This window comes from Olea europaea, chromosome 22 (genome assembly GCF_002742605.1).
Source record: "Olea europaea var. sylvestris chromosome 22, O_europaea_v1, whole genome shotgun sequence".
NCBI lineage: Eukaryota > Viridiplantae > Streptophyta > Magnoliopsida > Lamiales > Oleaceae > Olea > Olea europaea.
In genome coordinates this window covers 10,657,686-10,729,774 of record NC_036258.1, presented here as the reverse complement: position 1 = coordinate 10,729,774, position 72,089 = coordinate 10,657,686, and the positions used below count along the sequence as shown (strand labels likewise).

General features: G+C 32.7%; 3 protein-coding genes across 4 annotated transcripts; all 3 read left to right on the top strand.

The window, feature by feature from the left end:
- Positions 1–26,148: 26,148 nt before the first annotated feature.
- On the top strand, positions 26,149–28,709 carry LOC111371694 (probable serine/threonine-protein kinase PBL3). Of its 2 annotated transcripts, XR_002698627.1 has the most exons (3): positions 26,149–26,607; positions 27,295–27,587; positions 27,667–28,709. XR_002698627.1 is itself a non-coding variant. In XM_022993821.1 (2 exons), exons 1-2 carry the CDS (start codon positions 26,439–26,441, stop codon positions 27,492–27,494), a joined length of 369 nt encoding a protein of 122 aa, XP_022849589.1. In that variant the 5' UTR covers positions 26,149–26,438; the 3' UTR covers positions 27,495–28,709. The 2 variants fall into 2 exon arrangements, 1 of the variants encoding a protein (XP_022849589.1); XM_022993821.1 differs by having other exon boundaries at positions 27,295–28,709.
- On the top strand, positions 28,143–31,760 carry LOC111371150 (probable serine/threonine-protein kinase PBL2). The gene is made up of 7 exons (XM_022993058.1): positions 28,143–28,178; positions 28,290–28,351; positions 28,705–28,809; positions 30,712–30,807; positions 30,855–30,984; positions 31,097–31,220; positions 31,317–31,760. Exons 1-7 carry the CDS (start codon positions 28,143–28,145, stop codon positions 31,610–31,612), a joined length of 849 nt encoding a protein of 282 aa, XP_022848826.1. The 3' UTR covers positions 31,613–31,760.
- A 2,543-nt stretch (positions 31,761–34,303) lies between these two features.
- Positions 34,304–34,993, top strand: LOC111371149 (probable E3 ubiquitin-protein ligase RHG1A). Its single transcript, XM_022993057.1, has one exon. The coding sequence runs from the start codon at positions 34,304–34,306 to the stop codon at positions 34,991–34,993; it is 690 nt and encodes a 229-aa protein (XP_022848825.1).
- Positions 34,994–72,089: the final 37,096 nt, after the last annotated feature.

Genomic DNA, 72,089 nt, shown 5'->3' with positions numbered 1-72,089 from the left:
AGTGCTGGAGAGACGAAAGGAGACATTGATGAAAAACTTTTGATTCGGTTATCGAGCAATTGAATAACACCTCGGTAACACAGGAAATAAGATGACTGGATCCCTTCGACGCTTATACCCCCTTCATCTTTTGGAGGATAAATATTTAGCAAAGCACTTGGAAGTAAAATAAATATATTTTTTCATAATATCTATTAAAAATAATTGTCCTTTATCAAAGTCCACCAAGACTTTTATCCCCTGTTTGGGTTCTATTAAAATTATAACTCATTTTCTCTCTCTCTCTTCTTATCACCCACATGTTATTCAATAAAATGATATTACATGTAAAATATAAAAAATTTCCTCATTTTAACCACACATTTTTCAAAAAATTACAATTCCAAAATATATATATTTTTTCCCAAAATCTAATTAAAATGGAGGCTAAACAAGGGCTTGATGTCTTTAAAACTGATGTTGGGGTATTAAAGGGCATGAGTTGGCTAGCCTCACGAACTGTCCGATTAATACCAAGATTCAACTTTAGTCTCTCATTAAGTAGAGATCTTGAGTTTGAATTGTAAGAACACGATAAAAAAATTGTGAGGGGTAAGATGGGCTTAAGTTCTCCCAAAGCAGACAATAGGTCCATAATTTTGTAATTATCCGACCTCTCTGTCCAAATTCTTAACTTACGTACTATCCGTTCTGAAAGAATCTAAACCAATCTTATCCTTCATGGATTTCTACCGTGTTCCAAAGAATCAAACACATGACCTTCTTTTAAGTACTACCAATACAGTGTGAGTGAGATTAATAGAGGTAACCAAAAAAAAAAAAAATAAGAAAAAAAAAAAAAAAAAAAAAAAAAACATTATAACTCGAATATTATACTAAAAGTTATTGTACTTATCTTTAAGAATTAACTTAGGATGTTATTTTTAATATTTACCAAAAGTTAATTTTTTTTTATTTTTTGGTTCAGCCCATTTCTTCAATATTTGTGTAAATTGCCCAAAAATAAACCAATACAATAAATGGACAGCCCACATAACAGTTCAAAATCCGACACTAAGTTACCAACCTTTCAAACATTTAAGGGAAAAAATCATGATCCAGTGGTATAGTTTATACCAATTCAAAAGTGAGGTATATAGTTTAAAAATTCAAACTTCAAGTACATATATAATTAATTAAAAGAAACTTATTAATTAAATATAATAAAATCATGATTATACAATTAATTGTCACAGATACATAATTACAGGTCACAACTTTCTTACTGGTCACATATTACTAAATTAATTGGTCACAAATTATTTCGAGGTCACAAATAAAAATTTTTATAGGTCATAGATTATTTTGATGTCACAAATCATAATTTTTACAAGTCACAGTTTATTTCGTTAGTCGCAAATTAAAAAAATTATACGTCACAATTTATCTATTGATCACATATTTTCAAATTTGTTGGTCACGTACTATTTTTCGATCACAAATTATCAAAATTTTAGTTCACAGTTAAATACTTGGTCACAGATACAAAACAATCGATCACATACTACTTGCACCAACACTATCGCCAATTGCGAACACTCTTTCCCTACGATTGTTGCCGTCGCCACGGCCACTAGCACCACCAATAAAAATCACCGCCAGATCCACCATCACCGCCAGTATCTCTACCTGTACAACCAACAAAAACCCCCCAAACCCCCCCCCCCCAACACCACCAAAACCACCCCCAAACCACCATTGCTACCACCACCACCACACCCCCGACACTACCACTGACGAAAACTACCAAAGCCCCAAACCACCAACCACAAGTTCACCACACCTCGACGTCACCATTGTTGAAAATCACAGTAGCCCCGAACCACCGCTACCACCACCACCACCATAACCCGATGCCGCCAACAACACAGACACGTGACATAGCCTCAACAACCCTCCACCACCTCTGACCGCATTTAAATTTCACTCCAATCCCCACCAATTGAGCACTTGACCACCAACGGCAAAACCACCACCACATCGCACAACATAGAACCACCACCACCACAAGCACCACAACAAAACCACAAAAATAGATGCAGCAGTGTTGCTGTGCACGAATCTGCGCTAACACCATTGAAGATAAACGGTTGAACGGTGAACGCCCAACGCAGTAAAAGTGGCAGGTTGGAAATTTACTCATTTTGCTAATATTTTGGACTGGGCGGGGAGAATATCTTGGGCCCTAAAAGTGGCAAGCTGGAAATCAGCCATAGGAATCTTGTATCGGTGCCAATGATGGCGAGTGGTGAGAGAGGAGAGACGGATAATCTTGGGTTGGGATGAATTGAAACAGGGTTGAATTATTTTATATTAATATTAACAATTAAATTAATACTTGAATTCTAAATAAAAAACTTTCCAACATGATTTTTGCATTTTGATTTTCCAACATTTAAACCACACCAAAACTCCATAGAAATTATAATCCAAACACAGCCTTAATTAGGTCTTAATTTCTAGGTTTTAGACAATAGAAGATAGCAAAGGAAGAGGATAGCAGAAGATTAAGGCTTTAACGGGTTCTCTCTTATTGCAGAAGAAGAGGATAGCAAAAGCTTGAAGGCTCTTAGGGGTTTTCTCTTCTATCTCTTTTCATTTCCAAGGGTTTTCACTTTCTCCCTTTAATTTTTCAATATGAGCGATGATAATAGCTTGAATATGACAAATCTTAGTGCTGGTAAAAATATTTTTCCCAAAGTTCAGTACAGACAGATGCCTGCATAGGACCTTCATTAGGTTCACCCTCGAGCACCATATGTTCACCGATTTAATTGGTTAGAATTATAAAATATAATTTTTAACCAAAGCCTTTCATTACAATGAAAGCACAAACCCACACACACCTTGTAAATACCCACCAATAACATATGCAAAATCTACAAGTGAAGTTCTCTTATTTGGGTGAAGTTTATTGATAATTACATTCTTTGATCTCTTCATACTATGTGTATGTACATGAGTAGAATTTACAACATCTGGAAGAGGCTGGTTGGAGCCAGATGTTCGTTATAAATACATACCGAAAGTGCACGGGTCGCGATCAAGTAATAAAATGGATTTTGAGTTCGGATCGACCCTCAAAGAGCGTTTCCTCCAATCACATAATAATTAAATTCAATTTTAACGATGACACAGACAATTTTATTTTGAATTTAAAGGCAGAAAGAAAATGATTTTAACGTTCAATTAAAACGTACAATTATAACAATGATGAGAATTTGAATTTTAATCGAGTTGGGATTTGTGATTCCACTTGACTGTCAATAAATTAATTTCTCGATAAATAAATTAATAAAATACTCACTTATCTTATCACACCCGATTCTCCTATTGTAGTTAACTGCCTCTCTCGAGTAAAATTAATCCTAATCAATTAATTTAACCCACTATACCTCTATATCGATTAAACACAATCAATAGCATTACATATTTGTGGAAATGGCTCAAAGGGTTACTTAGGCTTAGGAGTGTATTTCTATTTCCTACGATAACCTAAAGTTTCTATCATCTCGGTCTAAAATGTGCAAGAATTTATCGATAATCGTGCAAATCACTTGATATAATCACATAGTGGTCACAATAATGATAATGCACTAAAAATAATGGTAAATGCACAAGAATTTAAGCATATATGCATTAACAAGTAAATATAGAAACTAATATAGTTTTGTCAAGCTTCCTCAGTCATCCCAACATCAAAAAATTTAGCTCAATGTATTTAAGTAAAGCCAAGTAAAAAGGATAAGAAGAACACATTACAATAGTAGAGAAAATACAATGTAAGATACAAGATGAAGAAATAACCCCGTCCCCTAGTTGGGTTCTTGAAGCTTGCAAGGTGTTGGTCTTGATTTCTCCAATAATTTTTCCTTTTCCTTGTGATATTTTCTCCCCTTTTTGCTTACCCCCTTTTCTCTCTATGCTAGGGTTTTTAGGATGTTCAAGAAGAAATGAAAGGGTTGAATAGGGTTAAAATGGTTGAAAAGTTCATTTAAAAGGGCCTAAGAATCATTCCCCATAATTGCAACATGGTTTTTTTTTTTATTTTAAAAGCCAAAAAAAACCCTTCGATCGGTGCTTGATAAGGCTACTCTATCACTTACAGCAAAGGATTCTTCACGTCACTTAATGAAAATTGTACTTCAAGGCAATCGACGCAGCACGTCCACTGCAAGGGCTTGGCCAACAACATGTGCCCTTGGGGGTTAGTGCCACTCATCCCTTTTTTTACAGTTTGGTCCTACGATAATTTCCTTTCAGTCCCCCAATTATTTATCTTGTCGATTTTAGTCCTCAAATGTTGACTTTCCTTTCAATCACGCCTCCAAAAATTGTAGCCCAAGGCCCCTAAACTTTCAACATTTGTATACTTTGATCCCTAAAGTCATGCTTTTGTGTACTTTTGGTCCTTTGTCCTTCCTTTAACTTTCTTCTCCTCCATTTTTGGATTTTGGCCTATAAAGCCATAATCACACAATTGTGAATAGGAATTCATTCAATTTCATCAATAATTAGGTACTTTATCACCGAATTAAATAGAGAGAAGCTATGAGAACTTGCTCGAGCCCTAACCTTAGCTCGACTTCTTTATATTTCAATTCTAGGTCCAATTACAGTTTTCCCATTTACAATCATGTTCTAGTAAACCCCGAAGGTGAGCCTCTTTTACTTTTTGAAATAATGAAGCAATTAGAGGTAGGGATATGTTAATTATTGGGTTAAGGATAGAATCTAATTGCTTATATCTTTAGATTATTTATCTGTTTTACAGTTTCATTTGTGCCATAGAGATTTAGGCATACTTAAGAATCTCGAATTTTCTGTTAAGTTTCTGTTGAAGTTTATTTTGTCATATATTGGTGGATTAGATGAAAGAGGTGTTGAAGAGGTGAAAAGAAAGCTAAGTGTAATTTAGGATAGGAATTGTCAGCTTGGGTGCCCAAATGGGGAGCGTAAGTGCTAAGAAAATGAGAAAATTAGATTTTAACGAGTAACTCAACGCTTGGGTACTATCGAAGGCACAATCATTGCTGCTCACTTGCCCTGGTGCTTGAGCGGTGTTGTGATGCTCGCTTCCCACGAGGCTCTCGTTGAAGCGACCAAGTTATCCAAGGAAATATTATTTCTTTCTTTTTACGTAATTTCTAATCCTCTTTCCATCTAAATCATATTTTTTAGGTCCTACATATGCTCCACGAAATTATTGACTTTATAGCATTAAAAACATATTAAAAGAAATATTCACTATAATTCTATTCATATAATGGCTTTATCTTTTGTGCCAATGGTTTTTTCCCATCATAGGTTTCCACATAAATTTTGGTGTTCTCATATTTGATTCTTTATAACAAGCTCGTCTCAGAGCATAGCTGTTCTTAATTATGGCAATAATGAAATATGATATTCTGCTCTTGGATGGCAATACAAGGTTTTCACTATGCAAGTAAAGATGTGCGATGTGCTTACGTAGATGGATTTGGTAATGCATTATTGAGATTTGATAAGATGCTTTCTACTTGGAGTTGGGAAGACAAGTAGCATGGGGATTGAAAGGCCCAATCCCAAATTCATCTTCATATCTTAAATCAAAATTTTTAGGATGTTCTTAACGAGAAGAGTGCCGCTCATTGTGGTTGAAATTGGAGTATCTTTGCATGATAAAAAGCTTGACAAGCTACACTTGAAGCAGAGCTTGTATTCTCACCACATGTTTGAAGGTACGTTGATTGAGGATTTCTTGACCACGTTTATAGAGATTGTGGCTAATTTGGAAAGTATGGGGGTTAAATATGGTGAGAATAATCTTGCTTTAATATTATTGTGTTCACAGCATCTTTGTATATAACTTTTAGAGATACAATCATCTATATACTTTCACAGTTAATGAAGTTTAAGATAATTTATTGTGAAAAGAAAAGATGAAGTATCTAGTGGTTGGAGCAGAGAGTCAAGCAGAAGGCTTAGTTGTGCGTGGGAGGACTCATAAAAGGAATCATAGTGGAAATATGATAGACAGATTGAAATCTAAGAACGAAGATAAGGTATGTTACTTTTGTAAGAGAAAATGGTGCATTAGAGCTGATTGTTTCTAGTTGCAAAATAAGAGTATGATGACTATTGCAAATTAGAAGGGAAAACAACCTGAAAACTTAGGAGAAGCTAGTGTTGTGGAAGGTAAAAGAGTGATTGAGAGTTTCTTGTAATTTCTTATGGGGATTCCAAAACTTGGGAGAATTGGATACTTGATTTGGCATGTACTTTCCACATATATCCTAATAAGGATTGGTTTACTATATATTAAGTGGTTTCAAGATGTGCAATAATCATGAAAAATAACTTATCGTGTAAAATTGCAGTATAGTGAGCGAGGGATGGCTGACTTTAGTAGGAGAGGGCTTCTTGGTGATAAAAAAAAGAACAACACAAAGGGAACACTTGATTACATCCATTTTGATTTATTGGGAACAACGCAAGTGCCCTCGAAAGAGGTAATGATTGATGACTTCTCCATAAAGGTATGAATTTTCATTGTAAAGAAGAAAAGTGATGTGTTTGCTACCGTTAGGAGTGGAAAACAATTATTGAAAAGCAGACTAGAAAGGAGGTAAAGGTATGAATTTTCATCTTAAAGCAGAAGAGTAATTTGTTTGCTACCTTTAGGAGCGGAAAACAATTATTGAAAAGCAGACTAGAAAAGAGGCAAAACATCTTTGCACTGATAATGGTTTGGAGTTTTATTTAAGTGAGTTTGATAGTTTCTACAAGGCAGAAAGGATTTTGCACTTGACGGTGTGTAGGACTCCGCAACAAAATGGTGCAGCAGAACATATGAATAGAACCATAATGGAGAGAGTTCAGTGTATCCTTTAAATGTTAGGTTACATAAGACATTTTGAGCTGAAGCTACTTCTATTACTTGTTTTCTCATTAATCACCCACCATCAATTGTCATTGAGAAAAAACACCAGAAGAGGTACGGACTAGTTCTTCTTCTGATTATTCAGATTTAAAGATATTTGGGTGTCTTTCTTTATAGGCATGTTGATAATGAAAAAGTTGAAGCCGAGGTCAAGGAAATCATTTTTTCTGTTACAAATTTGGTGTTAAACGTCATAAATTGTGGCGTCTAGAAACAAATATGGTGGTTATGAGCAAAAACTTGGTGTTTGACGAGAATGCAATGCTTTTGAGACTACCTCTCAAAGATTATGGTAAATATAAATCAATAGGGAAAAAGTACTCAAGTAGAGTTAGAAATTAGCTCAGGGGATAAATCAAAGTCTTCATCATAGTCTAGCTCAGAAATAAGGGTATGTACCATTTCACCTTCACGACTAGTGGTATAGTAGTATTCAATTACTAAAGATAGACCTAGAAAAGAGATTAGACCTTCGCACAAGTATAGTGAATTAGAATTGGTGGAATATACATTAAATGTGAAGAAGATCTTGATTCCAGTGAGTAGCTTGCTGCATATTCAGAACTAGCAAGTTGTAGAGATTCTGGTAGATGGATGTTTGCTATGTAAGAAGAGATGGAATCACTTTATAAAATTGGCATGTGGGACTTAATAAAACTCCCAAGGGAAAGAAAGATGTTCATTGTAAATGAGTGTTCAAAAACAAAGAAGGTATATCGGGAGTTGAATAGCAAAGTAAAGGCAAGATCCAGCTAAGGGTTACAATTAAATTCCAGGTGTAGACTTCATAGATATATTCTCTCCAGATGCAAGGCATAGCTTAATAAGAGTTTTGCTTGGTATTGTAGCTAAGCATGATTTGGAGTTTTAATAATTGAATGTAAAGATCATATTTTTGTATTGGGAGCTTGAAGATGATATTTATATGCAACAACCAAAGGATTTTATAGTCTCAGGAAAACAAGACTATGTTTGTTGAATAAGTCCCTTTATGGCCTAATGCAATTGTCGAGATAATAATATAAAAGGCTTAACTCATTTCATGACTTTTCATAACTTCAAAAGGAGCAATTATGATAGTTGTGTGTATTTTAAGTGGGCCGATAATGGGTTATCATAGATTTACTATTCTATGTTGATGATATGTTGATAGCTCTCAAGGATAAAACATAGGTAAAGAAAATGAACGCTCAGCGTAGAGAAGAGTTCGACGTGAAGGATTTGGGTGCTATAAAAAAATTATAGGGACGAAAATCTTAATGGATAGGAAAGCTGACAAATAATATTTGAGTCAAAAGGACATATTGAGAAAGTGCTTTACAAGTTCAATATGTTGAATGCAAAGTTGTTAGTACTTCTTTAGCTACCCACTTTAAGATGTCATCTGCTTTGTGCCCACAGTCGATAAAGACATTGATTGCATGTTACAGTTATTTATTCAAGTGCAGTTAGATTGCTTATGCATGCTACGGTTTATAATAATCCAGATTTAGCTTACCCAGTTAATGCAATCAGCGAATACATGGCAAATCCCAAAAAGAAACATTATAAAGTAGTGCAATGGATTTTTAGATACTTGAGTGGCTCTACTAGTTCTTGTTTGCATATTAGGAGTGATTTTGGTGGGTCAATGGGTATGTGGATTTGAATTTTGGTAGAGATCTTGATAAAACGAGATCACTTATAAAGTACATATTTACTATTGGTGAATGTACTATCAATTTGAGTGCTACATTTTAAAATACAGTGGCATTCTCTATTACTGAGGCTAAGTATATAGCTATTACAGAGGCATGTAAAGAAGCTATATGGTTGAGATGATTTTTTGGTGAAATCAATGAAGACCTAGAAATGTCAGCAGTCTTTTTCGCATAAAGGATAAGATGTTTCATGAGAGGATCAAGTATTGATGTAAGGTATCATTTTGTACGTGATGTGATTGCTCGTGACTTTTGGCATATCTGATTTTTAGTTGTGGCAACGACAATCTTCTCTTTGGTTTAGGGCCTTAAGGCTACACTTTCATGATGATACGCTTGCTCTTTTGCATGATTTCCTTGAATTTATGTTGTGCCTCCTCATCCAGCTTGTAGTTTTTCCATCGATTAGTTTCAAAGTAAGTGAATGTAAATAAATTAAGTTATAGTTATTGATATTTAGTTCATTATCAAATCCATAATATTATGTCAATTTGTTACTCAATATTGTTATTTCCAAATTTTAATTTAATATTCCTTGTGTCATTCTGTTGATCTTTATGACATCTGAAAGTTTATTTTCTATCAATATCTATTAGAAGTGTCAGAAAAATTTTGCCCAATTAAAAAGAAATGGTATTTTAGCTAACCTAAACAAATACTAAACACTAAGGACCTACTTGTTAGCGTTAGAGCATTGGTTATGGTGTTGTTTTTTAAATTATTGATTTTGAATATTTATGAGAGGTTCAATTATTTGTGGTTTTTAGTAACGATTATTAAAACAATTCAGTAAACTTGAAAGTTTATTATGCAATGATTCTAAAAGTTTCGTAAAAGAATAAAATTATATATATACTCACTCATATATATGAAAAAAGGTAAGTATGTGTAAAAAAAATGAAGGGGATGTGTTTGCCTCTTAATGAAAATTTCAATTTATAGTTTTTGTATGAATTGTTTTATTCATAGGAAAACACAAGCTTAGTTAATTGACCATTCTAAGGGAATGTACTACTCAGGAAGAAATTTGAGGGGCTGGACCTGGCTGTAGTCCGGTATAGTTCCAGCCCAAATCCAATTTCTTCGTTTATTTAATTTTGGGGAAATTACATGGCTCTAGGCCTTTCAAATTTATAGTGCAAACATTAGGTGCTAATGGTGAAATCGAAGGGTGCAGAAAGGGTAATCAATGTCAAAGACATGCCACAAGGAAGATGCAAGAGGAAAGATGAAGGAAATCCCAAAAAGCTCCACTGAAAAAGCACACATCATCAGTGATCATGTGGTAAGGGCCCTCGAACAAGGTTATTTCGTCTTTCTTTCTTTTTTATAATTTAAGTGATATGTATGTGTTCAAAAATCATTGGGGAGGATATATTGAAGATGTATTGGACATATGTGACATTTATTCTATTCAATTTTGTTCGTGATTGGAATGAGTTAGGGTTTTGGGAATCCCATGTGTTATGGAAATTTATTTTTCCTTTTTCATTTTATGACTAGTACGTTTTCTAGCCATGAAGAGACGAAATGTGACCATGAGGTGCGAATGTGATCTAGGTTGTTATGAATCTATGGCTTGAATGCATAACATTATGTGTGCCTGTGATGTGACTAAAATGGGTTAGTGTTTTAGTTTTGAATCCATTATCTTATGGAAACTGATTTTTCCTTTTTAATTTGTGACTGATATGTTTCTAAACATGAAGGGGCTAAATGTTACCATGATATGCGAATGTTATCGAGGTTGTTATGAATCTATGGCTTGAACGCATAACAATATGTATGCCCGTGACTTGATTGTGAACATAATCGATGATGTGTTTCTAAGCATACACATTCTATATATGACCTTACCATCTGAATGAGACCAAAGTTTTTTTAAAAAATGTGGCTTCAATACATAACCTTATTTATGTCTTTGTCCTAATTTTATTTTTAAGAATGATATGTGTTGTATACATAGAGTTCATATATGACCATTTCTACATTTTAAGAATGATATGTGCTAAAAATGAAGAGTCGTTATGTGACCATAATGTGACCAAGAGTTTACGAATGTGGTTTCAGTGCAAAACCTTATCTATATTTGTGACCTTGTTAAAAAGTGTTTAACAGTGTGCACAACATTATCTATGTTTGTACCCATAATTATGTGATCCAATTTTAAAACAATATGTAACATTTTTCTTCGTGTGTGATTTTCAATACAAGTGTTTAACATTGTGTTAATACTTAATGTAGGCCTAGCAATTTCATACTAGAAGATAGTTGGTATCCAGGCAAGATTACAACCTCAGTGAATAAGGGCATTCTAACCACCATTCAAACAAACTTAAGCTAACGACAACAACGTATATTGATGGGCACATTCTTTACCTATTTCTAGATTGCCCTGAAATTGTGATACAACCGCAATTAATTCACTATTTCCTTTTGAGGTTGGTTCATCAACCTAACAACAAAGAATTGTGGTTTTATGTCTATGGGCGATATGTGTGATTCTCTATCTTGGAGTTCTGTTTAGTTACGGGCTTGAAATGTTTTGGAAATAGTGGTACACAAGTATTTGAAAGTAAACAGTCACAGTTAAAGATAAAATACTTTTCTCAAGTGGACAGTGTAATACACGAAGACGTCAAGTTTACGTTTATATGTGCATGCCAAATGTCGGACTTGGTTCTTGTTGAAACCCTTCCAGATAATGACGTTGCTATGAGTGAGACTTTGCACTTCATCATTACATATTTCTTTCCCCGAGATTACAAGAAGATTGTTGATCACTTCTTGTTCACTGTCAATGAGGACTTCTCTACAATGAACTGGTTTTCATGGGACAAGTTACTATTTGAAACTACTTTGGGCACATTGAAAGATAGGTTGAGTATGAGGACCTCATACTACAGGCTACGAGGTATGTTAGTAGCCTTTCAAGCATGGATATATGAGACTTTTCCTAATCTCGACGGAATTGTAGTCACATAGATATTGAGGATGCATCGCGATACCAAGAATTGGATTGCAAACAAGCAACAATCCACTGCCAAGTTTAGGAGACCCGACTACTTCTCAAACCCTAATGTAAAGTTTTTAGTAAGTGTTATGTACGTAGTAGCGATCTGTTGAAATTTTATTTTTCTAATCTATACTGTACTGTAGATTGAGATTTGTGACCTAGAACCTTCGAAAACTGAAATGGCCATGCCATACATGAATGGTGTCCAATACAACAAGCCAATTCAACATAAGTTTTCGTGTGACGGCTGAAGATTAAGAGTAGGACAAAAAAGTTAGCTTATCGTGCTAGTACGAGTGGAAAGTCATGTTCATCTGTGCTCTTGATAATAGATAGTAGTATTGGACAGACTCATGTCCTCGATGATTATGATGACAATGATTTCGTTGATGCTCCACCAAGATGGTAGGAGACATCTTCCCATGGAAAATTCCCGAATAATGAAAGCCCGTCAGTTGCTCATTATTCTTCAAAGGAATGACATTCTCATGGGGGTGCAATGGGGTGATGTAAGTTGTTATTTTAGTCAGTTGTAAAATATTTCCATCATTGGTCACAATCATTATTTTCAAGTCACACGTGTTATAGATTGGGTCACATATGATAAAGTTGTGTTTTCAGTGTGCAATATATGTTCATATTTGGTTATAGATATCTATTAACAAATCACATATAATAAGTTTATTTATTTTATTAGGTGTTTGAGGAGTTGAGGATACAAATATTTGAACTCAAGTCATATAATAAAGTGTTAACTGTGGAGCTTGATGACATCAAGTCTCAGATGTTATCCCTGAATGCTGAGCAAACGACGAAAATGGATTCCATTGTCCAAATGCAAGCTAAAATAAATTTACATTGATGGAAATTAGAACAAACATGTAGTTTTTGTCTGAATCGATGTCAACAATGATTTTCAGTTCAATGGACGAGATTATGAAACGGTTCGATGACAAAACAAATGACCATGGAGTTGGATATAAAAAACCTCAGGTAGTTGAAGGATCTAATATGGCTGAGGAAGTAGGCACATGATATTTTCACATTCTGTAAACGATCATAATTGTATCAGACATTTCAAACATTCTTCTATTTAATATACAGGTGAAAATTGTTGAACCAAATGTCGACAGGAAATGAAAGGGTAAAATGGATCCAAGTGATGATTTTGGACTTCTATATATTCTCCAATCACCGTCATTTGATTTGGGGGTCGAATCTACAAAACTTGATGTTTTACATTGTGAAGAAATTTAGAAGCATGTAGAATTTTTCATATCGAATGTGGTGATAGCAATAAAAAATGTTGATATAGAGGTACTCACAAATCCAGGATTCACAAAACACATATAGGTCACAACTAGTAAATGGTCATAGGTCACAAATCACACACATACTTAAAAATCATGTCACAGGCAGTTCATATACTAAATGTTCAACTTAATATTGTACATAAACTAGGGATTACCTATTGCTGAACAAACTTCTGAATTACTGGTTAAGCGAATTTTAAGGCTTTTGAGGATATTGCAGTCTTATTTGTTGCTGTAGGAAGGAAGTTATTCAATCATAATGATAATATCATTTTCGAAAATTACAAAAATCATGTTGAAAAAGTTGATAGATCGTCATTCATGGGTTGGTTCCATAGAGGATACAAACCAAAAATAAGTACGTACATTCGTAACACAATAACTTAATTTTGTATATCGGTCAAAGGGAAAAGTTTAGCAAGGAGGACAATATTATCGACCCTATTTTTCTTATTGGTTCATTCCCAATAGGTTATAAGATCTAGTTCTACTAGTTTATAAATTTAGAGTCCTCTCTGAGCAGCGCGGTATGATTACATTTTTGTACTCATTTAAGTCATATTACATTGTTAATCTGTCACAAAACATGTGTAAGGTTCATAAATATGCGTACACAATATGAAGTATATAGTCATTGATTAGTGTCATACATTGTTAAGATAAACAGACTTCATACAAACAAGTCATATTTTACATAGGATTTAAGTCACAGAGTCATTTTTTTCCAAATTATTTCACGTCATACTTAATTATTTCCTTTTTATTGAAATAACATATAGATGCATGCTTCTATTACATTTCCCAAGTGGCGAAACTTGGCAAAAAGTAACGTACAGAGCTATGACGACAAACTCTTAGTTCCAGAATAAGATCAAAGATATATACCCTACTTTCCTAAATGATCGTAATGTTTTGATATAAGAGTCCAGCCTGTTTGAGGTCATAGCAGGTCATAGCCTTCGTTTTAGCACACCTAGGTCGATGTTGACTATGCGTTCATGTCATTCCTATCGGCTAATAAGGCACACTGGATGCTTGGTCTATTACAATTTAGAAGCTATACCTTGATAGTGTTCAATTCGGCACGTAAAAGTTACCATGATTGAAAGGTTCTATAAGCTATTGATCCATTCTTGAAACTCTTGCCTGCTTTAATGAATGCTCTGAGAATTTCAAAAAAAGGACCCTGATTATCATAAACCCGACTGCATGAAATTAAAGGTAATTATCGATAATACCCTACCTCAACATACAAATGGGTAAGTTTGTGACCAAGATTACTATATAACTTTTTTAAAAAAATCGTACATAACATTCTGTCTTGTGTTATTCCACAGTTATGATTGCGGGATATTCCTAATTTTATACGCATTATATATCCTCAATAAAGGTAGAGATTCCATACCACATGCATTTGATGCCAACAAGTGTAGAACAGATATTGTCACACTGCTCTACAAACACCGGGATATTTACATAAAGAGGGCGAAGTAGCCTATGAAGGGGAATGGAATTGTTATAGAATAAAAGTAGACCCTGACATTTGTAAATGAAGTTGATGCTTTAGTTTGTAAAATTTATAAATATTAATATATTTTTTTTTATCAATGGATGTGATTGTAATGAATACTAACTTGTAGCTTTAAGGTCTAATTTACAATACATGAATGCAATCATGTTTCAATTTATAATATGTCTTGGTTACATATTATTGCAATGAGTCACAGATCTGTTTTGGTTTAAAATGTCACAAGTTTTTGATGTTTGATGAACATGTGATAACAGAAACATTGCATTTCTCAAGTCTAATGCCTGATTTCTATCTTATGACTTAGGTCACATGTTACGAAACACATGACACATATCTGTTCGAAAAGGTCACATGTTATGATACATATGTCACAGTTCATGGTCTATATGGAATAGATAGTCAAATGTTTTTTTATGTCTGATGACCATGTGATAACAGAAATATTGCATTTACCAAGTCTAATGCCTAATTTATGTCATATGACACAGGTCACATGTCACGGAGTACAGGATGCATATCTATTGGAGAAGGTCACATGTTATGATACATATATCATAGTTCATGGTCTATATGGAATAGGTAGTCATATATATGTGTCTCACATATCAAGTCACAGACAGTTATCAAACAAACTGCAGAATTCAAACAAAGGTCATAGATACTTATCAAATTGATAGCAGGATTCAAACAGAGGTTTTATATATTTGTAAAGTCACTGACTAATTAATACACAACTATATAGATGTCAAACTGAATTGCACAATTGAAAACACAATGGTCACAGATAATTTCCATTGTGCTATTTTAATGAATATATATATATATATATATATATATATATATATATATATATTATTTGTTGATTTCCTATTATTGGTGTTATGTTCCTTGTCATTTTAGCTTAATGGGACCAAACTGGACTATCTCCTATGGTTATGACCATGTCCTCCACAACGTCTACATTTCACTGTTGGTTTTCTTCTCTAGATGATCTCTTTCTCTTCTCAGTAGGTCTTCCAGAACTCATCTACTAGTTAAGAGCTAACACAATTTTGAATTGTACGTCTTCAGGCACTGTCCATTCATTTGGATTCCCAACAGGATATATAGAATCTTAGTACACATTCACGTCTGCATCTCTTATGTAAAATAAGAACAATAAGCATATCGATCCCTTTTTGTATTTACAACTACAGCCAAGGCATGTGCAAAATTGTAACAAAGCAACTTGTAGAATCCTACACATGCGTACTTTGCTCAATATCAACAACAAAAAGTTGACTTTTGTTGCTGACAGAAAACATTGACTGATTGGATGGAGATACCTGCTAGAATGTAATAATAGTCATAGTATATATCAAGTCAAACAAATAAGTATTATGTTACAATTATGATAAAAATGTCACAAACATATATATTGTCACATATTTATAATTTAGGACACCAACATTTATATTTAGGGCACATACACTTATGTCCAGGTCACATATATAATTGGGGCTCACATATACGTTTCATTGCAGACGTTCAGTTCAGGTCACTTGCATTTATGGTGAGGTCACATACATGAATTTTATTTTCAAAATAATAAAGTTGCCATCAAGTTCTTCAAATCTACACACATTTTCCCCCATCTCTTTCTCATACTTGCTTGATAATTTTGTGAAAGTTTCATGTGCGTCATCTCTATATTTACGGACCAAGTTTGTACAGTTTCTAGTAATGACTCTAGCGACGATACAATAGTGTAATTCTTTACTATCTTTGTAACCACATTAACTAATTCTGAGGTCTTCGATGTCATTGTAGAATATCGTTTTGCTAGCATACTGCATAAAGATTTGTGACCACTTTTTTGGTCCAACATCTGTTTGCAAACATATATTATATCGATGAATATCACATAAATGACGTGTATGACCATTGTTATGTATGTGAAAATGCAACCAGATGTGGTACACTACTAGGTAACCACTAATCTTCTCATTCATTGTGTCGAGGCATCGCATGTTATAGTCAAATTCTTTCAATGTATAACCATGGATAGCCAAATTGAAAGTTTGTGTAATGTTTTGACATGATTTTCTATAATATGATTTCAAGTTTTAGAGCGAATTATACGAAGAAATACCATGATAGGTCCGAGATATACATGTTCATTGTATTGTTTATACTGGTATGATGATCCGATATAAAATACAGTCCTTCTTTGTGCCTATATATCTTCTTAAAGTTCTCAAAAAACCATCTTCAAGATTTATAGTTCTCATTATCTCCGATTCCAAAAGCAAGAATAAATATGCTATTATTTGCATCATGTGTACATGTTGTGAAAAAGATATATCCATAATGACTATTCAAGTAAGTACCATCAACCACTAGGTGCCATAAAGCAATATTTGAACCTATTGTAATTATCAACCTCTAATTTTGTGATCGTACTGGAATTTTTTTATCAGAGCATGTAGAAGAAGCTTAGAATCTTACCAAACGAACCGGCTAGATCACCTTTAATCATTTTCAAAGTTTGCTCGTGAGATCTCTAAGATTTTGAATAATTCAAATAAACCTCATAAGTATGCAGCATATCACAGCATATATCATTTGGAGTATATATAGTACGGATGATGTGTACCTATATTTAATGGTAGATGACACAATTGCAGTTGATACTTGCCTGTGTAACCCCAACACTGTATATGATGTACATGTGTGACTACCAATTTTTTGAATATTAAGTAGATATGTTTTACCTCATTTCGATGATCTACATATTTAACTACATCCACCATGTAAACATCTCACAACATATTCCTTTTTGTTGAACTGTTCAACCATAAACTCCTTAAACTCATTAAGGATATGTAAGTACTCAAGTGTTTTAAGTCTCTTATATAATGTTATCTTGTGAATTTTGTCTTGGCTTCTTAAAGGAAACAAATTATCTAACTTAGGGATGTCAATTTGACTAATCGACTTGATCCATAAAAGCCCTAGCCAACACAGTTCGCTCGATGAAATCTAGCCTCATTTTCAGGCAATAGCTCGAGCTTGAGCTGTTCAATAGAGCAGGTGAAAATGCCTTGTGTCACAGGCTTGCAATTGCCAACTTCACGCTACTTGCTTGCTTTGCAAGCTAGCTGCATACCATGAAAAAAAAAATTGAACCGGCTCAGCTTGATAAAGCTAGAGTCAAGCCATAATTTTTTGTTTGAGCTTCGGCTCGGTTCGAGCCAAAAAAGCTCGAGCCAATTTTGCCCAACTTGTGCCTGAGTTGTGAACTTTGGCTCGCCAACCGGTCAACCTAACTCGCTTACATCTCTATTCTAACTCAAAAAAATAAAGAAAAAATTTGCTCGGCTTTTAAATTTTTTGAAGCCCTCAAATCTTGAGACCGTAGATCATTGTTTACTTAGTTTTTGTAGGCCTGGTCTTGATATGTATGGACGTCGTGGAGGATATACAGGCAAATGGCTTGGTGTCCCAGCCTAATTGATAAACTGCCTTTGACCAAAATTTCTTTAAAAATAAACAATTCAAATGTCAAAATGCCATCATTTAAAAGTTAACGTATGGTCTAGTAATAAGGTCTATTATAGTTGTAACAAATGATTGTCTGGGCCTTTTTTCTTTAATTTTCTTCAATTTTTTTCTCTATTATTTCTTTTTCTTTAATTTCCTTTTTTTTTTGTTTTCTATCTTTAATTTCTTTCTTTTTTCTTTAATTTCCTTTATAATTTCCTTTAATTTCCATTTTACTTTTTTATTTTCGTTTTCTTTAACTTCATTTTCTTCTTCTTTAGTTGCCTTTCTTTTTCTTTGATTTCCATTTTTTTTCTTTTATTTCTTTTTTTTAACTTTCTTTAATTTTATTTTTGTTATTTCTTTATTTTTCCATTTTCCATTTTTTATTTTCTTTAATTTTTATTTTCTTCTTCTTTAATTTCCTTTTTTTTTTTCCATTTTGATTTATGTAATCCCCGAATGCATTGTTCAAGAACCATAAAAAAAATAATTGAAATGGTTGTCATCATTAGCCTCAATAAAAACGTCAAATCATGATTATTTCTCCTTATGTTATGACAATATCCGATCAATATAGCATAACTCTTCTCGAGTGATTCCATTAAATTCTCCAACGCGCATTCTTATGCGTTCTAGGACTTTTGGTAGTTCATGACCACCCCATTCTTGGATCTTGAAATTTGTGCATTATCTGTCAGCCAATAAACCATGATTAGACTTGTTTGTGATCTTTTTGACGAATACCCACTTGACAAGTATATTCTCATTCATACTTGCGAAATTCAAAGAGCTCATTTGTGTCCATTTTCATTGCTTGCAAAAACCAACTACAATTGTCATCTACACAAACAATTGTGTAGACAGTCTTGTTTGATTTCTTTACTTTGTACTTGAAGTTGTATTTCAATGCAATTATGCGCACAGTTTCTTGGATATTTCTTTTGATGTCAAATAGTTGCTCTCCTACAAATTTTCATGATTGGAAACCACACACGAAGAGCTAGGAGCCATGTACTTGGCCCAGCCCGTGCAATCCTACGCCATTCATGTCTCTGACAAGATAAAGCAATTAGATCCCAGTTTGTAAATGAAATTTCCTCCTCCATATTTTGAACTACCTTATGAGGTCTGTACATAATAGTGACATCATGGTGTGCATCAACAGTTTCAGGAATAAACATATAATCTTCACCCTTCATTGTGTCCTAAAAATCATTAACATTAGGATTGCCTTGTTGTCGATTTTTATATCCCGCAACTGTATGGAGTATGACAAGCAATAAAGTGGATCTAAAACTCCAAATATCGTACCCACGAGGACTAATATTTAACAATTTGTTCAATTATCTCTAACTTTAATTTGATAAAAAAATAAACAAAGAATTAGATGTTGTGATTTTTAATATAACTATTAAAAAAATATATGTGTATACACATAAAACTTGATTTAGAATTTAAATAATGAAAGGATATTAAAGCAGAACAATTCACATATTGATCACATTTAAGTCTCAATTTAAGATGTAGAAGTCTAATGTAGTGTTCGGTCGAATTTTTCTATTGTACTCAATTTACTCATCTTGAGTCCTCATTGAACCTATTTAACTAATTCAATCTCATATCTCTATGCAAATAAATTTTAGTTAAATGAAATATTAATTCCAAGAATTCATTAACAATCGCAATAATTAGTATATATATCTCAACTCGTTATACTAAATTAATGGATTTTAATATGTGGTCTAAATTTATAACTCACATCTCAATTCATAATAGATTCAAAAAACCATTGAATAATTGATCAAATAATTCAAATCATTAAGTACATAATTAAAATCAACACATATGTATTTAAAAAACTTGAATCTTGAATAAAAGAAATAAAGTGTCTCAAAAATTACATTATTTGCCCTAATATGAATTTAGCTACTCATGATAATGAAAGAAAAGCAAAAGAATTGCATTTACATCACCGGGTTTTGAATTGAAATGTAGAAAAGATGATGAATCTTGCACCAAGTTCCTCTTCTCATTCCAAATCTTGATTTTAAACTCTTGAATCTTGAATTTCACTCTCTAATTCTTAAGTTATGTTCTCCATCTTTCAATGTGTGGGATCCCCTTCAAAAGTGTCAAAAACTTGTATTTATAGTTGACCCCTATTTTGTGTCGAAAGTAAATTTTTATGGATTTCAAAATATGGCAAAACGTGCTCTAAATACACCCTTGCATTGCCTTGGCGTCATAGGAGTGGTACCATGTAGCATTCTTTTGGAAAATCTAATTACATTTCCTTTAGTATCTTTATCATAACTTTCTCTTCCGATATCTGATTAAGGCGATTTAAGTTGGGTTGTAAAGATAACTCAAATGGTTGAAGTAGATATAGATCTTTTCTAAGCTGAATATTTACTAAACCAAAAATGGGTCTCGATCTCCAACTGAAAATTTGGAACATCTTTGAACTGTTGAAAATTGATTTGTGAAAATATTTTGGTCATATTTCACTCATTTTGACTTCTAATTGCATCCAACCCCTATCAATCTTGAATTTTCATCATGCGATTCGACACAACTTCTAAGTATTTACAATTTAGTCCCCAAACTTTGGATTTTGGCCCTTTGCCAATTTTCGTTTCTTTCTTTCAATTTCATTTCCATTCTTCGAGTATCACCTAATAAACGAAATATAAAATAAATTAAGCTATAATTGTTCAAAAAAAAAAATATTAAATGTCTATATTTTTCGGTTCAAATAAGTGTATAAAATCCATCTATCAAACACCCCAAAGCTTAAATATTTGTTTGTTCGCAAACAATATCATAACCTAACTTAACAAACATATGAACATGCAAATGGATTTCACTTAAGTAACCTTCTATTTTGTCTTAGGATTGGAATCATTGTATCAAATCTATAAACAGCTTCAAGGTCGCAATACCAAAATCAATACCTACATTTCCAATGAAAAATTGATGTGCGTGAAGAATTAAATAAATTACTATAAATTCACGAGTTGTTTCAATTCCCGACCATTGATAGTCAAATTAATTTTTACTTTCATCACTTGTAAGATTCATAAACCTCCATACTTTTTTCTTTTTGACTCTTTTCCCAATGTTTAATCTAAGGCCGACTTTTTATACTAGCTCCGCACCCTCTTTAGTTTAGATGGATCTCACTAATCGCAAGTTAATATTTCAACAAATAAGAATTCTTCAAATCTTGATTGCTTCATCCTTCGAAACAAAACTAAGCTAATAATCCCTTGTCAAAGATCTAATTTTCTTGAATAAGTGTGTGAGACTTAATCAAGGCATATAGTGAGTAAATACATAATTATTTTTTTTTTCTTATCTTATGTGCAAACTTCTCTCCATTAAACTTTTTAAATGATCCATATAGAAGCTTTAAGCCGATGATTCCAAAATCAAATGATCATAAGGCACCATATTTTTAGATGCTCCTACAAGTTTAAACACTCGAGTCATAAAGGCTATAAATAGATGCTTTACAATGACATAGCTTTTTTATCACTTTTTTTTCTCCTTTTTTTTTTGCCATAATTAGTGCAATGTCTCTCATTAAAATACTCATTCTAAAAAATCGACCCCTAACTTAAAATTTTCACTTAATTTTCATCATATTGGCCTCAGACAATCCATATAAGAATTCACACTCATGGAATCCCAATTCATGTCCATATCTCGCTACAACAGTAAAATCATTTCCAATCCATTCTAGATTTAGTCGAAGGATGTATATTGCAATAACTTTCAAGTATATAGCGTCTATATTCTACTACTTCAACATACCAAGCATATGAATCAACTCATTACTTTATAATGTTAAACTTAATTCATGTGCACAAATAGTATCAAGTTTTACATGGATAAGAATAAATTAATCTAACTATGTAACATATCTATAGTTCACAAATTAGAACATAATTCCAAATATATTTGTCAGAGAGGCTACCTAAATTTTTAAAATTTTTCAATTTTTTTAATATATAATAAAGAATAAAAACACACAATTACATAAGAATAATATAAGTAAAAACTCAACATTTTTCCACCCCCAAATTTAAAGTAGACAATGTCCTGAATATCTTAAACTATAACCTAGCAAATAAAGGGGTGGGATAGAAGGAAGGTGCTCCCCAAAATTTCTGTCTGATATTTGAGGTTGCTTGTTGGATTAGTTCATTCAATTTTTTGTTAAGCTGCCTCCTGCTTGATATTCATGTACCTTTGAAAGATGAAAAAGACAAAATATAAGAGTCAAGAGCAAATTACAGGCAGTAATGTAGCGTGTATAATATCCGATTTTTTATTTACGTCCTTGAAACTTTGAAAAATGTGACTTGAAACTTTGAAAAATGTGTCACATGTATTTTCTACTATTTTTCACTCAAATATACGATTTTCTTTTAATAGCCTTAATATAGATATGATGACCCTCTTATTGAATAAAAACATGCCTAAAACTAATCCACCTTAATAAACTATATGCAATGCAAAGACGTAAAGCATAACAAATAAAATGATAAGAAAATAGATTGCCTCTCAATAAGCATTTAATTGAAATTTTTAGCTAGACTTTTGCCCAATTGCTTTATGGCACTTTGAATATGGCTTTGGAGGTCCTACTTAGTTTGACTTCGTTCCATATTTCACATGTCCTCTAAAATCGTACTTTGCCCTTTTGAATATAATATGACTTGCCTAAATTGCCCAATTCGAACTCAAGTAAGAACACTTCGATCTTCTCATCATCTTTAATCACAAATTCAATAAAGTTGGATGTTTGCATGCTAATTCCATCTTCTTTAAATATCATTAATTCGTCTGGCTCCTTCATGATTAGTTCTTCGGTTTCTACATGTTTCGCATTTTTAGTTGTTAATTTCTTGGGTTGAATGATGAAGACATCCTCCATTACCATGTTATTTGATTTGTTCAAAATTATGTGATTTTCAATCATTTTATAGTCTTGTATGATGATGTTTCCTATAATTATTTCACTATAATCATCTTGTTCTTCATATGGACCATCGAAGATATCCTTCCTCACTTCCACTAGAGTTGTCAACAATAAGCAATTTTTAGTATAATGCAATGTACCACACTATTCACATGTCAATCTAATCTCTTCATAAACAACGAATTTTATATTTAACCCCTCTAGGAAGCCATCTTTATGAAATATAATAGGTTGATCATATCCTCACTTTTTAAGTTCTTGTCTAAAGTGGAATTCTCTAAAGAGCATGTTACATTCATTTAAGTCAGAATAAATCATCTTCTTTTTATTCCCTGTTAATCGAGCAAAGAAATACAAGTAGATCAATTGAAAAAAAAAAAGAGAGAGAAAAAAGTCAAACAAAAGTAAGAAATAATTAAAATCAATATTAAATAAAAAAAACTCTTCAGCAACAGTGCCAAAAACTTGTTGTCGATTTCTCGTATCAAGTAATAAAATGGACCTAAGAGTTCGAATATTGTATCGACGAGGAATATTATTTAACAATTGGTTTAATTATTTCTAATTTTAATTCGATAAGAAAACAAACAAATAATTAGATGTTATGATTTTTAATATAACAATTTAAAAATATGTGAATGCACACAAAGATTGATTTAGAATTTAAATAATGAATGGATATTAGAGCATAATAATTTCACCTATTGATTACCTTTATATCTCAATTTAAAAAGTCTAATGTAGTGTTCCATCGAATTCTTCCATTGCATTCAATTTATCATTCTCGAGTTCTCATTGAACCTATTTAACTAATTCAATCACACATCTCTATGTGAATCAGTTTTAGTTAAAAGGAATATTAATTTTAAGAATTCATCTAACGACCGCAATAATTAGTATAGGTATCTATACAAGTTATACTAAATTATTGGATTTTAATATGTGATCTAAATCTATAACTCACATCTCGATTCGTAATAGATTCATAAAATCATTTTATAATTAGCCAAAGATTTCAAAGTATTAAGTAAATAATTAAAATCAACACATATATATCTAAAGAACTTGAATATTGAATAAAAGAAATAAAGGGTCTCAAAAGATTACATTGTTTGCCCTAATATTAATTTAGCTACTCATGATAGTGGAAGAAAAACTAAAGAATCGCATTGAGTACGTCACCGCGTTTTAAAAAGAGATGTAGAAAAGATAATGAATCTTGCACAGAGTTCCTCTTTTCGTTCAAAACCTTGATTTCAAACCCTTGAACTATTATTTTTCTCTTATTGAATTTGCTCTCTAATTCTCAAGTTGTGTTATCTATCTCTCAATGTGTGGAATCCCCTTCAAAAGTATTAAAAACTTGTATTTGTAGTCGTTCCCTCGTTTGTGTCCAATATAGGGTTTTTATGGAATTCAAAATGGGCTAAAATGTGCCCTAGATACACCCAGGCGACAACTCTGCGCCATCTCTATGGCATCATGACTCTATAATGGTGGCGTCTTGGCGTCATGAGAAGCCACCTTTCGAGTGGAAAATCTTACTATACTTCCTTTAGTATTTTTATCATAAATTCTTTTCCAATATCTGATTGAGACGATTCAAATTGGTTTGTAAAAGATAACATAAGGAGCTACAATTTTACTAGAAGTAGCTCTTTTCCTATTCATATGTTTACTAGCCCAAAAATGGTCTCAATCTGCGGCTGAATATCGAGAACATCCTTATGCGGTGCGGTTGAAATTTGATTTGTGAAAGTATTTTTGTCATATTTCACTCATTTTGACCTCTAATTCCATCTCGAATCTTCATGGTGAGATTCGACACAACTTTTGAGTATTTACACTTTAATCCCCAAACTTTGGATCTAACCCCCTTTTTGCCCCTTTTCGCTTGTTTTTTCAATTTCACTTCCATTCATTGAATTTCACCTAATAGTTGAAATATAAAATAAATTAGGCTATAATTGTTTAAAAAATATTAAATGTTTATACTTTTTTGTCAAGATAAGTGTATAAAATACACATATCATCCCTCCATTGAATTCTTTGTATTTGCTATAGGGGATTTCTTTCTGACTAAAATTATACAAATAAGAGTCGTATCGTTTTTTTCAATTCAATTAGTCACTTCATTTGCACTTCAGAAGTAACTTTTACCGGTGGAATAAAAGAGTTGGATGCTTGTAAATAGAAATCCCAAATTCATATCGTACGAAGAAAGATCAACATTGAAAAAGTTTTGTAAATTACAATACACATTTGTATATGATGTAACCAATGTTATCAAAATTTCAAAAACACCATCTCCGTCACTCATTCAGTTCCGTTGTCATTGACTATTTTCATTCATTTTAAATTCATCAAAGTAATAGATTGGGACGAGTGTTGATTCCATATTGACATTAAAAGTCTTTTTAAAAAATAAATTAAATTTTAAGAAAAATGCAAAGAAATAAAAAAAAATGGTCGTCTGTTAAATAAACGGTCATGAACAGACAATCGTAATGATGGTCCAGATCGTTCTGGGCCATTTGTTATGCTAGTATGTTACGATCGTAGCTTCTGGACAGCTTAAACGTTATCAAATTTTTACGTAGGTGAATTTTTTTTCTCTTTTTGTTGAAGAAATTATAGATTATTTCAAAAAAAAAAAAAAAAATCTCACTATGTGTTAATATATGTCAAAATAAGATTTAGCAACTAAAAAAATATACTAACATGATGAGAACCAAATTAAATATATGTAAATAGACTTACCGATTCGAAGTAATGGATATAAACGAGATTTTTCTGTTGAAGATTCGGTAAATTTATGAATTTTTAGTGAGAATTGTTTGTTTCTACTTTTTAATTAAAAAAATATTGATGTCTTTTTAACGTAAAGTTTTGTAATTTATCAGCTTTCTCTCAGGGTATGTTTGTCTCTTATTGTTGAGAAGGCCATTTTGACAATTGAATAGCTTAAGTGGTGAATGGGTGGTTTGACATGGTCATTGTGGAAACTCTCCCAGCCGCCATAAGCTTGTTTGGTTAAGCTGGAAAGTCAAAACGTTATCATTTTTAAGTTAAAAAAAGAATGCAGCCTGCAATATCCCTGCTTTTTCTCCTCAGCTTCATTTTGGCTCTTCATGTCAGCATGCTAAAAGAACTTAGCTTTCATTCCCTTTTAAAACACATATCAAGTTCCATTCAGTTCACTGATTTAATTGGTTAGAATTAAAAAAAAATATAATTTTTAACCAATTTAATGCACCCAGGGTTGTCCAAGCCTTTCATTCCGATGAAAAATGCACACACTTGTATCCACCAAAAACATATGCAAAATCTGTAAAAAAATCCTCTTATTGGGTGAAGTTTATTGATAATTACGCTTTTAGATCTCTTCAGAATTTGTATTTGCAAATGAGTAGAATTTACGACAACTGGGAGAGGTTGATTGGAGCCAAGTTAAAGCGAGAGGAGCTTCGGGAACTTGCCTATGCCCCCAGCCTCAGCTCTATTTCTTCAGATTTCAGTTCCAGGTTCAGTTTCAGTTCCCCTATAGACGATCATATTCCAGTAAACCCTGAAGGTGTGTCTCTTATACTTTTTGTGATAATGAAACAATTAGAGGCAGTGCTATATTAATTATTCGGTTAAGGATAGTAACCAATTGCTTTTATCTGTAGATTATTTGTCTTGTTTTGCAGTTTCATCTATGCCTTAGATTTAGGCTTACATAAGAATCCGGAATTTTCTGTTAAAGTTTTTTTAGGATGATTAAATTATATTGATTTTTTTTTTAATTGCATCTTGTTTGATTATTAGTAAGGTAAGTCTTCAAATATATTTCAGTAGATTACCTTGAATGATTTCACTTCCTCAATGGCATGTCCCTTAAAATAAGGAAAATTAGAATAAATCACGTAATTATGAAGTTCTGATGCCCTTTTAGTGTTTGAAAAAAGTGTAGAAATATTAATAAACATATAAAAATTAATGTCAATGTTATTTGAGTGATGATTACATAAAATCTTTTACTAGTGAGAAAGCAGTGTGATTGCTTTTGCACTTCCGATATGTACATGTAGAGAAGTATTGAATATTATTCTGTACGGTTTATGCGCTTGAACTCCATGAATTCATGTTTATGTTTGCTATCATTTGAAATTTGCCTTAATTCATGCAACAAACATGTATCGATCTTTAGCTGTCTGCCCATGTTTCCGTAATACTTCACAAGCATCTAGAATTCTCAGCGAATCCTACAATTCTTCAGCTTCCTCCAGCCCAAGCTCTCCGTTTTATAGTGGAGAAAGTAGTGATGACAGCCTCCCTAAACCAAGATCTGATGATGGGAAGCCTAATGCTATGCCCATTCTATTCAAAGAATTAAAAAATGCGACCAGAAACTTTCGACCTGACAGCATTTTAGGGGAAGGAAGTTTTGGTCCTATTTTTAAGGGACGGATTAACTAGCGCACTCTTAATGCTGCAAAGCTGGGATCTGGAATGGCCGTTGCTATCAAGAATTGGAATGGAAATGGTATTCAAGGGTCCAAGCAATGGTTGGTAGGTTCTTTTATGCAGTCTTTGCGAGTCTTATGACATGGTTATGCAAAACTTTTAGTTACCCCTCAATGTTTTGCAGAGGGAAGTGAATTATCTGAGCCATTTTCTTCATCCAAACGTGATTGAACTTATTGCTTACTGCACTGAGGGTGACAACCTGCTCCGAAGTAGGTTTCACTGAAATGGCTTATTATTCGATGCCATGGTTGCTTTATATTTCTGTCTATTTATGAACAACCCTTAAATATTGTTCTCCATTGTCATATTTGTTATTTAATCATTCATGAAACATTACCTTACTGCACCGTCTCTCTGTCATTTTTGTACGTGTTTCATACTTGATTATGTATAGGATATCCATGACTAACTTTTGGATATAATTTAAATGCTACATGCATGTTTCCTTTGTTCCAATGAGGATCTCAATCATTTCCATATTTTTATTACTTTGCTCCTTGACCCGAATAGAAGGCCTCCTGATATAGTTATGGAATTCTTGGCTGATAAATTTTGGGTCATAGCTTCTAAAACAAACTTTGAGGATCACAACTTTAAATGTCCAGGGACAATGGATTTGCTGCTCCGTTCATTGTAAGTTTTTCCGGAACCTAAGTTGTTTTTGCTTTTCATGATGCTTTGTGTAAAATTTAACTCCACAACATTAACGATGTGTTATTGAATCCACGAGGTTATATCATGTAGGATCTTGCACTAATTCTCCAGAATTTTGAAGCCACATTAGAGCATAAATCTAAAGACAATGGGTGATATTTGGTATTGATTTTCTTTCACTGGACGGTATCAGTGTCTTTCTTGGTCTACTTGTCACACCCCTCATTTTTTTAGTCAAAGTCAAGGAAAATATTTTGTCAAAGTCAAAGTCATTAAGGACTTAAGTTGAACAAATAACTTTTATGGGACTTAAATTGAAATTTCGAGTAATTGAAGGTTAGGAATGATATAATAAAGGAATCCAAGGATTTAGTTTCTATTATGGGAAAAGAAATGACTAAATGTAATATTGTTTGAAGATGGTGGACTTGCCTTGCAATTATTTAATATTTATCCATTTAATAGCATTTATTTTATGTATTTTCTCATATATTTTTGGGGAAAGAGAGAGAGAAGAGTCGAGAGAGACCGAGAGGAGGAGGAGGAAGAAGAAGAAGAATTTTCAAGTTAGGGTTCTCAAATTCTTCAATTTCTCATTTGGTTTAGAATGGTAAGTATAAATTTATTGAATTAAATTTTTAAGGGTTATGGAAAACTTGCTTTAATTCAAAGTCTAGCAAGAATTATGTGTTATTGATATGTATTTGATGATTAAAATAAGTATATGTCAAGAAATATGTGTTTGGAAATTAGTGTTGAAGAAAGTGGAAACTTTGGAAATGGGTTTGTGATATAAAGGCATATTATTTGAAATTCTTGGCATTATGTGATGCTAAAAACTTAAATTAAGGATTTGAGGTTGAAATTCTCTATTTTTCTTATTTTTTTTTTTTATAGCAATTTTCTAGTTTTTGCAAAACAGGTGCTAGTTTTGAGATTCTGTCCAAAAAGGTGCTATTTCTGTCAATTTTTTGGTGTCAGATTTCAATATTCAGAAATTGTTGCCCATGTTCAATATTCTGGAATTATAGTGCTAGTTTTGTCAGTCATCTAATTTTGGTGGATTTTTAGTATTGGAACCAAATTAAGTGTTAAATATTTGACGTTTTGGGGTTAAAATAATTTATATAAAGAAGTGTATGTTGTTAATGACTCTAAATGGGATTATGAGATTGAAAATAAAATATGTGAAGTTTTCATTGGTAAATTATTATTTCTAATGGTAGGAAAATACTCAAGGAACGCTTGTGAAGGGATATGATTTATTATAGCGAGAACATGATATCATACTTGGAATTTGAAAGTGATGAGGCGACGAGAATATCGAAACCATGATCGACTATAACTTTGTGAGTGGATATAAACTTATTTTTCAGAAATTAGTATTTATAAAACTTATATTAGTTCAGAAAAATTATTATTTCATACAGTTGATTTTACAGCATGATCTTCAGAATAAAGTGAATTTATAATCAGTTTTTTTTTAATGTTTGATTTAGTTCATTTAAATTATTTGATTAGCATGTTATATGAATATTATATATTTCAGTATATTTAAAGTTATTTTAAAATCATCAGAAAGTATCCAGGTGATTTTACCCTAGTCTGCACTAGTGTGAATGTGTTTCCACAGTATATGACTATTTATGGTGATTTTACCCGATCTGCACTATTGTGAATATGTTTTCATAGTGTATGACCATAATTACAGAATTTCAGCTCTGCGCGCGTATGACTAGAATTACAGAATTTCAGAATTACAAAATTAAATAACTTTGTCATGTCTATCGGTGCTAATCGATACATGAGTATAGTTATTTCGGGTACCTTTTTGGTGTGATTTTTCAGTATTATACAATTTATCAGATTTCAAATTATAGAATTCAATTAATTCAGTTTTCAAAATAAAGCTTTCAGCTTATAGTATTGACCAGTAGCAATATTTTATAGAGTTTCATGAATATCAGATTATTCGTTAACTTTACATCTACTTATCTAGAAATAAGAACAAAGAATTGTATGATGCAATCATGTTTTGGTTTTAAAACTATTACCAGATTTCAGAATTTTTCAAAGATTTAATAAAGCTAGAATTTTCAGAAAATATGTAGAAATGGAAAAAGTATATTTATTCGCAAATTATCTACTCATCGAGTTATAAGCTCATATGTCTTTTCACCTTTTTCCTTATCAGATAGCAGCTGAATTGAGTAGCTTTGGAGCCTGTTGCTCCGCTATATTGAGTCACGTGTCATAGGTTGTATGACCTACTTTACCAGACTATGTAATACATGTTTCTTTGAGTTATATGTAGTTTATGTCAGAAAATGTTATCATGGGTTCACTGCATATTTGGCGTCATTAGTATGTTTGAGAATTGTTGGTTGTAAAGAAAGGAAATGTTGATTTGCCCACATTTTATTTGAATAGTTTGTATTTTGAGGAACTGTCGTATCCTATTTATATTATAGGTATTGATTTGAGGAAAATTAGTTGTGTTCAATGGTTTTAGTTCATATTTCAAGGGGAACTCTATCAAAATTTTGTTAAAAATATTCTTCAGTCAAACAAGTCAAGTTGCCTTGGTGGTGGGTTCGGCGTTTAGCTGGTATCTACCATCGGCGCACGACTCATGTCGAATTCATTAAGGTGATTCGGGACGGGTCGTGTCACTACTAGAGTCAAGGCAGCTGTTGATACTGCTCGAGGCCTTTCTTTCTTGCATAATGCTAAAAACCAAGTGATACATCGAAATGTTAAGTCTGCTAACATTCTTTTGAATGAGGTCCGTTCCTTGGATAATTTATTTTATTTTATTTTTATTTTTTTGTATTGGTTTTCACATAAGGTAGTTGTTTGCATAGAAAAAGTAATAGCTTCGTTACATTATGGGGCAGGAATTCAATTTCAAGTTGGGTGGCTTTGGTCTTGCTAGAGATGGGCCACCTGATGATAGGTCTCATGTGACCACTCGAGTTGTGGGTACGCAAGGCTACTCCGCACCGGAATACATTGCTACAGGTTTGGCACGACAAAATACTTCTTCTTCATTCCTTTTGCACTTTAAAATCATAATATCATTAATGTATCCATATTAAACTCCTTGCTAATGAACAGGCCATTTGACGGAAAAGTGTGATGTATATGCCTTTGGAGTTGTTATGTTAGAATTACTATCTGGACGTCGCGCTCTTGATACATCTAGTGACAAACATCGAAACCTGGTGTATTGGGCAAGACCATATTTGTCTAAGAAGGAAAATGTGTATCGAGTTGTGGATAAGAAATTGGACGGCAAGCACCTTCAGGAAGGAGCCGTTATTTTTTCAAATCTTGCTTTGCAGTGCGTAAGTCATAATCCCAAAAGCAGGCCGAGTATGGCAGAGGTTTTAGCCACATTGGAACGACTCTAAGGTTTCATATGAAAAGAAAAATCAAGATTCTTCTAAACCTGCTTTGTCTGTCATCTGAATATGACACCTTTGGAGTCTCTGTAATTATTGCATGAAAACTGTTTATGGGGTAAGATTAATAAGTTGGATTTAGATATTGGCGAAATCTTCTCCTTTATGTTTCAAATTTTTGTTGTTTGTGTTATATATAGAGAAATAATCTAAATGAGCACTAGAACTCATCTTATACTAAGCACCAAATCCACCAATGAATTAATGTGACATCGTCACTGCTTAGCATAAATCCGATTGCATATTTTATATGTCAAAGAGTTGGATGAAACGCCTTGAGTAATAATAGAGTTTACTAGCAAAAAAAAAAAAAAAAAAACATATTTTTTGGCATGCAATGGTTAGCTATAGAATAATTTGCATTAAACAGAATGCAAGTCATGTACCCGTCCTAGTTACCATATAAAGAAATTAACGTTATAACATTACGAAATTGTTAATTCATTTTATTCCTACCAGCTGGAGCTTTTATTATTAAATATTGTCTTATAATGTTATTGATTAATGTTGCTCGTAATCTCGGTAATTAAGTAGCAGTAATGTTCAACTTGATTTGAAAATGGATTTTGGTATGTTCATTATATTTGGAATTTGTTTGGAATATGTCATATTATCTAGAATTCTCTTTGGTATATGTCGAGTTCATCTAGAATTTGAACTAGATATTTGCATCTAGTTAATCTGAAATTTGGGATTTGGTCCGGATTTGGAATATGGAATTTGGTTTGGATAATCTGGAATATGAAATTTGGTTCCTTTAGTCTGAAATTTGGTACTTGGTACAAGTATCTGGTCCAAGTTAATCTGGAATTTGAAATTTGTATTCGTTTGGTTCAGCTTTTTGGCTATGTTTGGTTATTTTTTGGCTTCCGCAACAAAGTTGTACATTTGTGAACATGAAATTGTTTTAGGCAACATAATCATTAAAATAAAGGAAAATTCTACTTGTATATAATTATTACACATAATGGTGTCCATAATATGATGTAGCAATCATCCGTTTGTTGATATGCAAGTATGAGATTTTAATTAAACGTTAGATCCAGTGCCACATGTAATTATGGATATCATTATATAGATAATTATGTAAATGTAGCACTTCCCTAAAATAAAACATTTATGATTTTATATTCTCACAATAAAATATTTTGAACATAAACTTAAAACTCTTTTTTTACTTTTTAACCACGCATTCTTAAAAAATTATTATTACAAAATTCATTTTCCTTAAAAAAAACTCGTTTTAATGACTGTCAAACATGTACTTATATTGTTAAGCCGGTTTAATAATGCATAATTAGGATTATTGATTTGAAACGTGTCTCAACCCTTAATTTAATCGGTCAAAAATTGTAGTAATGAATTTAGCCAATGGATATTGACACATGGATGCTTAGAAGATTTGATAAAGTCTTTTGCTTAATAAGTTATCCTCTTGAAACGTACCGTCATGAGTTTGACTTGGTATGTTAGCTATAATAGTTAATTAGTATATTTATGAAGGGTAGTTTTGTATTTTGTATTGCCATAGCTACGATTTAGGGTTTTAGAGCATCTCCAATTGCAATATTAAATTAAGTGTAAAATGATATCTCAAAAATCACTTTTGCATTTTCATTTACATCATGGTAGGTCTAAATTCAAATTTTACTCTAATGAAAATATTTAAATTCACTGTTTGTCATGGAGATGTAAAGGACGATGTAAATTTACATTTTTTTTATATTTTCTATAAAAATGCAATTTACATTTTCTTTGCATTTCTTTGTTGGGGAGGTTTTTGGTCATTTGGAGATCTAAATCACAATTTAAATTTATTTTACACCATAATTGAAAATGCTCTTATAGTTTGTTTATAATCTGTCTGTAATCACTTCCAATATTGAGTAATACAACTCTGTTTTAACAATTTGTAGTTATTACCTTTTTGAAGGGTGAATTTGATAATAAATCAATAACACAGGATGCATACATATTTTTATTTATTATTATTATTATTTTTTTTTTTTGGGTGCTTGTGGACTATTCTTGATGTTCGTTTTATGAGTTGGTTGGGTATCGATACAAACTCGCATTTTCAGCTCCTGTTTATCTGTTATTTGTCAAAAACTCTTTTTTCCCAAAACTCAATTTCAATTACTCATATCTACAGTAAAATATTTTGCATACATATTCAAAACTTTTCATTCTTTTAACCACTTTCAAAAAATCACTATTCAAAAATTCATTTTCTAAAAAAAAAAAATAATAATAAATAATGATAATAAATAAATAAATAATAACACGGCATCAAACATGAGCTTAGTATGGAACCCATGTTATTAAATGCGATTTTTAACGTTCTAATAACTTGTTATACTATTTATTCAAAATATTTAATATGTGGTTGTAAAATTCTTGCAGTTTCCATAAATAAAAACATTCCATATAATTTCCTAACGGTCTTGTTGTTTCCACAAGGAAAGCTTCCAAAAACTTGAATTCCTAATCCCTCGCGGATCAACCATTGACCCCTATATATGCTTGCATTATAGGAGCTGAATCTCATGTAGTCATCAATTCATTCTCTCTCTCTCTCTCTCTCTCTCCATTCAATTGCGTGCCTTCTAAGCTTTTTAGTTTTTACCATAAATCTTGAATATGGAGTACATCCGTTGGCGCGGAGTGATCTCACAGCAATCTATACACACAGAACCAGTTCTTGATTATCAGTACTCTTCATCAGAAGTTCGTATTCTCGTCGAGTTTCAATGTGAAACAGTGAAAAAGTGGGTAATACATTGTGACGATGGAGAACTTCTATTTGTTAGAAATGAATCACATCGAGAAGCAGCGATGACAAGTCAAACTCGTTTGGATTACGCAGCAGCTAACGAAGATTTAAAACAACTTCTGTTGGAAAAACTCGAAACTTACGACCTAAGAGATGATCAGAACTGTAAAGAAAAACTTGCTGATAAAGTAATTTACCAAGCACGAAAATTAGGCAGCACGGGCAAGGAGAGATCTTCTTCATTATTTGTTAATATAAGGAAGACTCTATTTTATGTTGTGCGCGAAAGTATTTCACAGTTGGGGGAAATCGGTGATGGTGTTAAGATGGTGCCTGCGAGTATGGATGCAATCTTATCGCTTCCGAAGAAAGAGATGGACTACAATGGGGACGAGTTCGGGAATTGTACAGTATGCCTGGAGGAGATCGTGAAGGGGGTGGAAGTCTCGACCCTGCTGTGTTCGCATATGTTTCATAGTAATTGCATTACAGAATGGCTAAAGAGAAGTCATTACTGTCCCATTTGTCGCTTTGAGATGCCTATTGCAATGAATTAGGTCTTTGTTCATGTTGAATTTCAAGAAACGTTCATGGATTTTTGTAGTTGTGAAGTACTCATGAGATTATTGCTTGATAGCTTTCATCTGAACATTCTTAAGCTCTGTTATTTGTTATGTTATATGTAATAGATGTATACGGTATACCAGCATTTGTTTTCTCATTTTTTTTCCTTAATTTCTTCAAAAGTTGGTGAATGTCAGCACGTGTAACCTCTAATTTCTGCACCATAATCACAAGCAATAAGTTCTGTTGGAATTTGGTATTCAATTTATAATGATGACTATATTGGAATGATAATACATCCATATGAATATGTAGAGTAAGTACAAAAATACCGAAAACAAATTTTGGTCTAGATAGCACCAAATGTCGCTTTCAATAACCCGAGGCCAAAACCTTGGCTTGAGCTATTGCCTGATTATGTATTGGATGAACATCCAGGCCAATTTTTTGATAGTTGGGTTTGAAATTTAAGGTTCATTTTTTTGGAATCATTTCATGAAAAAAATGCATGTTTTCATAAACCTTTGAGGCCTTTTCATTCTATATGATTGAGAATATATAATAATAATAATAATAATAATAATAATAATAATAATAATAATAATAATAATAATAATAATAATTACACCGCCAACAATTGAAATCATTCCATTCACATAGAGTTTTACAAAAATCTCTTTACATATTCATCATTTTGAGTGTTCTTCAAGTTTTAAGAAAAAACACAAGTATTTAATGTCTTTCTTCTTCTAAGACTTGTTAAATCATACAAACCATTTGCTATGAGTCCTTTTAGACATCAACAACAATCCCCGAGGAGGCAAATTTAGTTTCAGAACAACGATATGCTTTTCAAGTCAATTTTCGGCATTTCTCTTTTCTTTGGTTTGTTTTCTCCATTCCCTTATTAGGATAAAGTTTTTCTAATAGTCTCAAACTAAATTTTCTATAGAGAATGAAACCACCATGGTTACCATCTGATACAGGACGGAAACGTGGACAAAATAAAAGTGTTTAACTCGTAACACACGACCAGGTGTTTGCTCGAATTTCGTTCAAACTGATAGTTGTATAAATGGGAGAAATAAAATAAGGAAATTGAATTTTGAAAAAGTGTACAAAGCCTTTATATTTATAGGCAAGATTATCCCCTAATTTTACTAATGTAAGGAAAGTAATAAAATATAATCATATTAAAACTCTTACTCAATCGATAAATAAACTATAGTCCTAATTAAATAAAAGATATAATTCCTGTCACAACTATACCTAAAATAGAAATAAAGACAACTAGAAAAGATAAAATTAAGACACATGTTTCTTAGTAGGAAATTATGTTTGTCTTATTTCTTTCCTTTCCTAATTGATTTTAGATTTTCTGTAGGTATTGTCCCACATTATTCCCTTCCACTTCAAAACAACTCGACCCTGAGTTGTCATCAGGATACAAAGGCTTATCAAAGGAAAACTCAATGTTTGAATTTGTAATGGCTGGAAAATCTTTCCCTTCTACTTTAAAAGCTTTATGTGCCTACCCCATTGGTACAACCGCAATCTTTTTATCCTTCTACATAAACTTATAAGTATTGTTTCTACCCTTATGTATGGCATCCACATCAAAATTGCCATAGACGACCCAATAGGATATGATTGGCATCCATGTTTATGAAATCACACAAAATTTCATCCTTATAATGCTTACCAATTGAAATAGGTACTCTGCAAGTTTCAACAACTTGAATGTAAGGACCACTCTTCACCCAACCAAGTGAATAAGGTTTTGGGTGGTTCTCAACAGTTAGTTTCAACAAATCCACCAACATCTTCGACCCAAAATTCTCACAACTTCCATTGTCCATGATCACTTCACATACTTTATTTTTGATAGAACAAAGCGAACGAAAGATGCAATGACAATGTCCCTCCTCTTTAGGTGACAAAATGATTCGTTGTAGTACCAAAGTGAGTCATTCTACTCCTTCCTCCACGACAAACTCTACTATCGCATACTCATCTTCTGCTTCAGTATCTTCTTCCTCATCCACTACCTCAAGTTCTAATAAATTAACTTGCTTCCTCTCAAGACAGTTATTGAAACGATGCCCAGGCTTTTGACATCTATAACAAACTTCACCAGTGGGCTTAGCATACAGATTTACATTCTGAGGTGAAGCTCGAGTTTGACCTCTATTCTCAAAACGAATACTATTGTCAACATTGTTCCGATAAAGATTGGATGTGATTTGTTATGCGGCCTTTCCTTTGTCTAAAGGAGCGGATGATGATGTTTCGACAAGTAAGGGCCTCCTATAAGAAATCAACATCTTATCAGATTCTATCATCTCCACTTTCATCGCCATGTTAATGACTTTTTGCAATGTCCAAATATTCTGCAACCCAATTCTATCTTGAACAGCTACCTTCAAACCACTGGCATACCTGGCTATCCTTTGATTCTCAGATTCTGACAGATTATCCGCTCCATAAATTCATTGGTATAGTCTAACACTGTACGATTGCCTTGTATGCATCCTAGGTACATACGATATAAAATTTGTTCATAATCTGTTGGTAAAAATCCATCCATCAAGACTACTTCATCCTTTTCTAAGACCGAATCCAACCTTTTTCCTGTTTCCTTCGAGCATTCTGTAATTGATCCCACCATATTGTTGTCTCATATTTCAAAAGGAATGTCACCATCTTAACCATCTTGCCCTCTAAAATATCAATAATTTCAAAGAATCTTTCAACCTCTACCAACCAATTCAAGAAGTCCTCGATCTTCATTTTTCAAAGAACGGAGGGATGTCTGCTTTAATCCGATAATCATCAAAGGTATTTCGATTTTGATGATTAGAATTACGCGACGGTACTTCAATCTTTTCCTCTCATTCTAATTCACTTTCTTCTACTGCATGCATCTGATTATTTTCTCTCCGAAATACAGGCTCAGACATCCGTTCATTGTTGATTGCCCGCTGTTCATTCCGCCCATTGTTTTCAGCACCCCGTAGAAGCAATTGACGAATCTCTTCAATCTGAGTAGTAAGATCGTCAATTCGTCGATTTGTTCCATATAAATATGTCCTAGTAACTGGTACGTCACCCATGTTATGAATTAAAGATATAGAGATGGAAAAAACGGCTCTAATACCATCTGAGGCAGGACGAAAATGTAGATAAAATAAAAGTGTTTAGCTCGTAACACACGAAGGGGTGTTTGCTCGAATTTTGTTCAAACGGAGTGATAGTTATTTGGAATCCACCAAAAAATGCGAAAACTAAAAAAGTTTATTAATCAAGAATCGAATAATGAAATTGAATTTTGAAAAATTGTACAAAGCCTTTATATTTATAAGCAAGATTATCGCCTAATCTTACTAATGTAAGGGAACTAACAAAATCTAATCAAATTAAAACTCCTACTTAACCGATAAAGAAGCTATAGTCCTAATTAAGTAAAAGATATAAGTCGTGTCACAACTTAGCTCAAAAAAGGATAAAGATAACTAGGAAAGATAGAGTTAAAACACATGTTTCCTTGTAGGAAATTATATTTATCTTATTTCTTTCCATTCTTAATTGATTTTGGATTTTCTATAGGTATTTTGAAGTTTCTTCTCACAACGTTAAAGATTTTCTACATCCTTGATCTGGAATTGGCACCACTACCAGAACCAAGAAATGGAGATACCAATGCCATAAGAGCCGAGATAGAAAGCCTCAAAAAAGATGAATTAATTTATCGTGGTCACATACTCAGCTCACTATTTGACCTATTTATGATATCTATTCCAACACATCATCAACAAAAGATATTTGGGATATATTAGAGAACAAATACAAAGTCAAAGAAGAAGGTACAAAAAATTCTTGATATCGAGGTATTTCGATTTTAAATTTCTTGAAAACATTCATCTTCTCTCCCAAGTGTATGAATTACAAGTAATCATCAACAAACTAAAGTCGAAAAAGATTGAACTTTTGGAATCTTTTCAAGTGGGAGCAATTATTGCTAAACTCCCAAGACATGGAAATGATAATGAAAAAATATTTTTCATAGTTTCGAAGATTACTCTTTGGAACAAGTTCAAAAAATCTTTGAATTAAGAAAGAATTGAGGACAAGGGATAAGAGTGAAAACTCTTATGAAGGCACTTTAAAGGCCAATGCCATGAAAAAGACCTAGCCATCCATCAAATCAAACAAGAAGAAATCTTCTAAAAACTTTAACAAGTTTAAGAAGAAGCCCAAGGGAGATTGTTTTGTATATTGAAAATCCAAACATTTTGCAAAGGATTATCGACAGTGTAAACAAAACAAGAAAGAAGGCAAAATGAATTCCACTGATGAAGATGGTATTGTAGCTATCGTGATCAAAATAAATGATATCAAAGAAAAAGTTCTCGGTTGGTGGCATGATTATAAATATATGAAAATGAAATGTTGATATTATCGTCATCTCTGGAAAACCATTACTTTAGCAAATACAGTATATGTTCGTGAAATGAATAGGACGTAAGTGAGTGAAAATCTCTTAGGAAAATTGAGCATCAAAAGTGTTTATAAGTTAAAAAAATTGGATTATCTCGAAATGAAAAATTTGTTGGAAAGGCTAATCAAGTGGAAAAATGGTCAAATTATGTATTGTTGACAACATTATTAATAATTAAGTTGATTTTATTTATTTGGTTGATTCTTTTACAATATGACATGCTAGACTAGGTCACACAGGTCTAGAAATGATGTTAAATTGTGATATGACTTCATATGATGTGAGTAATGCATATAAATATAAAACATGTGTAGAATATAAAATGGTTAAGAAGCCATATCAACGTATGAATAGGACTTCTCATATTTTAGAATTTATTCATTCGGACAGATGTGAACTAAATGATATATGTAGAGGTGAAAATTGATATTTTATTACCTTTATGGATGATTATTCTAGGTATACTTATGTTTGTTTAATAAAACATAAACAATGAGCATTTGACATGTTTAAAATCTATAAAAATAAAGTTAAAAATCATTTAAATAAGAAAATAAAAACACTAAGAAGTGGTAGAGGATATGAATACTTTTTCTAGTGATTTTTAACTTATTTTGTGAACAACACGGTATAGTACATCAATGTTCTGTACCTAGGAAACCGAAACAAAATGGTTTGGTTAAATGATAAATGCTATGTTAACATATGTTAAATTGTCATTTAATTTGTGGGGGTGAAACCTTGTTTAATGCGTGTAGAATATTAAATAGGGTTCCTTCAAAATTTACAAAGTTTTCTCTTTATTAATTGTAGAAAGGGAGCTTCAAAGTATGAGGTGTCTTGTAGATTGTAAGAATACGGATCCTAAAAGGACAAAATTGGATCCAAGTGACATTAAATGTGCCTTTGTTGAATATACTAGTAATAGCAAATCATATAGATTATTGATGTGATAATTGAATCAAATGACGTGGAGTTCTTTGAGAATTCACCATCTTCGGATAAAGAATTAAGGGAATTTCATAAAGAGATTCCTAGAACTAGTGGAATACAAGATGAAACATCTTTTAAAGACGTTAATGAGTCTAGTAAACCTTGAAGAAGCAAAAGAACTCGATTAGAAAATATTTTAGGATCGGATGAAATTGATTCTCAACTTACATCACTTGACTTAGTAGAGGGAAATAAGAAGAATATTGTAAGAATAATACCTTTTGTTGTATAACTAGAAATCGATCTTAAAACCCATAGAGAATCTATTGCTTTTTGTGGTAGTATCTTTTAGAAAAGATGCAATTAAAGATGAAATTGGTTCAATTAAATCAAATGACAAGTGCAAACTTTTTGATTTACTACCCAGGTCTAAACTTGTTGGTTGTAAACGGGCGTTTAGAAGAAAATATAATGTAGATGATTATCTTAATACCTTTAAAGTTAGATTAACATCTAAAGGTTATTGATAAAAAGGAAAGAATAGATTATTTGATATATATATGCACCGATAGCTAGAATAACATCAATTAAGATATTATTCGCATTAACGTTTATATATAACTTGCAAGTTCATCAAATAGATGTCAAGATAACGTTTTTAAATAAGGATCTCAATGAGGAGGTTTATATGAAAATTTTTTAAAGGTTTGTTCTGCCTAGAAATAAACACAAGGTGTGCAAGGTAGTAAAATCATTATATGGTTTAAAATAAGCACCTAAAAATGGCATAAAAAAATTTACTTAACAATTATTTCTTTTGGATTTAAACATAATAATGTAGATAAATGCTTGTATTTCAAATTATGTGATAATTGTATTATATTTATTTACTTATACGTCAGGACATGTTAATTTGAGTAATCATATGGATGGAATAAAAAAACAAAGAGGTTTCTATCTTCTACATTCAAGGTGAAGGATTTTTAGGTCTAAAGGTGCAACTGGCAATTCTGTGGACAAAAGGACTAAATTGTAAATTTGTAAAAGTCAGGGACTCAATTGTACAATGTTATAAAAGTCAGGGACTTAGGGTAATTTAGCAAAGCTAGATGGTAGGGACTAGCGTTTGAGTGTTTGGTTCAAATCAAGGTCGCGACGCCGAAACTTCGCTAGTTGTTTGCCCTGCCACCGCTCGAGAGAGAGGAAGCAGAATGGTCGTCGCTCGCTCACCACTCGATGTTCGCTTGAGCGAAGTACTGTCGCTCGCTGTTCGCTCGAGCGACGATGTTATATGGAAAATGTATTTTCGATTTCTGAAAAGTTTGACATGGCCTAGGACTCCTAATTGTCCCCAACTATAAATACAAAGGCCGTGAACGTGAAAGATAGATTGTCATATTGTTCTTTACATAGCTATCATCTTCAATATTCTCTCAAGTGATCCAAGGCAGAACTGAACAAGGTATTCATCCATAAACACCTTGTGATCCGAGCAATCCACCGTTAGGAAAAACATCACTAGTCGTGAAGACAAAACACCTGGACTTTATCTATTGAGGAAGGGACTCTCTTATTGGGAGATTGAGAGAGGCGAACGACAAGTGCAGAAACTGGACAAGAACAGGAGGTTCTTAAAATTCCACTTGGTGATACAATCAGCTAGAGACCAAGAGGCTGTATTGGACAGCAGATTGGGCTGCAGGAGGTAGATCGGGAAGCTAGCAAGAGACTAGCAGTATCTACGGCAGTAGATCGTGAGACTGGAACAGCGGGTCTGACTTGGTTCGGAGTTTGGCATAACTTGTACTGGCTGGATTGGTATAGTGAAAACTACTGGCTTGGTCCCGAAATTTTACCCACGTTGGGGCATATTGTGAGTTGGTGTTGTTACTGTTTTATTTACTTTACACAAACCGACAATTCAACATAGGCTTAATTGGACGTGTATGTTTAATCACCTAGACAACAATTAATTTGTGACTTGTTACAATTAATTGTATTAGTTCCGCACGTAAGATCAAACGGTAAATTGGAACGTAAACTTGATAACGCTAAAATTTGAATTTGACATAGTAAAGCATTCCCGTGAATTTTCAAGTGGGTGTAGAACATTCCCTGAACTTTCAAGGATCATGAATAAGTAAATACCATTTTGGGTATTAAAGTTACCAAAACTAGTGGGGTTTACTATTTGAGTTAATCACATTATATTAAGAATGTGACAAATAAGTTCAAACATTTGAACTTATATAAAAGAGTATAGTACCACTCCTGATCCAAGTTCTAAACTTGTAAAGAATAATGGAAGAGTTATTGCTCAATTGGGATATGTAAGTGTTGTAAGGAGTCTTATGTATGCAGTTCGATGCACAAAGCTAGATATAACATTTGCAATTAGTAAACTTAATAGGTTTACTATTAATCTGAGCAATGAATATTGAAAGGCCATTGAGAGAGTTCTTGATTATTTAAAGAAAACTAAAAACTTAAGTCTACAATATTCTGAATTCTCGGCTATATTAAAAGAATTTACTAATGCTAGATGGATATCTAGTACTAATGAAAGTAAATCTACTTCGGGTTGAGTGTTCATATTGGATGGGATGCAATTCTTGGAAATATAAGAGACAAACATGCATAACACATTCAACCATCGAATTTGAATTTGTAGCATTACCAGATACTGGGAAAGAAGTTGAGTGACTTAATGATCTACTATATGAGATATCTTTGGGATCGAAGAATATATCTTCGATATCTATGATGTGTGATAGTCAAGATACATTAGCAAAGGCATACAATTAGTTATACAATAGGAATTCTAGATATATGAATCTAAAACATAACTACGTAAGAAAATTAATCAAGAGTGAAATAATTTCTCTAAATTACGTTAAGTCAATTGAGAACATAGCAGATCCATTAACTAAACCTCTTAATAGAGATTTAGTTATATCTGCTTCGAGTAAGAAGAGATTGAAACTTTTAAACTAAAAGATCCATCAATAATGGCAACCTTACCTGTAATTTCTAAAACAGTAATCCACATGTTCAAAGGGTAACAAGAAGTTATTAGATAAGTGGACAGTTTTAGCATTATAATAAAAAACCTTATCCTAATTTATAGTGCTAATTGTTACTTAAAGAAGGGTTGAGCTTTAAAGCTCTTAATGAAATTCAGTATTAAGTACAAATATTCCTAAAAGTAACAAAGATACTTGAAGAACTTCACATATATGAAGTTCGAGTTGGTGCCGTTTCAATAGAGAACTAGAGTTTCTCTCTTAAAAGTTCAACGAATAGGTTAAGCCCAAGACCAAATTAGTGCCAAGTGAGTTTGAAGAACTTGTGAACATATGACATTTGTGTGTGTTTTCACCAGTATTATTACGAGGAGCAATTAGTTCAAAGCTATCATGCTACCTTTAATTTTGATGATACTTGGTGAGAATTACAATATGGTTAGATTCAAATCGAAAGATATATAATCCGTATATATAAATGTTGCTACTTTGAATACGTATCATTATACAATTGAACAAGTGAAGAATTGCTATAATTTGGTATTTAATTTATAATGAGGAGTATATTCGAATGATAATACATCCATATCGATGTGTAGAGTGAGTACAAAAATAACGAAAACAAATTTTGGCCTAGACTAGTGTCCAACGTTACTTTCAATAACCCGAGGTCAATTAGACTGAGTGATCGTCCGATTTTGTATTGGATGATCACTGAGGCCAATTTTATGATCATTTGGTTTAAAATTTCTAGTTCGTTTTTAACACATTTTCATGAAAAAAACACATGTTTTCATGAACCTTTGAGATCTTTTCGTGATGTATGATTGAGAATCTATATATTAAACCACCAAAAATTGAAATCATTCCATTCACAGAGAGTTTTACAACAATCTTTATACATATTCATCATTTTGAGTGTTCTTCAAGTTTAAGGAGAAAACACAAGTGCTTAGTATCTTCTTTTAAGGCTTGTCAAATCCTACAAACCATTTGTCATGAGTCCTTTTAAGCGTAAAAAACAATCCTAGAGGGGATAATTTTAGTTTCAGGACAACAATTATGCGTTCAAATCAATTTTCGGCATATCTTTTCTTTGACTTCTTTTCTCCGATCCCTGGATAGGATAAACTTTTTCCAATAGTTTCTTTATAGCAGCTTCCTTAGGTTTTCATTAAATTCTTGGATAATCAATTTTTTATATTTACAATTATTATACTTGCCCTATATTAGGGATGTCAACGAGTCAAGTTGAGACGGCTCGGGTAAAATATCCGAGCTTTTTTTCGAGCCCGAGCCTGCTTGGCAAAAAAAATTAGGCTCCATCCGAACTTTCGGCTCGAGCCGAGCGGGGCCAACTCGGATTTTGTTTGGTTTTGGATTTTTATTTTTATTTTTATTTTTTATAAAAAGACAACAAGTTGCTACCAAACAAGGCAGCAACTTGCTACCTATTTCTGGCAGCAGCACGTTGCCTTTTATTTTTTTAATATTTTTTAATATGCTCCATTCTCCTGAGCTGAGCCACGAGTGACCCGAGTTGACGAGCCTGATTGCCATCCCTACCCTATATTCACTAGCTAAGTCAGCACTTGGCATGGTTACCCCTTGTTTGAAGTACTACACTAGGGGATTGGAAGGTTCATCATGGAGATCTCGATAAAGAGGGCAAAGAGAGAGAGAGAGTAGAGAAAGAGCTTGACGGAAGAGAGATAAAGTGGAGGGGAAGATTTGAAAAATATAAAGTAAAACCACGGCTCTTTCGCTGTTGAGCTGCAAAAGTAATTGAGCCATGGCTTCTTGTTTTGCTTTTGTCGACAACTTCATCTCATCAATTCTTCTTCACAAGACCAAGCATAGAGAGAAAGAAAGGTTTGTTTACAGTTGAATTGAAATGTGTAACGAATATCCAAAAGACTAAAAGACCAACTAGCAACTAGAACATTTTATTTTATTAATATTCATAAAAAAAAAAAAAAAAAAAAAAACCAAGTGAACCATGAAGCCTATTTAAACAAGAGATACCTACAAATGTCAAAAAAGAAGTTAATGACTAGTTTACCTTCACTTAATAAATAAAAGAAGATAATTAATGATCAATTTGGGAATGCAAGTCATTAATAGCGTGTAGAGATAATATTTTAGGGGCATAGATAGAGGGCAACCTTGAACTTTAGACTAGGGCAGTCAAAGGTCAATTAAACTTTTACATGTGAAACAAATATTACTCCACCCCTCCACACATGTTTCTAGTCCATTGTCCTATCATATATCTTGAATTATGGGATGCCTCAACATCTGGAACTAGGGCAGTCCAAGCTCAATTAAATTTTTATGTGTATGATTTTTACGTTTTAGTACATTTATATATTGATTGAAAATTTTATAATACTATTTAATTAAATATTAATAAATTATTTCGCCATTGTGGTCATTGACGATCAACAATCAACGATCGCCCTAGGTCAGTAATATTTTTTGATCCATCACTACCCATATATTTTTTTTACTGTTCCTATCCTCCTATAGTACGACATAGCAGATTAAGGTTGGGAAGCAATTACATATTAGGGTAAATAGAGATGATGGTCGGGTAAGAGACTATCACTATTAGAAAAGGAAGCAATAGAAACGAAATTTTATAGATGGACAACTTTCGTTGTTATTATCGACGGAATTACAACAAATTAGGAACGGATTACTATTTATTATTATTAAAAATTAAATACTAAATTAATGACAGAATTACAAATGGAAGATTTTCGTTGATACAATTTTGTTACTAATCCGTCGGTAAAAATTTTAAAATAATAAATAACAAATTAAATAATTTAATGACAAAATTTCTCAATGGATGATTTCGTTGGAAAAAATATTAAAAAGGGTAAAATGAATTACCAACAAAAAAAATCTGTTGGTAAAGGTAAACATTAAAATTAAATTTTTAAAAGCATTATATAGTTACCAACGAAAAATTCCGTAAGAAAATTCAAAAAGTTTTAATTCCTATCTAAAATTTGACTTGCCTCTAAAATTTCCATTTCCCTCCATCCAATTCCCACTCAAATATTTCATTTCCTCCCAAAACACACTGCCATCCTCCCTTTGTATCTTTCAGAAAATATTATAAAATTTTAATTTATAAAAGAATAGAAACCCCTCTATATCTTCAACCGTTGGGAACCAGAAAGAAATTGGCCGGGAGTGTATTTGGCAGCTTCGCCTGCATTGAGAACTTTGAATTTTTTGAATTCTTTACTTCTTTTACTGGCGCCGGATCCAGGGCCGCGGTTTGTAAACTCTTAGAACTCACAAGTTTGATGATAGCTTGCGCCGTCCCATTTCATATAGCCCTCACGGCGGATCAGATCAACCAATTCGCTTTGCATAGTGACGGTAAGGGCTTCTGCCTTCCACGGGCGCGCGAGGTAGGTGGGAATTTGGAATCTCAATGGGAAGAATTCCTTTTCTGGAACTAGAAGATGAGGAATTAGTATTCCAAACTATACATACATTATTTGTTTGTGTGTTTTGTGCACAAAATTTGGGTGCTTATTTTTGTGTATGATTTTATTGTTATTTTTTTGCAGATTTTTTAATAAATCGTCTTTTTTTCCTTTTTTCTTTTTTTGGTTTTATATTATACTATCTGTGGAAGATGCGATTAACTAGGATCAATGAATTTGTATCAAATCTAATTCTCGGATTGGTAAATGAATGGGCTGCTTGCTTCTTGGATGATCTTGATTATTTAGTGAGGGAGAAAATGGAACTTGAAATTAAGAAATGTTTCTATTATTCTATTGGATTTCAGCATTTTTATTGTTTTAAAACTACTTGAAGTTTTCAAGAAAATAATTATTAAAATAAAATCATTTTTTTTAATATTTTAATTCAAATTAGCGACGGAAATGGCGATGGAAATCCATTGGTATCATCAACGGGCAGAATCTGTAGATAATTTGCGACGAAAAAATTTGTTGCTAATTAGTGACGTAAATAGCCACTGGTAAACACCAACGGCTTCTTCCGTCTCTAAATCACCGACGACCTAGATAATTCGTCGCTAAAATTAAGCTTGACAGAGCCAAATACAGCAATGCTAGGCTTCCCTAGAATTGGATTGTGCCAACATGTATTACTCAATTGACACCTCTAGGTAGGAAAAATTAGACTTGGACTGGAAGACAACAAGGTGTGTAAAGGAATACAGAATTTATAGAGACGTGATGCTGAAGAGCGCACTAGTAATTAGAGCTAATTGCACATTTTATGTGTACAAAAACGCTTTAAATAAAAAAAAAATGGAAATGATAAGTTTTGTTCTAATTGGACGATTATTCGGGAAATATCCCCTTCCTATTTCTTCAGTAGAAGCATAGTAAAGTATTATACACATGCTTAATTTAAACAATCTCTTGAATAAAAATGACATATACAGTTAAGCCCCTATTTGTTTTCCATTATTTTTTCATTAAAATGAAAATTATGATCATTATCAATCACATCAATCTATCAAATTTGAATTTTTATCTTTTATGTGGGGTTTGTAACGACTATATTTTTAATTCTCATTCTTCTAAAAATGGGAAACAAACAGGATCTAAATAATGCTTAACAATACAATAGACAAATGTAACAAACAATTAAAGCAATCCAGTATAATTAAAGTCTCTCATTTCTTCTATTTATTAAATAAACCTATTGTCTTGTTGTCGATATTTGAGGATTCGTGGATTTATAGTGGGATCTTGGAAGATCCACTTTAAAAAACTAAAAGCAGTAACATTTATTCACTATATGTGCATAAAATTTGAAAAAATCCCCAAAGAGTAGTCATTGTCAAGAGAAATCAAGCTACCGCATGTTAATGCTATGTCAACGACAGCCGCTATAAAGCCCTCAGAAGGTAATACCATATTCCTGGTTGAAAGGAAGAAACACATGCTTGAAGCATTCAATGTTATGAATGATAGGTTAAAAGACCTGTTTGCTAGTAAAGATGACTTCGCAAGTATTAGAGGAAGCATGAATTTTGAAGCACGGACCAAGACCAGATTTGAAAAAAGTTCGTAGCAAGGACAATATAACGGCAAGTATTAGTCTGCTAGAGAAATTTCAAGCAAAGGTGAGGTTTATCACACCAAAGGAATTTCAGCTGAAGTGAGATTTATCCTACCAAAGGAATCTCAATTAGAGGCGATGTCAACATAGCCAAAAGAACACGGAGACTGACTTCCACATCAAAGAAAATTATTGTGAAAAAGGTGAGACCACATCTACCTACTTGTAAATGTCATGATATATCACAGTAACATATGAAGTACTTAGGCAATTTAAAAAACCCATGGCTGGGGATAGATACCAAGTCATAAGTTACATGAAATTGAATGACGAATAAATAAGGTAGCATGTACCTAGACAAATATCTAAATGAACAAAATTACACGAAACAAAAAATGAAATCTCATCAATAATTTGCCAAATTAGCAAAGTCATACAAAGAAGAAATGAAATTTCATTAAAAAGATGAGGCAAGAACGCACTATCTATCTAAGTTAACCAACATTTCAAGATTTCCAAAAGCGGGATCATCTTGGTCAACTAGGATGTTACTAAGGGTACCCTCACTACAGAAAAAGAGAAAACATTGGCAGAAGTATCAATGGCTTAGTACTAGCAGCGGCTTAGCTTGAAGAAGTGAGCGGAGGGTCGACAAGTTGGGTAGGTTTGGAAGAAGTGGAAGGATTATCTAAAGCCTCAACAGCTAACGGATTATCCTCAAAAGGAAGAGTGTCCCCAGTATTCTCTTCATGAGCCTCCGATAACTCCATATTCCACTCAGGATAAAAGTTCCTAATAATGTCAAAAAACTTTATTTCTCCTTTCTTGATGGACCTCCTCCAGTCGATCAAGAAGCCACGCCTTATCCAGGTCCAGAGAGAGAGAGTGTGTATTGATCAGCCTTGACGGTTTGAAGTTCCTCTCTGAAGCACAAAATATCGTTATTAGTTTTGGAAATATAAGTTGCATGACTTTCCTTGGCCAGCTCCAAATCTTTGGAAACTCTCTCCCTTGTAACAAAAGCCTCAACGACTTTGCTCATTTCCTTATATTTTCTCTTTTCTTTCTTAGCTTTCCCCAATTTTTTCTAAAGATTTTTCCACCTCTTTTCCAAAGAATCAACTTTGTTTTCCAATTTCTTAGTCTGCAAAACACAAATCACATATGTTGTCTACTGATCATGATGAAGAACAACAGCTCAAGAGAAATGAGCGTCAATTAGATTCCTCATTTGCTAATTAAGGGTGAGCTCCTCTGTAAATTTTTCCCAGGCAAAGTTAGAATAACAAGAAAGTAGATTGGGCAACCCGAGAGACGAAAATGGGAAGTGATGACAATGCCTTTGGGTCAGCTCCTCATTAATGGGAGAAAAAAATAAAGACTTTGGCTCTGTAATGGACTTGGGCCCTCTTGGCTTCTTTCTCTTCTTATAGTGGTCCCTAGATAGCAAGGAAAAGAAAATTTTTGACACAATAATGGAAAAGAATATGATGAAACGGTGACAAAGAGAGGAGTCTGAAATATCTGTTGAAAATATTCAAAACACAGTAAGTGTCATGAAAAGCCAACCCTGAATCTCACACATACGCTTCTCAATAACATGGGTAAGCAATCATGGACCATCAAAAATAAGCAAGACATAAACGCAATATAAACTAGAAAAACGTAAGGCGCATATTTATAGGTTCATATGAAAGGCTTAGGCTGTCGGATGAATCAATAATATATATCGATCGTTCAAAATCTCTTTATAATCGTAGCCATCAGATATCAATAGGCACAGGGCGTAAGGAGGAGGGCAAGGCTAGGCTAAAGCACAGCCCTTCCCCAGGGCCCATTAAATTTTAATGTAAAGAAAAATATATTTCATTGGATTTTTTTTTTCTATGTAACAGTCTGGTAGAATTTATTATTATTATTATTAATTTTTTTATTTTTTATTTTTAAATTTTTAAATTTTTTGCCTTTCCAAGCCCCCTCCCCTGACATGCGTTCAAAAAAGACACAATTGAATAATACGTGATATTCATAATAGAATCGATTATAAGACAACCGATATGGATCCGTTATCAATCATATCCCCCAAATGATCGAACTACCCCAAAACTTGGAGAAAAATCTATAAATATCCCTATTTTTAAAGAGTAAAGCATGCAATTCAAATATTTTCTTCTCAAATAGCTATTTCCTCTCTTGCACCAAGTTTGAGCATCAAAACTAGTGAGTTTTGAAGAAGAAATTTATAATTAGATGAGATAATTTGTTGATTCGATTCCTACTATCAACACTTGTTCTCGAAAGAAATTAATCCACTCATATCATTATGAAGAGATTAAGAAACACCTCGAGTCTCTCAATGAGTAAGAGTTCTTGGAGAGGGATGCCAAATATAGACAATTGTACGATACTTCGCCTAAAAAAGATAAACAAAGTAATATTATTAGTTGAGCTTTGGCAATGATACTATAACGGTTTTTATTTACACAAGCATGGTTTCTATTAAATAAATTTCTAACTATAGCGTCTCTATATTGCCCACTAGGCTAATTGCCACACACATGAGCTACCTTTTGCCGTTCGAAAAGATGCATTCCTTTTTTAATCCGAATTCGATTTTTCTTTGTCTTGGGTCAACAAATAACAATTCATGCACGAAGCACTCTCTCAGAATGCTCTGTTTAAGCAGTAAAATAGATTTGGTAGTTCGTTCGCAATATCTTTATATTTGTCCCAAAGATATCACCCCGTGATCTCTAACCTTGGTTTTTTTAACTTTCAAACTATGGCTTCATATTATTTTGCCAAATCCAAAAATTAGAACGAGAATAGGTTGAATTTAGTGGAACTATAAGTATGGCTACTAATCTACTTTTTGGAATCTTTGGAGGGGGGAGAAGATTGGAATGAGGAAACAATCGATAATTTTTTTTTTTTTTTTTTTTTTTTTTTTTTTTTTTTTTTTTTTTTTTTTTTTTTTTTTTTTTTTTTTTTTTTTTTTTTTTTTTTTTTTTTTTTTTTTTTTTTTTTTTTAACGTTTGAACCATCACTGTCGTATAGAACACAAAATGATGATATATATGCGTTTCTATAGGGCTAGGAATGTCACAAGCCGAGCCGTAAACCGAAACTTGAGGCTCGGGCTCCTTTCTTTTTTTTTTTCTTTTTTTTTTTCCCCTAAGCTGAGCTTTTGCTCAACCAAAAAATCTAGATTCGATCCAAACTTTTGACTCGTACCCTATCAAATTGAGTCAAGTCGGCTCATGATTTTTTTTTAATAATAGGCAGCTAACTGCTTTATTGCATGTTAGCTTTTTAAGGTCACCTCATTATGGGCCAAAATTGGCATTTGACACAAGCCAACTTATGTGGCTCTACACTGGCTTGGCCTCAATTAACCACCCAAAATGGGCTCAGTCCAAGTGTTTTTAGAGCCGAGCCATGGGCTGCTCAAGTCAACGAGTCAAATTGACGTCCCAACTAAGAACAAAATCATAGGAAGGCTTTTTTTTCCTTTTTTCTTTTTGTTTTTGTTTTTGTTTTTTATTTTTTGTTTTTTGTTTTTTGTTTTTTTTTTTTTTTTTTTTTGCACTGAATTACTACATAGAAAAAGAAAAAGAAAACTCCATAAAAAATAATTAAAACGGTTTTTAGGCTTTGGCTACCCAGTACCCTCCCATGACTACCACTCTCTATGTCGTTGCATTTTACTACAAAGAATGATATGAACTTCTGTTTTTCTTAATATTATACGTTCTAGTCCACTTTATCAAACTAGAGCCTTATTTAAATGAGATTTTGTAAAATGTCTATTTTCACTCCAATTTCAAGAATTCTCATAGAGTATAACAATTATTTTCTTTAATTTCAATTAATTATATAAATGTTGTGAAAGAAAAAAAAAATGGTCATAAAAATATTTTGAAGCAGCCCATGTAAAATATTTAGCAAAGCTCATGGAATATATATATATATATATATATATATATATATATATATATATACACACACACACACACACACACACAAATAATCTGAACCGTTTAATTGATACTAATCGAATGGTCTCCATCAATTTTATTAAAACTCCTAGATATTTATATTCTCAAATCCAAAAATATCCCATTTACTGTTAGAAATCATCTATTACCTTATAAAAAGTAGTTTTTAATGGGGGAAAAAATAAGACATAACAATTCTTCTCTCGTTCCTTTTTACCCACCGGCAATTGTCCTCTTCAAGAAAAAAAAGTTACATGCAAATATATTGATTTTGTATGTATCATATAACATATAACTGGTTACTTGGATAGTTATGTATAGTTTTATCGTGTTCTACTTTTTAAACTATCAAATGCCATTATTATTTATTTATTTATTTGTATCATAGTGTTGTCTAATCTTCATTTACTTTAATTTAAACTGTAATACTCTTCAAACATAATGTCATTCTAATTATTCTCATTCTATAAATTTCAGGAAGATGTCATATTTAAACTCTATTGAAATAACCAATTCAATAATATGCTTAATTTTAAGTACTTGGTGTTAGTGATTAAAAGGAAAAAAAAAATTGTAGCTTCTAGACTCCTTTCAAACTGAACCACAGTAATCTGCAAAATCATCATGGAAAACCAATGCGAGAATTACTGTAATATTAAAATATTCCAAAATAATCAATATAAATTATTCATATTTTATCTGAATTCCAAAAAAAAAAAGTCTCAATTATATATCCTTCTCGAATTTGTGGCTGAAAAATTGACTCATAAAGTTTGTATTTAATCTAAACAATGAATTAGCACATATATTGGTTCAAGATACAAGAAAATAGTGAAATTAATAAGTTCATTATAGTCGGTGAAGAAATGTGAGGAATTAGAGTGTGCTATTCTCAACATTCTTCTTGAGGATGATAATCACTGGTGGAGAAAAAAAGGGGGGGATGAGAAAATTTTGCTTCTTATATGGTAATCGACAATATTTTAAGGTAATTAGGATATTTTTAGATTTCAGGATATAAATTTTTAAGGGTTTTAATATAATTAATGGAGACTGTTTGATTAAGACAAAATGATTTATAAAAAATTTATTTTTGAATTTTAACCAATTAAATGCAATGAACATGAATGGTGCTCAATACATATTTTAGAGGAAACGAAAGCCAAGCTCTTAGCATGCAAGGCCCTAAAGTAAGTTGATATATATATAGGGCCAGAAGGGGAAGAGTAGAAGTGAAAATGGAACAAATGTGTGAAATGAAGATAATTTTATTGATATATGAGAATTTGAAATATAAATATTGAAATGAACTCTGAATTACACGACTGAAAATAAAAATTGAAAAATAAAGATAGTAAAAAAATACAAAGATTTCTCAAACTATCTTGAAAATGATTTATCTCCCGTTAAATCAACTCTCTTAAGAGAAATAAACACTGTGGAGATCTTGAACACTTGATCTACTTTTATACTTGAAATCTTGAGCTCCGGATTTGAAATTTTCTTCAATTTGGAGAAGGCGTCTTTTGAAACTTTTGTACCGTCTATTTGCAAAAGTTAATCAAATATAAGAAAAGTTTTCAAAACACTTTTCTTTGTCTCCCACTTGGAATAGTTGTCATCAACATTAGTCATCTTTTGAAAATTCTTGATCCACCAAAATAATTTCCTAGCTTTATTTTTTAAGAGATGGTAAAGTTGGAAGAAATAATTTATTAGATGGTAAACACATTTTGAACATAATGTCTTTTGATTTTTGGGCCCTATAAGAATGTAATTCATCCAAATAACTAGGTCCATGTAGTCATTATTGTTCTTCACGAGCTAAGAGATCATCAATGTCAATCTCATAGCAATCATCACCATTGTCTGTACTTTGAGAATAGTTTGAGTCAGCACCTGATTGAGTTCTTTCTGAAGAAACTTCAGCACGATTAGCAATTTTCTCTGATACTGCCGATAATTCTTCTGGAGTTTTACATTGAGATAGCATAACTAATAATCTAGATTTTTCTGTTAGAACATCAGCTTGTTTTTCTTGTTCTTTCATTGAAAATTTTGGTAAACCCAAATTTCTTTGTTCTTGAATCCATAAATAAACTGCTTTGGGGCAACAATTTGTTTCATGAAATTTTGACCATCACTTAGTTTTGAATGTTCTAACGATCTTTTTGACAGCATATTCTTGTTCAGCTTGGAGAAGCAAGAAATCCCAGCAGAAAATCCAAGATACTTTGAAATTTTTGCAAATTGGAACAAAATATTTTCTTGAGGCTGCAAAAAGGATTTTGCTTCGCTTTTGAAATATTCATATCCTTGGCGAGTGAGACTGGGTAAAAAACTTTCCTCAATACCAAAGTATATGGACCATGTTTGAAACCATTTTGGAAAAATGGGAATACAAGATTGATAGAACAAAATAAACCAGGAATGCGTAACTGGTCTAATAAAGAAAACATTGAACCATGCAATCTTGTAATCAAGATAATTGAATCGTTCAAATTTACTATTAGGTAAATTCATACATTTTTCTTCCCAAGATTTTTGTCCTCAGTCTTCATAAGACCAAACCTTAAGAATTGAAATTTTTGAAAAATCTGAATTTTTAGAATCTTTTGGTGTGTGAGTAAAAATGACTGATTTTGTTTTTGTGAGAATAGCCTCATGGAACTCACGATTCTTTTTTATGTTGTTTGGTAAATAATGGAAGTTAGGAAGAAAAATATCCGAAAAACAAGCTTCAAGAGAAGAATATTTTTACCATGAACTTTCCATTTTAAGAATTGGATAATGAATATTTTTGGTAAAATATCTAAAATTATTTGAGGGGTTGATATCTGGCAATTTTTCAGTACCTATTTGAACTGCTTTTTAGAAGTTGGTAACTTTTGACTCATTGATATCATATGGATGAGGAGTTCATTTTGAAGCAAGGGTAGTATTTTGAGAAGAGGAAGAGGCATAGGAATTTGAAATATAGTCATCAATTGAAAGAAGAGGAATATTAATTTTCTTCTTCTTTTTTCCTTCCACTTTTGAGAATTACATCACTCAGACTTTTCTCTCAAGATTGAATAAATTCTCTTGTGAGAAAGTCTGCCAATTAGTTTGATTTTCCTATATATATAGTATTTTGAAATCAAAAGAAGACAAAATAACTTGTCATCTAGCAAAGATTTGCTTTGAAACAAGATTTTTCACATCTTTTTGTAAAACATCTTTTGATACTTTGCAATCAGTTTTGAGAATAAATTCTTTATTAATTAAATCATCTTGAAATTTTGAAATGCATAAAACTATTGATAAAATTTCATTTTTGATGGTGGAATAATTCTTTTAAGGACCAGTCCATACACTACTATGGAAACTAACCTAACTGTTCTTGACTTGACTTTTTTAGAATTTGCTTTAACACTCCACCAAAGTCTAAATCAAAGACATCAGTTTTGACAATAATTGAAGTAGTAGGGTCAAGATTTGATAAACATGGAATATTTTTTACAGCTTTTTTGATTTTTTGGACAGCTAATGTGCACTTGTGACTCCATGGGTTCAAATTCTTTTGTAATCTTTTGAAAAGAGGGGCATAAATTAACTTTATCTCTTTGATAAAGTCGCCAACATAATTGACGCAACCAAGGAATCTTTGAAGAGAAGATGAAATTTTTTAGTAAAATTAAGACTTCTCTGAATTGGAATAATTGAACCATTTTGAATATTATGACCTTAAAATCTTATCTTTGTTTGACACAAAACAATCTTTTTAGCAGAAATTGTTAAACCATTTTTCTTGATAATATGCATGAATGTATTGATATGTTTGAAATGTTGTTCCATATTTTCTAAAAATATGAGAACATCATCAATGTAAATAATGATAAAATTTGAAAATGGATTAAAAATATCATTCATGATTTTTTGAAATTCAGAAGGAACATTTTTTAGACCAAATGGCATAACATTCCATTCATATTGACCGAAAGGAACATTGAATGCAGTTTTGTACTTATCTTCTTCTTTAATTTGAATTTGCATTTGCCAGAATCCTGATTTCATATCAAATTTTGAGAAGATAACAGCTTTTAATAATCTATTGAGAAGATCTTTCTTTTGAGGAAGTGTATATTGAATCCATTGAAGAGCATTATTGAGAAGCTTATAATTGATAACAAGACGTGGAGTACCTCGTTCAATTTCAGCCGAATTATTAACAGAAAATGCTGAGCAACTCTAAGGAGATTGCTCAGACAAATTAAATATTTGTCAAGTAAATCATTGATTTCCTTGATACAAAAATCTAACAATTTTTTATTCGTTTGAATAGGACGAGATTTGTAGGAATACTTGATTCATGAAAATCAGAATTTTATGGAAGAGATATCACATGCTTCTTACGATCCCAAAAAGCATTTGGAATAGTAGAACAAATCTCTTTTTCCATTTGTTTTTGAAAATTTGAAATTTTTTCTTGAATTGAAGGATTTTGCAATTGTTCTTCAATTCTTTGAAATTTAATTTCTTCTTTGAGAAATCTAATATGATTTTTCTTGAAATTAATATTATTGACTAATTTTGAAATTGAAGCTTCTTTTAAAGAATTAACATCTTTACAAGAAGGAGGATTTGTAAATTTGAAACAAATTTCTTGATCAAATATATTTATTGTTAAACCCTTTGAAGTAGCTTGAAAAATATAAATTTGAACAATAAAAGAAGTACTAAGAATTATTTCTTGATATAATTCTTTTACAAGATAAAAAATATTTTTGAAACAAATATTTGAATTACAAACATGAGCTTTTGAAAGTTTATATTGAATATTGAGTTTCTTACCACTAGCACCATGAAGATGTTCGGTAGCTTTTTCAAAATATTTTGTAGGTATCAATCCTTCACGGATACAATTTTGATTAGCTCTAGAATCAATAAGGACTCTAGATGTAAATTTGAATTCTTTGTTGACTACAATAGTCATATTGCAGTACCATTTTTGAAGTTGAACACGATTAATAACATTAATCATTTCTTCTTTAGATTGAATATTTGAAGGAATGAGAGGATTTGATTCTTCACGAGAAGAGCTGGAAAAGGATGAATAAGAAGGAGTTTTGGACTTTAGCTTCTTATCTTGAGTTTTGAGAAGAGAAACTTCCATTCTAACATCTTTCATTTGACGTTCAAGAATAGAAATTTGAGATTTCATGGAATTGACTTCTGATTTTAAATCAGAACTGGAAGATTTTGAAGTTTAAAAATGATTTAAAACGTTTTTCATGTTGAAAGGTTCAGGTTTTGAATTTGAAGGAAGAAGAGAATTAACTTATTTTTAAGTTGTGGATCGTCAATTTGATCTACAATCTCTTTAATAAGTTCTTCTTTTTTAGTAAGAACATTTATAGTTTTACAACCACAAAGTTCTTTACTTTGACTTGAAGAGGATTGAGAATTTGAACTACATTCAGCATCTGAATCTTCTGGATGTTGATAAACATGTTCTAACTCTAAGTTAGACTCATCATCAGAACTGGAATTTGAATCAATAAAATTGAGAAGTTGAAGTTTAATATCTTTATCAAATTGAAGATTATTAATCTTGCCTTTGAGAGGACACTTATAATGCTCAGATTTTTGACATTTCTAACAAGTAACGTTGCTTTTTCTTGAAAATCTTTTCTTTTGGAATAATTTTTTGAATAAGAAATTTTTTTATTTTGAAAATACTTTTCTTTTGAATAAACTTTTCTTTTTGAAAAATTTTTTGATTTTGTTTTTTATGGAGGAATAATTTTTTCAAATCAATATTGTTCACAAAATGATCCAAGTCCTTTGTGACTATCCAATCTTTCTGTTTGCAATTTGGATTTAAGTTTGAGTTCATTACAGAGAGCTAATCATTTTCTGTTAATGAAACATATTAATTCTCCATAAGAAAGATCATCATATGGAATCTGCTTGAATATTCTTTTTTTATAGAATTTTTGACTCTTTCAAAAAATAGTTTTGAAAGTCCAGATAAAAATCTTTCTTTCCAATAAGCTGGATTACAATCTTTTAGCAAAAATACACATGTTAAAAACATGTCTTTATACCAACGAAAATCTTGTAAACTTGAACAACTTAAAGTTAACAAAATACTTGAAACGTTTTCTAAAATATCTGTTAGAGATCCAATAAAATGTTTGACAATATAATAAATTAATGTATTGAAACTATCATTTGAACCATCAGGTTCGAGGGCTTGAACAATTTCATTTTTCTCTTGGTCAGAAATATAATTGAATCACCAATTACTTAATCGTCTAGCGAAACCTTGAACAATATTGCCTGTTGACTCAATTGGAGAAATACCTTCTTCAATATATGTGTTATAACAAGCACCCATTCTTTAAAAAATTTCAAAATTTTGATATTCGGTTAAACCATCTATATTCCAGATAGTTATACTACTTCCAAAAAATGTTGTAAGCATTTTAGCTTTTTGTTCAAAAAGTAAATCTGGATGAGTATTTTTTGGATAATGAGGAGGAACTTTTGAAAATTGAACTTTTTTGCTTTGAAGTTTATTGATTTGAGGAACTTCATCATCAATAAATTGAGATTCAATATCGTCAATAGTGTTGATGTTATTTTTGATAACTGAGTTTCAAGTTCTTTGAGAACATTAATCTCAGTTTTGAGACCATTTTTAGATTTAGCCTCATGCCTGTTAATCAAAATTGACTCTATTGGCTTATTACCTTTTAAAGAGGATGATGTCTCAGTTTCAAAATTTATTTCAATTCTGTTGAGCTGAGAACAGATGGATTAAAAAACTACATTTGTATAGTTATTTTGAGCTTGAAAATTTTTGATATCTTTAACAACAACTTGAGATTTCTCAGGCCGTTCTTCAGATATCCTTTTGAAAGGAGATGCAAGAACTTCAGTACTTCCCAGTGAAATTACTAGCTCTTGCAAAAAAGGATGAGAAGATTGAATATTCTCACCAGAAGGAGTTTTCCAAGTCTTCTATGGAATATTTGAAATTTGAATAGAATTTTTCTTCTTTGACTTTGAAGAAACTTTTGAAAAAGTAGGTTTTTCATTGAAAACTTTGAAATAAGCTCATTCATAGAAACTAGGGATGTAAATGAGTTGAGCCAAAATTTTCGGCTCGGGCTCGGCTCGAGTAAATCATAGCGGGCTTTTTTTGGGCCCGAACCGAGCCAGTCCGAGCCGGGTTGGCTCGGTTATTTTAATTTTATTTTTTTTTTGCAATTTTTAATGACATTTTTTCACATGCCAATTGTTGTAGTGCAATTTGTTTAATGTAGAGGGCAAAGAAATTGTTTAATGACATTTTTTTCACATTTTTTTTAAAGAATTTAAAAATTACATCATTTATTATTTATACAAATTACAAATTAAATAAAAGTATAACTTTCAAAATTATGTAATTTATATGAATAAAAAAATAAATAAAAGTTACAAATTGCAACCCTCATTCTTTTTCCGGGCTTGGGACCGGCTACAATCAACGTAGGCGGAGTTAAAATTGTACACGAATAAAATATTTTGTGTACAATTTTTCTTGAATCAAATAAATTTAAAAAATACATTTCTTAAAGAAAAATAATTAATTTAAAAACTTACAACATCCTATGTTTGGATATGCTGCAACTCTTCGGCCATTATACTATCAATATGTTTTTGAACACGTAATTTCGCACATTCCCAATCCTTCAAGCATATCAAAGCCTCCAATATATCTTCTTTTAGTTTTGATCGTTCATCTGATAAAATTCGACCACCTAAATTGAATGCAGCCTCCGATGCTACCGTAGACACCAGAGGTGCTACTAGATCACGTGCAATTTTTGATACAATTGGATATTGCCTTTCGTTACATCTCCACCAATTTAAAAGACTAAATTCTTGTAATTCGTTCGGTTGCAACACACTACGAACATCCATGCACATATACCTAGCTAACTCAGAAGGAAATTCAAGATTTGTACCACCAATATTGATCATTCTAGATGTTGATGAACTATAACTAGAACTAAATGAAGGAACACTTGTATTGCTATCTAAGTAATTCCATAAATTTTCGAAATTTATTGAAATATTTCTTGAAAAAGAACTTTGGGAAGTAGAACTACCATGACCTTCCTTTTCAGCATAATAATTATACATTTCACATAAAAAAAAGATTCTATATGCACATGTGATAATTCTATATTCAAAAAATCTGATATCCCCTTTACAGTAGCTTTTGTGCCAGTTAAATTTAGTCGAGGGTCCATTACTGATGCTAAAAGAAATAAAAAAGTCAACTCTTCCCAATATTTACAAAATTTTAACTCCGTAGAGCGGACTATATCAGTAAAAAGTGGCAAATTCCTATATTTATGAAATGCTTGTGAAATGTAGAAAAAATGTTATAAAACAAGAGAAGATGTAGGGTAATAAACACCGCTACATTCCTTTGTAGCATCGAAAAAAGGTTGTAAGAATTTTTTCACGTAAAATGCAATAGTTTATTCCCAATCTTCCAAATTATGTTCGGGTCCTAGTGTATGCCTACCATTATAATATAGTGAAATTACTTTATCGTAATTTTTACATGAATGTAACATAAGATATGTAGAGTTCTACCTATGTATTATATCAGTGGCAAATGATTTCTCCTGTAATCCATTCTCTGCACATAAACTATTAAATGCTTGTTTTCTTGCTGGTGACACAGTAATAAAATTTATTGCTTGTCTAATTTTATCTAAAGGTGAACTTATATGTTCTAATCCAACTTTTACAATCAAATTAATAATATGACATACACAACGTTGATGAAAAAATAAATTTCCAAATACAGGGTTAAGATCAGCAATAAATCTTTCAATAACAACTTTGTTCACTGCAGCATTATCAAAAGTAAAATTTCGAACCATATCTTGTATACCATATTCCTGTATGATATTTTTTAAAACCATGTATATGTTAGTGGCATTATGAGGATATTCTACACATCTGAGTGCAATAATTCTTTTATGTAGAAACCACAGGTGATCAAAATAATGAGCCGTAGCAGCAATATAACCTTTTCTATTACAACCAGTCCATAAATCAGAAGTAAACGATTTAACACTATTAAAACTTTTTAGACCTTCAATAGTAACTTGTTTTCTTCTGTTATATAATTTTATGCTATCCGAACGAAGAGTATTTCTAGAATAAGAAGAATACCTGGGTTGGAGATATATCTGCACGAGTCGGGTAAAGTGTATTGAGTCTATCATTGTAAGCGGCATCTCTGCTGTAGCCACGTATGCAGCCATTCTTTCACGAAATCTTTCCTGTGAATATACAAAGGTGGAAAGAATTAGAACCGCCAAACACTAGTTCGGTCTGTTTCGAGTCGAGATCGGCTGGTTTTGCTTTACAACTCCTTAATACGTGTCTATTCAAATGCGTTGTGTTCGAACCAGGCTTCCAACTAAGTTCTTTGCCACAGTAATTGCAACATGCTTTCCAAATATCTACTCCATTTTGAACACCAATTTTTTTACGTGTCATGTGTTGCCAACAATCCAATGATTCTTTTTTTGACCTTTTTGTCTCGAGTACTTGAATTTCTTTCTTTTCAATATCCTCCAAATTAATTGGAACATTTTCACATGCATCGTAGTTAGATGGAGTACTTGAGCTACCGCCAAACTGATTAACTTCATTACTTGTAAAATCTATAATAATTAGTATAATAAAAAATACTGAATATTAGACTGTAGAGTAAAAGAAATTGAATATATTAATTGTTATATGAGAAGTGAGAAAGAAGAAATTGAAACTTGAATGATTGAATCTGAATCTATAATATAGAAATAATGCGAATTAAAATCGATAACAAAGTGATTTAAAACTTCAAAAATCACCCCGTATTTATAGATAAAAAATCCGCATTATTTTTCAAATTTGAATTTTAAATTTGAATTTCAAAATCTACACGATTACAGATTACATCACGTACAAAATGCAGCTATAGCTGTCCTAACCGACAGCAGGTCACACCTGTTGTACAGCAGCAGGCCTGCTGCTGAATTTTTTTTAAATTTTTTTCCCTTTAATTTGCTAGGGCCGAACATTATTGTCATGGGCCAAAAATGGCCCATGACATGAGCCGGCCCGTGTGGCTCGGCGAGCCACACGAGTTTGCTCGGGTTCGGGCCAACCTCTTATTTTGAGGCTCGGCCCTAGGCTCGGTCGCTACGAGCTGGGCGGGCTCGGGCTTTTCCCGAGCCGAGCCACGAGCCGCCCGAGCCTTTTTGACACCCCTAATAGAAACTTAAATCTTCTGGAAATTCATAAAATTCTTCCCAATAAGATTCTTGTTCTTCTTTTGAAAAATTTTGACGAAATATTTTTCTAAAAGTTTTGACATCAGGATTTTGATTAGTTTTGAATTCATTTCTGCTATCAATACTTGAAGAAATAATATTTGTTTGATGATCAATTCTTTCATTTTGAGAAAACATTTCAGAAAAAGTTGGAGATTCAGGTTGATCTGATTCTTCTTCTTTTTCTGCTTCTTTTTCAACATATTGAGGTTTTGAAATATTTGGAGTGAAATCAACACTTGAAAGAGAAGATGTTGAAAATCTAGCTGATTGATAAGAAGTTCTAGCTTTACCTTTAGATCTAGAAGAATAAGATCTTTGAAACCTAGAGGATGATCCTTTGAAAGGCATTTTGACGTTTCCATCTGGAAAAGTAAGAGTTTGATTTGGAATTGTTTGAACAGGAGCAGGAATAGGATTTTTGAACATTTTCAAAATTTCATTCTAGTCCACGAGTTTGAAGATTCCAAGGAATTCTCATGGGAATCATAGTATTTGAATGAAAAGGATTACATTCAACCAAAAGACTTTAATCTTTAGGAGATGAACGTAAAGCACCAATATTGAATTGAGTATTCATGAGCTTGTAATATATCATGTATATTACAGCAAATGCATTTGATCGATTATCAAAATGGAGATTTTTTAGTTTGAATATGGAGATTTAGAGCATTAAGAATAGCTCCATCATTGAGATTAATTGAAAAATTTGGATAACAATTTGAATAAATTAGACCACTTTCTAGATTTAACTCTAGAACAGAAAGTAATGAATTTTCAAATTTGAGGAGTCTCTTATCTCGAAGAGTTAAGAAAATAGGAATGTCTAACCCAAGTCTAAACAAAGGTTTGACAGCAATTTGAACTAATCCTACATGAAGATATTTGAATTTCTTCCTATGGGATTCAATAGATTCTTTTGAAAATAAATTAATATGAGCATTTTCATTCTTAATTGATAAAGTTTGTTCAAAAGTTTTGATAACATTATTTTGAATAAAATCAAACTTTCCAATTTCATAGATAGAATTCTTTTCTACCTTTGGAATTGTCCAGTTATGTAATCTTTGTTCATGACTATTGAAATCATTTCATGCAACGATGCAGATGATTGATCAATTTCTTCTTCATCTTGAAAAATATTTGAAATATTTTCATATCTATTTCCAGATCTCTAAAACCAATTTGAAAAAGGGGGCATAATTAAATTCAATAAAATTATAACAATTTACCACGATAAAAACAGTAAAATAAGATAGACTGATTCCTACCAAGCCTACAAACGGGACCACCCTAACACGCCTTCCCGGCAAACAACGGGCTGACCAACGTCTATTCAGTAGACATCCCAGAATCAAATCAGGTTCTCATATTTGAATAGTGCCTATAGTGATAAACTTAACATCACCTCACTCTCTTATGGCTCTGATACCAAATGGGGCCAAGAGGGGAAGAGTAGAAGTGAAAATGGAACAAATGTTTGAAATAAAGATAATTTTATTGATATATGAAAATTTGAAATACAAATATTGAAATGAACTTTGAATTACACGATTGAAAAATAAAGATAGTAAGAGAAAAGAAAGATTTCTCAAAATAAGTTTAATTGATTCTCTCTTTCAATATATATATATATATATATATATCAACTTACTTTAGGGCCTTGCATGCTAAGAGCTTGGCTTTCGTTTCCTCTAAAATATGTATTGAGCACCATTCATGTTCACTGCATTTAACTGGTTAAAATTCAAAAATAAAATTTTTAAGTGAAAATTACACTCGTCCATATGTTTTAAGATCCAACTTCAAAAATCAGATCCAAAGCTTATTTATTCAAAAATCAGATTATAATTAAAAAATTTAGTATCAATAATATTATTATAAAATTAATTTAATTTACGTATCCCAACCTCCACCATTAACCCATCCAACTCGATTTTCAAGCTAAACCCTAATCACTTTCCTCTCCCTTCTCTCTTTTATCACTTCGGCGACTTATCTCCACCGATGGTGTTTAGCTCTTCGACGACTTACCTCCACCGCCAAGAAGGGCATGTCCTTTTACCCATTTTTCTTCCTCACAACGGATGGTGACGTGGTGACGAATCCATTGTGCTGAACAGTCAGTGTGAATAGCGAACCCATTGCCATTCACCGTTGAATAGTGCTTGAATTCGCCATCGCTTTGTGCAACAACGAGCTCATAGTGTCGCACATAGTGAGTACGCTTTGGTTGTCGGTGCGCGACGCTCTGTGTATGGCGGTCTCTGCACGGTGATGGGTTTGTGTTGGTTGTTTTGTGATGGATTTGTGGTCTGTTGTTTTTGTGGTGGTTTTTGAGGTAGTTTTTAGATGGTTTTGTGGTGGTGGTGTGGAGGGTGATGGTGGTAGTGGTCACGTGGTGCGCAACTCGCGATTTGATATGGTGATGCTGGCTATACGAATTGTGGTGGCATTAGCGCTAGTGGAGGATCTGGCGGTAGCAATGATTTTTGTGGTTTTGGATCTGCCATGGTTTTGGATCTGCCATGGTTTTAAAATGATTTCTCCAATGGTTTTTGAGTGTGAAGATTTGGTTGATTTTTGTTTGTTGGTGGTGGAGGTTTTCATGGTGTGGTAATGTTGGGTGGTTTTATTGGTGGTGGTGGTGGTGCATTGGGCGCTACTAATGGTGGAACTAGAGTTGGTGGGGATGGATTTAGCGATGGTGGTGTTGATGGTCGTGGCAGCGACAGTAGCCATCTAGTAGTGAGTGGGTTGGGATGGGATATGATATCGTGGTGGTGGCGATTATGGCGGCATTGCGGTTGGTGATAATGGCGAGGTGGTAGTCACAAGTGTTGGTGGTGGTCACAAATGATTTGGTTGACAGTGATCATTAAATTGGTTAATATGTTACCAATAAACAGTATGTGACAAATAAAAAAGATAAATTGTGACTAATAAATAATGTTTGACATAAAAATTTGTTAATTTATGACCAATAATTTAATAATTTATGGCTGTATAGTAAGTTGTGACTTATAATATTTGTGATTTGTAACCGATAAATAAATTGTGACTTATAAATTTTTGATTTGTGATCGATGAACCAATTGTCTTGTAAATTTTTTTATTTATGATCAATAAATAAATTGTGACTAACTAAATTGTTGATTTGTGACCAAATTATATAAATTTATGACCTTAATATATTTAATTAATAAAATATACAATTAATTAATTATAAATAAATTTTAATAAATATTTGATTTTTGAAATTTGAAACCTTTATTTTTAGTTTTGAAATGGATAATACTTAATATCTTAGTTATGAATTTTTCCCATTTTTAACCAATTAATGCACCTAGGGCTGCCCAAACCTTTCATTTCGATGAAAAAACACTCAAACACACCCTTATTTGTATCCACCAAAAACATACGCAAAATCTGTAAATAAATTCGTCTTATTTGTTTGAAGTTTATTGATAATCACGCATTTAGATCTCTTCATACTCCGTGTAAATGGGTGGAATTCAAGACAACTGGGAGAGGCTGGGTGGAGCCACATCAAAGCGGAAGGAGCTTCGGGAACTTGCTCGTGCCCCCAGCTTCAGCTCCATTTCTTCAGATTTCATATTGATTCATTTTTGCCATATATTCACTTTAGTCCTTGATTTCTTCTTCTTTTCGTCTGGGGTCATCTTTTGTACTTATTTTAGGTCCTTCAACTTTCAGGTTAATATAAGTAATCTACAATTATCCATTTGGATCAATTTTTGAATATTTGCCATTCAGTCTCCAGACTTTAAATCACTTTTTCATCCTTCTTTGACAGCTTCACTTCTTTTCATCAATAACCATCCAAACTCGAGTTTATCCTACAAGAATCTATAACTAATCAAATTAAGTAGTAATTCTATCAATTGACTCCCAAACCTCCACTTTTTACAGTCTGAATAAGTGCAAAAATCAAGCATATCAATGTTTATCTAAGTTAATAACTTTTGGTGTTTAAATCACAACATATACTTAGGCCTAAATCAACTTCTGGTTGTTTGACAATCAAAAGTTGTTTTAGGTGTTTGATAAATTTGAAAACATGATTATAGAAAAATATGTACTATCTGACAGTAGATTTTGTGAAGTAGTAAATATTAGCTTTTTAGATTCTACAATAAGCTATTACTACACCCATTTTTATCATAATTAATTAAATTGATTCATTTTCCACTTTGGACTATGCTTTTTTATAATTTTATAGAGATTGATATTTTAATAGATGTCAATTTTGAAAATTTAATAACTATAGTGAATACACTGTGTCTTTGAAAATATTGTATAAAATTAATTACCATTATAAAGTAACAATAAATATTACAATACAATTAGTAATAATAATACAAAATAACGTCTTTGCAATCGAAGTCCATTTCAGTAATTGTTATAGGTAGTGTTTTAAAAAAGTGTAAAATGTGGAGGTCAAATTTCAAAATTTATGAGCTAGGCGATACCTATGCGTAAAAAACATTTTTTTAAATTTTTAATATTATTCAAGATTTTGAATTATCCAAAAAATTGTCTAATAATTAAAATAACACATACCAAATATCTAAAATATAAAATACTATATTTACTCAATAATTTTAATTCCTTAGTGCTTTTTCTGTGAAACAAATTTTTAGCCCAGATAGATGACAATTGGGAGGTTATGAACAGGATTACCATGGTCAAGAAGCGAGGGGAATACTACATATAAGATATAGTTAGTGTACAATTAGTCAATTCTGCAAAATATAAAATACTGACGTCATGCAACTTTCAGTGTTCGAGCAAGAGCTCAAGTAGCAAGAGAGACTTCTTTTGGTGGAAGAATAAATAAAGGTCAAGCTCAAGCATGATAAAAAGGTGACAATTCAACGGGATCTCGACGTCACTCTCATGGCGACCTTTAGCTACTTGTACAGTAACATTGATGTTTTTGCATGGAAAGTTGAGGATGTGCCAAGGATAGATCTAAAAGTGGAGATCCATACACTAAACATTCATCCAAGGGCAAAACCAATCAAGTAGAGAAAGAAACGATTTGCACCGGAACGATGGGAGCTCATTTGTGAAGAAATTGATAAACTCGTCAGTGCTCGGTTCATTTGGGAGGTCTAGTATCCCGATTGGCTTGCCAACGTTGTTTTGGTGAAAAATGCCAGTGGTAAAAGGAGAGTTTGTACTGATTTCACGGATCTTAAAAAGGCATGTCCTAATGATAGTTATCCCCTACTTGCGATTGACAACCTCGTGGACAATACACTAGGGCATAAGTTATACAGCTTCCTTGATGCGTTTTCTGCTACCATCAGATCCTCATGGTTGAGGAAGATTAAGAGAAGACATCCTTCATGGCTAACTTTATCATATAGTATTATAAGGTTTTGCCGTTTGGTTTAAAGAACGCAGGGGCAACATATTAAAGACTCATCAACAAAGTCTTTGCCAATTTGATCGGAAAAAAATATTTATACCCATGTTGATGACATGGTAGTCAAGAGCATGCAAGTGGACCAACATATATCAGACCTTGAGGATGCATTCAGCACCCTGCAAAAATATAAGATGAAACAAACCTGAAAAAATGTGCATTTGGCATAGCCTTGGGAAAATTCTTGGGCTTCATGATCATTTATGGTGGCATAGATACTAACCCAGACAAGATACTAGCCTTTGCATTGATGGAATCACCTAGGAATAAGAAAGAGGTACAGAAATTGACGAGTCATGTCACCGCCCTAAATAGATTCATGTCCCAAGAAGCTGATAAATGTTTCACTTTCTTCAAAGTTCTCAGGGGCAATCGGAGCTTTGATTAGGATGAGGAGTGTGAAAAGACTTTTTAGGAGCTCAAACAATCATTGACATCTTCCTTTGTTCTCACCAGACCCGAGCCCGTTATACTTTATTTTTGAACCTAGCCATATCTCAAAATAAAGAAAATGGTGTGTTGGTGAAAGAAGTTCAAAGAGCTCAACAACCCATCTACTATGTGAACAAGGTCTTACTTGATGAAAAGTATACTCTATCTGAACAGCCTCTCCTTGCCTTGGTCGTGGCAAAATGAAAACGTCGACAATATTTTCAATATCATCCAATTGTGGTGCTTACAAATCAATTGCTCAAGCATATACTTTAAAAACCCGACGTCTCAGGGAAGTTATTAAAATGGGTGATCGAACTTGGAGAATTAGACATAGAGTTCAAACCTTGACCTTCTATTAAAGCACGGGCCTTAAATAATTTCATTGTAGAACTCACCATAAGGTCTTGGGGGTTAAATGATAACCCGAGCATTAACACCTTGGACACTTGGAAATTTTTTATTGATGGAGCATCCAACTCCTCGAGCTCGCACACTGGGGTCATTATCACATGCCCGGACAAAGTCGTAGATATTCAGTGTGCACTCAGGTTTGAATTACCATCGTCATTGCTCTAAAGCTTACTAGCAATTTTGAACTAGAACATATCAAAATTTTTAGTGACTCTCAGCTTGTGGTTGGTCAAATTGAAGGGACATTTGAGAGGAAGGAAGAAAAAAGGAGGTTGTATTGTTTGAAAGTTCAAGACCTTCAGCGATGATTCAAGAGTTGTGAAATTATGAAGATAGCTCGAGCTTACGACTATAAGGTCGAAGCATCGTCTAGATTCATGTTCATGGGAGTTGATGGACTTGATAGAATAGTCCATATCAAAATTGTGACATAGCCTATCATTAATCAACCCCTCAGCATTATGCGCATTGACCATGAGCCCTCATAGATGGACCTGAAAATAGAGTTCATAACTAATGGGAACCTACCAGAAGATCCTCGTTTAACGTTTAGCGAAGAGTGTTCTATCTAGAGCAACTAGATATTGTATGACCAGAGGAGTTTTGTTTCGCAGTAGCTTCATACTTCCATATCTCTAGTGCCTTAAACCATTCGAATCATCCGAAGCCCTGGCCGAAGTTGGTATGTTGAAATTATTAGGGAGCTCAACCCTAGCCTTCAAACTTATATGGATATTATTGGCCTACTATGAAGAAAGACGTCTCAAACTATGTTAAAAAATATGATAAGTGCCAGAGGATCGGCAACGTCATCCATTCTCCTATCGAGAATCTTACCAAAATTATTTGGTCAGCCCCATTTGAGCAACTAGGTGTCAACATCCTCTAACAGTTGAAACTTGTTGCAATAGCAATAGAATATTTTACTAAGTGGGCAGCAGCAAAACCCCTAGCAACAATTCACAACATAAGCTCAAGGCCTTCATTTGGAATTCTATTATTTGTAGGTTCGGGATACCCAAGGTCCTCATAACAAACAATGGTAGATAGTTAGCTAATGCACAATTCAGAATTTTTTACAACCTCGGGATTAACCACCGTTTGACATCAATTTCATATCCTCAAAGCAATGACCCATTCGAGGTCACAAATTGGATTATATTGCAAGATCTCTGAACAATGATTGAGGATGCTAGGGGTACTTGGTCTGACGAGTTACCTTCTACATTTTGGACATCCAGAACAACTCATAGGACTACGACGGGTGACCATTTTCGTGTTAGCTTATGGTATTAAAGCTACAATCCTATTGAAACCAGTTTACCTAGCCTCAAGAGGCTTCAACTTGAGGTCTCAGAACATACAACTGAGCACCTCCTACTCGAGGTAGTGCGAGAGCAATCTATCCTAAGGGTTGCCTCTTACCAAAATAGAACTGTAAGACACTTAAATAGCAAAGTTAAATCTTGAAGACAGAGTTGGAAACCTTGTACTGACGAGGCCCGAAGTTGCTGATCACGTCCCTAGTAAGCTTGGGCTTGTTTGGGAAGGACCCTTCAAGGTCATACGACAGATTCGTGGAGGAGCATATAGCCTCAGAGATACTTTGGAAAGACCCCTCCCAAGGCCATGAAATGTTGATAATTTGATGATGTATTACAAGTAGTTCGCCCTATCTTCACTCGATAGATTGTGTTCTTTATTTTTATGTTTATTTTTAGATGGCCGGGCTTGCGTGCCCATATTTATTTTTTAGTTAGTCGGGGCGTACGTGCCTACGTTTATTCTTAGTGTACCTTTAGGGGTCGGGATGATATCCAAATAAAAGTTTCCACTTTCTATCCACGAAGACCTCTAAGCATTCCTCGTGCAAGGACCTCTAAGCCTTACCCTTTATGCAAGTACTTCTAAGCCTTGTCCCATGCAAGCACCTCAAAGACTTACGCCGTCCAAGCATCTTTAAGCCTTGCTCTATGCAAGTAGCTTTAAGCCTTACCCCCCACGCAAGCACACTAAGCATTGCCCAATACATAAACTTCAACCCCAAGTAAAATTTTCGACCACATTGCATCCCAAGCTTTCCGAGCTTAATTCTTTTATGAAAATCTCTGCATAGAGCTCGGGACAATTATTCTACATTAGGCTTAGGCTTGTCCTCGAGCCGAATACTTTGTTAATCCCAGCTTCAAAACTTGAGATAATTATTTAACATTAGGGCCAAGGCCTATCCCTAAGCTTAATGCTAAATCCTAGCCACATAGCTCGGTATAATTATTTAACATTAGGCCTGGGGCTATCCTCGAGCTTAATACTAAATCTCAGCCACAGAGCTCAAGATAATTATTTCACACTAGGTTTGGCTAGTCCTTGAGCCTAATACTTTGTTAAATCTAGTCATAGAGCTCAGGATAATTATGACATTAGGCCTAGCGCCTGTCCTTTAGCTTAATACTAAATCTCAACCACAGAGCTCGGGATAATTATTTCACACTAGGCTTGGCTTGTCCTCGAACCTAATACTTTGTTAAATCTCAGCCATAGAGATCGAGATAATTATTTCACACTAGGCTTGGCTTTTCCTCGAGACTAATACTTTGTTGAATTCTAGCCACAGAGCTCGGAATAATTGTTTGATACTAGGCCTGGGGCCTGTCCTCAAGCTTAACACTTTACTAAATCCCAGTAACATTGGGGTTCGACATGTTCTCGAGCATAGAGCTCCTGATAATATTGTTCAGGATCGAATTAATGCTCGAGCTTAATCCCTTATATTAAGTTTGTCGAGCTCAATACTTCACACCTCTTTGAGAATTGTAAGCTCGAACATGTCGTCGAGATAAACACATTCAACAAAATATAAAAGGATCAATAAATTGAGCTCGCCAAATGCTCATTCATT

Excerpts from the sequence above, each read along its gene's own strand:
- LOC111371694 (XM_022993821.1), top strand. The coding sequence starts at position 26,439 with ATGAGTAGAATTTACGACAACTGGGAGAGGTTGATTGGAGCCAAGTTA. Across the intron at positions 26,608-27,294 it reads TATTCCAGTAAACCCTGAAG|CTTCCTCCAGCCCAAGCTCT; the intron begins GTGTGTCTCTTA and ends ACAATTCTTCAG.
- LOC111371149 (XM_022993057.1), top strand. The coding sequence starts at position 34,304 with ATGGAGTACATCCGTTGGCGCGGAGTGATCTCACAGCAATCTATACAC.
- LOC111371150 (XM_022993058.1), top strand. The coding sequence starts at position 28,143 with ATGTCCAGGGACAATGGATTTGCTGCTCCGTTCATT. Across the intron at positions 30,808-30,854 it reads GTGGGTTCGGCGTTTAGCTG|CGGGACGGGTCGTGTCACTA; the intron begins GTATCTACCATC and ends ATTAAGGTGATT. Across the intron at positions 30,985-31,096 it reads CTAACATTCTTTTGAATGAG|GAATTCAATTTCAAGTTGGG; the intron begins GTCCGTTCCTTG and ends ATTATGGGGCAG.